Below are 72,089 nucleotides of genomic sequence, written 5' to 3' on the forward strand. Positions count from 1 at the left end.
CCTCTACCTCCAACTACGCCAACGGTACAGCTGGTCAACACATCAGCAATTGTGCAACTAGCAGCCAGTATGTCACAACCACAAGGGATACTGGTACCTGGTAGCAGTCTATTGCCATCGACAACAAAAACATCAGTGGGCCTAACACAAAACCTTCTCCTCCCCACAGGAACACTCCTCCTCAGTCTCGGAGCTTCCGGACGGCCAACATGGAAAAAGAAGAAGAAAAAGCAGCGCCAAGGAGACCAAAACCATCTTTGTTCACCCCACAAGAAATGATCGAGAGTAACAGCAGCCATGCATCAACGTGACAGCCAAACCAACCAGACATGATTCAACATAAAACAATGGTAGGAAAGAATGAAGGCATATCCAAGCCAACAACAAGGACCAGAACCAGCAGAGCCTGCCGCTCTCCCCACAGAACACCAAATGAGGCTTGGAAGGGCTATAAGGCCTTCAGACCCCCTGAATTTCTAACTTCAAGGACTTGAAGGGGGGCGATGGGGTACTGTGAATGTTGCAATAATGCTAATACAGTAACAGCAATAATGTTGGAGTAGCAATAAAAGAGCAACAACAAGGTAAATGCATAAGACTGACAACAATGTAAGACATGAAGTAAACTTATGCATCTCATATCCATGGGATAAAAATTTGGAGGGAGGTGTAGTATAATGGTCTGTACATACAGGGTTAATGTGGGACTGATTACAAACCACCCACACAGTGATGTAACCTAGGACCCAGACCTAGGATCAGTGTGATGTTGAGCAAAGACATGTTAAGACTGAGGATGGAGATAGCTCCTTTTCTTTACCCTTTACTGTATAGATGTTTATAGTTACAAGTAGTTAATAAAGACTTGCTGGTAACATACAGAAGACCACAAAGACCTTTTTAACCAACATGTTCTGTAACCAGCATCATCCCAACAACAGACAGACACAGATATAGATATCAACAGCTACAAATGCACACAGCTACAGACGCCCACTGATACACCCACTGGCCCACAAGATACTGGCACAGACCCAAAAAGATGGAACACAGATCCATACAGAACAAACACACAGATACACCCCGAAGAAATATGCAAACACAGAGTTAATACACACATGCAGGCCAAGAACAGAGACGCATAAATGGCACACAGTCACAGAAAGCAAACACACAGATTCATACAGATACACTGGCTCTACAGCTCCTCTACATCCAAAATGCACAGAGAAAACAACATTGGATATATTTCTCTCAGAGTCAAGAACAATGGGTGAAATGAGCTCCTTCTGTGCAATAGGATTGTATAGTTCTAATAAAAAACATGGCCACATGGAGAACAAAGACACAGATACAAAGAACAAGTGCACAGACATATTCAGAAAAAGACACAGACAGAATTAGGTATGAACACATTTGGAACAAACATAAAACACACCACAAAACATAAACGTATAGGTAACATACACAGATACATACAAAGCAAACACAGACAGCATAAACAGACACACAGAGACACACAAATACAGGCCTGCACAAAACCAACACATAGGGCTGGATTTGTCCGCAGGCTCTATGGGTATATAGGCTCTTTATCACTCCCCGAGGCGCTGAGACCCTTTATCTTTCCCCTAGACACTGTGACCCTCCATCGCCCCCTGAGACACTGTGATCCTCCATCACTCCCCGATACCAGACACTGTGACCCTCCATCACTCCCCAAGGCCAGACACTGTGACCCTCCATCACTCCCCGAGGCCAGACACTGTGACCCTCCATCACTCCCCGAGGCCAGACACTGTGAGCCTCCAGGACTCCCCAAGGCATTGAGACCCTTCATTTTTGTCTGAGACACTGTGACCCTCCATCACTCCCAAGACCAGCCACTGTGACCCTCCATCACTCCCCGAGACCAGACGCTAAGACCCTCCATCATTCCCCGAGACACTGTGACCCTCCATCACTCCCCAAGACACTGTGACCCTCCATCACTCCCTGAGACACTGAGACCCTCCATCACTCCCCCAGACACTGTGACCCTCCATCACTCCCTGAGACACTGAAACCCTCCATCACTCCCCAAGGCCAGACACTGTGACCCTCCATCACTCCCCGAGACCAGACACAGAGACCCTCCATCGCTCCCCGAGACCAGACACTGAGACCCTCCATCACTTCCCAAGATCAGACACTGAGACCCTCCATCGCTCCCTGAGACCAGACACTGAAACCCTCCACCACTCCCTGAGACACTGTGACCCTCCATCACTCCCTGAGATTCTGAGACCCTTCATCACTCCCCAACACTGTGACCCTCCATCACTCCCCGAGACCAGACACTGAGACCTTCCACCACACCGTGAGGCACTGTGACCCTCCATTATTCACCGAGACACTGTGATACTCCATCAATCCCTGAGACACTGTGAACCTCCATCACTCCCCGAGACCAGACACTGTGATCCTCGCTCCCCGAGACCAGACACTGTGATCCTCCATCACTCCCCGAGACCAGACACAGAGACCTTCCATCACTCCCCGAGACCAGACACAGAGACCCTCCATCGCTCCCCGAGACCAGACACTGAGACCCTCCATCACTTCCCAAGATCAGACACTGAGACCCTCCATCACTCCCTGAGACCAGACACTGAAACCCTCCACCACTCCCTGAGACACTGTGACCCTCCATCACTCCCTGAGATTCTGAGACCCTTCATCACTCCCCAACACTGTGACCCTCCATCACTCCCCGAGACCAGACACTGAGACCCTCCACCACTCCGTGAGGCACTGTGACCCTCCATTACTCAATGAGACACTGTGATACTCCATCAATCCCTGAGACACTGTGAACCTCCATCACTCCCCGAGACCAGATACTGAGACCCTCCATCAGTCCTCGAGATCAGATACTATGACCCTCCATCATTCCCCAAGGCACTGTGACCATTCATTACTCCCCAAGAGACTGTGACCTTCCATCACTCCCCCACTGTGACCCTCCATCACTCCCTGAGACCAGACACTAAGACCCTCCATCGCTCTCTGAGACACCGTGACTATCCATCACTCCTCGAGATACTGAGACCCTTCATCACTCCCCAACACTGTAACCCTCCATCACTCCCTGAGACACTATGACACTCCATCACTCCCCGAGACCAGACACTGTGACACTCCATCATTCCCTGAGATACTGAGACCCTTCATCACTCCCCGACACTGTGACCCTCCATCACTCTCTGAAACAGTGTGACCCTCCATCACTCCCCGAAATCAGACACTAAGACCCTCCATTGCTCCCTGAGACACTGTGACCCTCCATCACTCCCCGAGATACTGAGCCCTTTCATCACTCCTCGACATTGTGACCCTCCATTACTCCCCGAGACCAGACACTGTGACCCTCCATCACTCCCCAAGATACTGAGATCCTTCATCACTCCCCAACACACTGAGACCCTCCATCACCCCCCGAGACAAGACACTGAGACCCTTCATCACTCCTGAAGACACTGAGCCCCTCCATCTGTCCACGAGATCAGATTCTATAACTCTCCATCATTCCCCAAGGCACTGTGACCCTCCATCACTCCCCAAGAGACTGTGACCTTCCATCACTCCCCCACTGTGACCCTCCATCGCTCCCTTAGACCAGGCACTGAGACCCTCGGCCACTCTCTGAGGCACTGTGACCCTCCATCACTCCCCGAGACACTGTGACCCTCCATCACTTCCCGAGATCATATACTGTGACTTTCACTCACTCCCTGAGGCACTGTGATCATCCATCAATCCCTGCCATACTACCCTCACTGTGCAGTGGTTATGTAGGGCAAAGACAGAAATAACTTTCATTTCTATTGCATTTTTCACAATCACAGGATGTCAAGGAGCACTTTGTAGCTAATTTTGTTTTGAAAATACCCTGACTATTGTGATGAGCGAATACCTTGCATTGAGATCATTCATCTGCTGGAGATACAGGAGGTGCTGGGATTGTTTCCCTTATAGCAGAGAGAATTAAGTGGAGATTTAATGTCAACATTCAAAATTATGCTCTGCATTGATGGAGAGAAAATGGTTACATTGACAAGAGTGTCAGTACCTGAGGGCACAGGTTTAAAATAATTGGCAAAGGAATTGGAGGGCAGGTGAGAAGACATGTTTTACACAATGAGTTGTTGTGACCTGGAATGTGCTGCCTAAAGTTGGGGGATGGGGGTGGGAGTAGAGCAGGTTTATCTTCACAATATTAGCTTGAGTATTAATTAGCACAAAGGAAGATGGATACGCTTGTTGGAGTCAAGCACCTCAGCCCCTGGTTGTCCTCTGGTGAAAGACAGAGTAAATTGCACCTACATTCTTTGGAGTTTAGAAGAATGAGATGCATCTCTCTGGGTGGACGCTGAGAGATTGTTTCCACTGGTCGGGAAATCTAGAACACGGGGACAGAGTCTCAGGATGTGGGGCCGCTCATTTAGGATAGAGGTGAGGAGAAACTACTTCACTCAAACTGTTGTGTGAATCTTTGGAATTCCAGACCCCAGAGGATTGTGGATGCTCCATCGTTGGATATATTTAAGGCTGGGATAGACAGGTTTTTTAGTCTCTCAGGGAATCAAGGGATATAGAGAGTAGGTGGGAAAGTGTAGTTGAAGCAGAAGGTAAGCCATGATTGTACTGAATGGCAGAGCAGGCTTGATGGGCCATATAATTTATTCCTGTTCAGGCAATGACCATCTCCAACATAGGAGAATCCAACCATCGCCCCTTGACAGTCAATGGCATTACGATCACAGAATCCTCCACTGCCAATCCACTGGGGGCTACCGTTGACCAGAAACTGAACTGGACTAGCCAAATAAATACTGTGACTACAAAAACAGATCCGAGGTTAGGAATTCTGCCCACCTCCTGACTCCCCAAAGCCTGTCCGCCATCTGCAAGGCACAAGTCAGGAGTGTGATGGAATGCTCCCCACTTGCCTGGATGAGTGCAGCTCCCACAACACTCAAGAAGCTCAACACCATCCAGGACAATGCAGCCCGCTTGACTGACACCCCATCCACCACCTTAAACATTTATTCCCTCCACCACCAGTACACAGTGGCAGCAGTGCGTCGCTAGTTCAGTGATTCTCAAAGTGTGACCCGCAGACCACTGGTGGTTTGTAAGGGCCTCCAGGTGGTCCCTGGGTGGGTTCCTAATGCAAACCACTGACGCTCAATGGCATGGCTGATGCCATACAGGAGAACACGCCAGGACCCTTACCCCTACTACTCATGTAACATCATACAACCAGAGAGGCTCCTGCATGCCTGGCACAAGTTGCCATGACTCGAGCAACAGCAATGATGACAATAAGATTGTCATAAAAACCCATCTGATTCATTAATGTCCTTTAGGAAAGGAAATCTGCCACCCTTACCCAGTCTGGCCTATACGTGACTAGACCCACAGCAAATGTGATTGAGTCTTAACTGCCCTCTGAAATGTCTTAACAAGCCATGCAGTTCAAGAGCAATTAGGGATAGGCAACAAATGCTGGTCTTGCCAGCGACACCCACATCCCATGAAGGAATAAATTAAAAAGATGTAATTTTATAAGCAAATTGAACACTTTGACAACTACTCCCAAAATATCCTTTTTTCAAAAAATCTCTGCATTAAAAGAGTTAATATTAGATTGTTGACTTAAATTGCAAAGCCCGACATTAGATTGAAGCTCTCCAAATTAGAGACAGACATCATCCCATTGGTGATTCACCAAAAGCAGCGCCCAGTCTTCCTATTCCTTCTGCTGTGTCTTTTTGTGTGGTGGCAAGAGAAAGGGGGGGTGTGGTAGGAGTGGTCAGTGGTCCGTGGGGTCTTTTGCCCTGCCTAACTGGACTATAGACAAAAAATTTTGAGAGCCACTGATCTCCATGATGCATGGCAGGAACACACGAAGGCTCCTTCGCCAGCAGCTTCCAAACCAGTGACCTCTACCATCTAGAAGGACAAGGGCAGCAGATAGATGGGAACACTGCCACTTGGAAGTTCCCCTCCAAGTTACTCACCATCCTGACTTGGAACTATATCACCGTTCCTTCTATGTCACTGGGTCAAAATCCTGGAACTCCCTCCTTAACAGCACTGTGGAATCCTGGAACCCCCTCCCTAACTACACCACATGGACTGCAGCGGTTCAAGAAGGTGGCTCACCACCACCTTCTCAAGGGCAATTAGGGATGGGCAATAAATGCTGGCCTAGCCAGTGATGCCCGCCATTGAGCGTCAGTGGTTTGCATTAGGAACCCACCCAGGGACCACCTGGAGGCCCTTACAAACCACCAGTTGTCTGCGGGTCACACTTTGAGAATCACTGAACTAGCGACACACTGCTGCCACTGTGTACTGGTGGTGGAGGGAATAAATGTTTAAGGTGGTGGATGGGGTGTCAATCAAGCGGGCTGCATTGTCCTGGATGGTGTTGAGCTTCTTGAGTGTTGTGGGAGCTGCACTCATCCAGGCAAGTGGGGAGCATCCCATGTACGAATATAAAAAAATAGGGTGTTGGGAGGAAGGTGATTTTTGAAAGGAAAGCAGACAAATTTTTCAGGGCTACAGAAAAGAGCAGGGTGTGTGGAACTAATTGGATAGATCTTTCTGAGAGCTAGCATGAGCACAATGGGCTGAATGGCCTCATTCTGCACTGTAAGGCTGTACGTTTAAGTTCCAGTTGTGACAATAAATGTCTATCACAGGATGAGGAAGTGGAAAGAAACACCTACCGAGGAGATAAGTGAATGAAGGAAAAGATTAGGTTAAGTTCGCTTCTGAATGAGTCGATTTTTGGATGTCCTATTCTCGTTTTCAATTTTATTTTTAACTCACCCGATGAGGAGAAAGCCCTGCCCCGAAGAAGGTTGGGGGGGGGGTGCGGGGGGGGGGGGGGGGGGGGGTCACCACGATGGGTCTCTCGTGCCAGGAAGCCGGGAACAACCTTTTGCCGGCTGTTGTCTGGCCGTTTATCAGCATCAGGAAGTCAGGCAGCTGTTGCCAGAGTCACACGCAGGCACAGGCAGAGACACACACACAGACACACAGACACACACAAGGACACACATAGAACAAGACAACAGGAAAATAAGTCCAGTCACCAACCACAGGCAGTCCTTTTAGCATACAGATATATATAGATCTCCTCTAGAGGAAGAGAATGCACAGAGCCCGACACCACAAAGTTGAAGCTAGAAGCATACCTTCTTCCCTCTGCATCTTAATCCCAGCCACTGGCTCAAAAACAAGGGCAACATCCAGAGACTTCTGAGAGGCTCAACACCGGGAGTCGACGCGGATTACTTTTCGAAGGACAAGTCTGAAAATCTGGGCTGGCAGCGGTTGGGGTGGGGAGGGGGTGAAGTGGGGTGGGGGGTGTGGGGAGCGTGCTCGGATGCCTACGGGGAATCGTCCCCAGCTTTGCCGTCTCGCCTGAAGGACAGCCACTCCCGTCAGCGCCGTGGGCGACAACCTGCTTGGTTCTGGACAGGGAACGTGTCTCGTCTTGCTGTGGGCCGTGGCGGGGCAGTCGCTGTTATCTCCTCTTTGCTTCCCCACCACCCCCCCCCCCCCAACCCCCTGCCGTCCCGGAACACATGGAGCTCAAGAGAGTGGAGGAGTCCGAATCGCCAGGGTGCATGGCCGCCTGTCTGAGCAAAGGCTGGATGCAAGTCTGCGGTGAGTGGCGGGTGGACAGAGCGGAGCCTTCCCTTTGTCACAGCCCCGTGTTTTGTCTATCTCCCTTTCTTACGGCGAAGAGGCTCAGAGCCCGCTCGCACAGCAGAGTTAAGGGACTGCCTGGTATTGTCACTTGAGGCTTTAAATAACTTTGGCTGTTGTTTTCGCACAGGTGCTAAAGGGTTTGTGAGAATGATGGTTAAATTAGCAGAGCCGCAAGGTGCCAGAGTGTCTCAGCGGCTTTGCAATCTTACCATTGAGTCAGAGGTTGTGAGTTCGTGTCCCACTCCAGAGGCTGGAACACACAATTCAGGCTAATGCTTCCAGGGCAGTGCTGAGGGAGCGTTGCACTGTCGGCGGGTCACTACTGAGGGAGTGTTGCACTGTCAGCGGGTCACTACTGAGGGAGTGTTGCACTGTTGGATGGTTTGTACTGAGGGAGCGCTGCACTGTCGGATGGTCACTACTGAGGGAATGTTGCAATGTTGGATGGTTTGTACTGAGGGAGCGCTGCACTGTCGGATGGTCAGTATTGAAGGAGTGCTGCACTGTCAGAGGATCAGTACTGAGGGAGTGCTGCACTGTCAGAGGTTCAGTACTGAGGGAATGCTGCAATGTCAGAGGTTCAGTACTGAGGGAGTGCTGCACTGTCAGAGTGCCAGTGCTGAGGGACTGCTGCACTGTCAGAGGATCAGTACTGGGGGAGTGCTGCACTATCAGAGTGCCAGTGCTGAGGGACTGCTGCACTGTCAGAGGATCAGTACTGAGAGAGAGCTGCATTGTCAGAGAGTCAGTACTGATGGTGTGCTGCACTGTCGGAGAGTCAGTACTGAGAGAGTCCTGCACCATCAGAGAGTCAGTACTGAGGGAGTACTGCACTGTCAGCGGGTCACTACTGAGGGAGTGTTGCACTGTTGGATGGTCTGTACTGAGGGAGCGCTGCACTGTTGGATGGTCAGTATTGAAGGAGTGCTGCACTGTCAGAGGGTCAGTACTGAGGGAGTGCTGCACTGTCAAAGGATCAGTACTGAGGGAGTGCTGCACTGTCAGAGGGCCAGTACTGAGGGAATGCTGCACTATCAGAGTGCCAGTGCTGAGGGACTGCTGCATTGTCAGAGGGTCAGTACTGAGAGAGAGCTGCACTGTCAGAGAGTCAGTACTGATGGTGTGCTGCACTGTCGGAGAGTCAGTACTGAAAGAGTCCTGCAGCATAAGAGAGTCAGTACTGAGGGAGTGCGGCACTGCCAGAGGGTCAATAATGAGGGGGTTCAGTACTGTCAGAGGGCAGTATTGATGATGCACTGTACTGTCAGACAGTCAATACTGAGGGAGTGCTGCATGTCAGAGGCACAGTACTGTGGGAGTGCTGCACTGTTGGGGGTGATGTCTTTTGGATGAAACATTAAACCAAGGTCCTAGCTGGTCTCTCAGGTGCATGTAAAATATACCGCAGCACAATTTCGAAGAAGGGCAGGATAGTTACCCCCAGTGTCCTGGCCAAAATTTATTCCTCAATCCTGGTCATTGTCACATTGCCTGTTGTGGGAGCTTGCTGTGTGCGAATTGGCTGCCACCTTTCCTACATTAAAACAGTGACTGCACTTCAAAAGAATTTAATCAGCTGTGAACCACTGTGGGAGGCCCTGAGGCCATGAAAGGTGCTATATAAATGCAAGTTCTTTCCTCTGACACAGCGTAGAGGCACAGTGACAAATACTGTAGGAATGAAGCTCGGAAGCTATTTCTTTCCTTTAATCAGGGAGTATGAATGGCATATATATGCAGGGGGGAGGCAGTATTGTCACTGGAACAGTAATCCAGAGACTCAGAGTAATGCTCTGGGTACCTGGGTTCAAATCCCACTATGCTTTGAATTCCATTGAAAAGAAATCTGGAATTAAAAGTCTATGATGTTGTTAACCAATCCCACTTTCATGGGTACTGGTCTGGTGTACATGTGACTCCAGACCCACAGCAATGTGGTTGGCTCTTGACCGCTACTCTGTAAATGGCCAAGAAAGCCACACAGTTGTGTCAAACTTCTGAAAGTCTTAAAAGAATGAAACCAGATGGACCATCCAGCATTGAACTAGGCACTGGACAGCACTGTGGGTGTACCTACACCATGTGGACTGCAGTGGTTCAAGAAGGCAGCTTACTGCCACCTTCTCAAGGGCAATCAGGGATGGGCAATAAATGCTGGCCCAGCCAGCAACACCCAAATCCCATGAAAGAATCAAGGAAAATAATCTAAACCAATTTGCCTCCAGAATCTTACAAAATTCAGCCATGAAACACCCTCATGTGAAAAACCTGCAGGGATTATTAGAAATCTCTGCTCCCTTTACAAAGCCACAGAAACAAATGGCTTTAATGATCGCTGGAGGGATCTTTTTAACTAACTCACAGGGTGAGATACCCCTGGGATCTTGGGCATCAGGGGAGCCACAGGATCACCAGTTTAATGCCCCTCCTGACATTGGCTTGAAAGCAGAGTAGAATCAAGGTGGACTGTAAAGCTAGTGTCTCGCCCCCTAGACTGTCAGTTCCCTGTTGGGTGGGTTAGGCTACATGGCCCTCTGTGGATGGGAATTTTGCGTGAGTGTGTTGGCCCTCATGGACTAACTTTCACTCAGTGTAATTTACAAGTTGCAGTTCAGACAGCTTCTGTTGGACTGAGGAAGACTCGCATGCGAATAACTCACACAACTAAAAGGCTGTCAAGTAACAATAGTGATAAATATAGAGCCAGTTTTAAGTCTCCATTGTTCATTGCAAAGCAATAATCCCAATCACCCCTGCCCCTCACCCACACCCTAAGGTTGTGCCCAGCTTCTGCCAACAGCCCTGTTCTCCCACGTGAGCTATTGTTCATATTGTAGAGGCAAATCAATGAGAAAGGGGTGACGTGAGGTGGCCATGCTTAGATTCTCCTCTACCTAGACCTGAATGCTTTCGACCAGTTGTGGCAATCAGAGCGACATTTTCCTCACCTCTGAATTGGAGGGTCAGTCAGCTATATGGTCTGAATGAGAGATTAAAGCTGCCTTTACACTGTCCCCATCAAACACTCCCAGGACAGGTACAGCACAGGTTAGATACAGAGTAAAGCTCCCTCTACACTGTCCCCATCAAACACTCCCAGGACAGGTACAGCATGGGGTTAGATACAGAGTAAAGCCCCCTCTACACTGTCCCATCAAACACTCCCAGGACAGGTACAGCGCGGGGTTAGATACAGAGTAAAGCTCCTTCTACAATGTCCCCATCAAACAGTCCCAGGGCAGGTACAGCACAGGGTTAGATACAGAGTAAAGCTCTCTCTACACTGTCCCCATCAAACGCTCCCAGGACAGGTACAGCACAGGGTTAGATACAGAGTAAAGCTCTCTCTACACTGTCCCCATCAAACGCTCCCAGGACAGGTACAGCACGGTGTTAGATACAGAGTAAAGCTCCCTCTACACTGTCCCATCAAACACTCCCAGGACAGGTACAGCATGGGTTAGATACAGAGTAAAGCTCCCTCTACACTGTCCCCATCAAACACTCCCAGGACAGGTACAGCACGGGGTTAGATACAGAGTAAAGCTCCCTCTACACTGTCCCATCAAATACTCCCAGGGCAGGTACAGCATGGGTTAGATACAGAGTAAAGCTCTGTGTACACTGTCCCCATCAAACACTCCCAGGACAGGTACAGCATTGGTTAGATACAGAGTAAAGCTCCCTCTACACTGTCCCATCAAACATTCCCAGGGCAGGTAAGCACGGGGTTAGATATAGAGTAAAGCTCCCTCTACACTGTCCCATCAAACACTCCCAGGGCAGGTACAGCACAGGTTAGATACAGAGTAAAGCTCCCTCTATGCTGTCCCCATCAAACACTCCCAGGACAGGTACAGCATGGGGTTAGATACAGAGTAAAGCTCCCTCTACACTGTCCCATCAAACACTCCCAGGGCAGGTACAGCACAGGTTAGATACAGAGTAACGCTCCCTCTACATTGTCCCATCAAACACTCCCAGGGCAGATACAGCATGGGTTAGATACAGAGTAAAGCTCCCTCTATGCTGTCCCAATAAAACACTCCCAGGGCAGGTATAAACACAGGGTTAGTTACAGAATAAAGCTCTCTCTACACCATCCCATCAAACACTGCCGAGACAGTTACAGCACAGAGTTAAATACAGAGAAAAGCTGCCTGTACACTAGCTCATTGATTGAGGGCTGGCAGGATTATGAGTTGAACAGTGACTCCTAACTTGATAGGGTTGGGAGGGAAATTTGAATCCAACTAGTCAAATACAAGCTTATTTGTAAGCAAAATCGCCAGATAGAGAGGATTGAGAAAGGCTAAAGTGTCCAAGTTAGCTCATCCATACACTAAAACCTGCAGTCTCCCATCTTGGCAGCTCATTACCTTGGTCAATAGTCCAGAAGGATGTTTTGAGACAGAATGACTGTGAAACATCCTGCATGTATCTGCTGCAGTGCGAGTGATCGGGTGCAAGAGGAACAGGCTGCTCAACTCCACAGGGCTTCCTTTTATAACCTTGGGCCTATCCTGCAGATAAACTCTGGGGGTGCCAAAGTCATTGCCTGAGATGCGGTGCCACAATCTCCATGCCCTGTCCAGCGATCTGAGCTATCCTGGTCCCAGCCACTGTCTCAGGTTGAATCTGACTGTTCACAACCTCAATAAAAACAAAAAACTGAGGATGCTGGAAATCTGAAATAAAAACAGAAAATGCTGAAAAGGCTCAGCAGGTCTGGCAGCATCTGTGGGGAGAGAAATAGAGTTAATGGGCTCCATATTACGAAGCGGGAGGTGGATGGCTCAACCACACCCAGCTTCACCCACCACAACCCCGGAAGAAAAGTCAGCGTGGAGCCAACTCGCTCCACGCCAGCCCAACCCGCAGCCATAACCCGCTGCGGGTAGGCTAACTTGCCTGCGAGTGGGTCTTCCGCCCTTCCCTGGGGAAGAAGTCCCGCCTTTGGACCTGCCGGCCAATCCAATCGGTCGGCAGCCCCAGCAGACCCGGCAGCGCCAAGAACGCATTAGTGGGCACTGCCGGAACTGCAAGCAGTCCCAAAAAGAAGGCCTGGTGGATCTCGAAACAAGGTAAACCCAGGTATTGGGCGGCGAGGATTTGGGCAGCTTTGGGACGGGGTGCTGGTGTTGGGGGGGTGGGGGGGTGGGGTGGGGGGGGAGCGGTGGTGGGCGATGGTTTTTGGCGAGCAGGTTGGTCGGGGGATTACTACTTTAGAGGGGCTCCACCCCACCCCGACCCTGATTCGCAAAGGGCACCTCCCTAACATAGTACTCCCCACTTCCTTCCCGCCCTTTTAAAAAGTTTTTTTCCAAAAAATGGTCTGCCCACTCCCAAACAGCTGCACAGGCCAACCCATGATATGGCTTGGGCAGCGTATTATTAGGGTCGGTTGGCTTGTTAACAAGTTCTGTTGACCCTTGATTATTTATCTAAAGATGGCAGACAGGCTGCTGGATTTGGTGCACGCCCACCTGCCATGTTATGGAGGTGAGTTTGGGGGTGGGTGGCAAGATGCTGGGATGGGCACCCGCCCAGCCCCCACCCTGTTTTACATTGCCCCCCCCCCCCCCCCACCCCCCATGCCGAAAGCACACCGGGGGGCACATATAATTCAGCCCAATGTTTTCAGTCTATTTCAGTAGAGGAGCCACTTTCAACTCAAAACAGATGTTGCCAGACCTGCTGAGTTTTTCCAGCACTTTCTGTGTGTATTTTGTTCACAACCTCAGCGTGCCATCAGACCCTCACCTTGCCATCATCAAGTCCGTCTACTTCCACCTCTGTCAAATCTCCCATTTACATCCCTGCCTATGGCAGCTGAAAACCTGACCCTTGCCTTTCCCTTCTCCCAACTAGAATGTTTCAGCTCTCTCCTGGCTGGCCTTTCATCTTCCACCTTCCATGAATTCAGCTCATCCTAAGATCCTATCCTGCATCAAATCCTATCCACCCATCACCCTGGTTCATGCTGAGCTGCATTAGCCCCCAGCCCCCATTTTCCAATCAGAAGGCCGCGCCTGGAGTACTGTGTGCACTTTTGGTCCCCGTATTTAAGAAAGGATGTGCTGGCATTGGAGGCAGTTCAAAAGAGATTCACTAGGCTGATTCCTGAGATGAAGGGGTTGCCTTATCAAGCACAGCTAAGCAGGTTAGGCCTTTATTCATTAGAGTTTAGAAGAATGAAGAGCGATTTTATTGAAACGTACAGGATTCTGAGGGGACTTGACAGGGCAGATGTTGAGAAGATGTTTCCACCAGTGGGGGAATCTCAAACTAGTGGACATAGTTACAGAATAAGGGGACACTCATTTAAAACTGAGATGCGAAGGAATTTTTTCTCTCAGAGAGTAGTGAGTGCCTGGAATTCTCCACCCCAGAGAGTTGTGGAGGACAGATCACTGAAAGCATTTAAAGTGAAGGTAGATAGATTTTTGAAATATCGGGGAGTTGAGGGCTACGAGGAGCTGGGACGAAAGAAGAATTGAGACCTGAGGCAGATCAACCATGATATTATTGAATAGCAGGGCAGGCTTGAGGGGCCAAATGGCCTACTCCTGCTCCTATTTCTTATGTCTTCATGTTCTTATCTTGTCTCTCCCATCTCTGTAACCTCTACCAGCCCTGCAATCTCACATCTCCCGAGCTTTCTGCCCCTCCTGCTCTGGCCTTTGACACATCCAGTCCCCTTTGCCCCACCTTTGACAGCCGTGCCTTCAGCAGCCTGGGGCCCTCACTCTATAATCCCTGCCAAATCCCTTCTCTCTTTCCCACTTTTCTTTTAAGAACCTCCCAAGAAAACCACCCCTTTGACGAAATAGTTGGCCACACCTCCTGTTACCATTTCCTGTGTCTCAGTTCCCAGTTGTTTTGACGATGCCTTTGTGTAGCGTCTCAGTATGTTTTCCTTTGTTAAGGGCAAGTGGACAAGCAGAGACCAGGAAACTGAGAGGGTACAGCCATCATCTTGTAGGCATAATGGCCAAGTTAACCCATGACTTTCCAGTAAACTGTCTGCTGTGGGGAAGCCAGCCAGCCACACTTGGATCATGAAAATTCTGCTGCTTGGCTCTCATTAAGATGTGGCAATTTCCTGAGGTACTGAAAGAGTTAATCCAGAGCCAGGTCTCCCTGTGTGTGTGAAAATGAGGGCCTTTCCCTCTCTAATCCTGGGTTGATAGAGTTAATCCAGAGCCAGGTCTGTGTGTGTGTGAAAATGAGGACCTTTCCCTCTCTAATCCTGGGCTGATAGAGTTAACCCAGAGCCAGGTCTCTCTATGTGTCTCTGACAACGAAGGCTTTTCCCCTGTAAACTTGGACTCAAGAGAGTTAATCCGGAGCCTGGTGTCTGTGTGCCTGACTGTGACAGCCTTCCCCTCTCTACTGCTGTGTGCAGAGAGTTAGTTCCTGGTCTCTGTGTGCCTGACAGTGAGCCTTTGCTTCTCTGATCCAGAACTGAGAGGGTTAACCTACCACCCCACTGTTGCGTAGTTATTATATTGCAACGCACAGTGACTCAATGAATACGGCAGGATCAGAAATAGCTGTGCCAATCTAAATATAGATGCATACTGTCCTATAGGCACTGAGCTCGGCTCTAAGTATAGGACAGTGCCAATTACTCGATGTCATGCCCGTGATTTTCAAGCAATTAGACAGAGGCACCTCGCTCCAAACATAGACAAAAGGTGGGTGAAGCAACCCGTAATACCCCGCACAAAATCTTTCTTTTAAATTTAGCACTCTTTTTTTAAAAAGATGTGTTTTTGCCAATTGCCCCTCCTTTGCCATTTCTGATGAAATTTCAGTCCTGCATTGACGTACGGCTCCATGTCTACTTCCCATTAGGTACTCCACACATGATGCTGGGCAGCGAGTTTTGTCAAGCTGTATGCCTGTGGAAGGCTTTGCAGCTTGCTCCTTCCCTGTCCACAATCTCACATTCCAACTGGATAATGGCCAGGGGCAGGGACAGCAGCTGATTTCCTCCTCCCTCCATATCCCAGGGACACTGAGTCCTGTGGTAGCCGCCCTCACAGCTCAATTGCCGCAGCCCAGGCCCCTGGCGTAGACTTGGTCTCAGCCGCAGGAAATGCTGGATAACAGTCAGCAGGTCAAGGCAGTGTATATTGTTATGGACAGGAGAGAGAGAGGCAAACCTGAATTCCTTTACTTTCTTGCCATCTGTCCGTCAGCGGAGGAGTTTTAATTTCTGAAATAGGCTGTGCCATGTTTCCCCAAACCCTCAGTTTGTGAGGACAACTTTTAAAGTGACTCGCAGCGAACCTCCCTTAGAGTTAAATCAGAAGTACTGTTTCTTCATGCACTCAAACCCGGGGAGTGGTTCAACTTCATACACACACACACACACACATACACACACACAAGCACACAGTATGTCAATAGGAAAGAGGAGTTTTTACAATTATGAATAACTTAAAAGAAAAAAAGACCACAGATTTGAAGAGCAGTTCACAGGATTGCTAAAGTCCAGAAAGTCGAGTCCGGTGACAGTTTCCTTCATGGAGGAGTTTACAGTTCAGGTGGCTTCAGCCAGCTGAAGCAGGAGTTGCAGGATTCCTTTAGAGTTAATGATGACGCAGTGAGATGATGTTGGCATATAGACATTTGGCCTGTTCAGCATGTGATGACAGGGATCTTCCAGAGAAACAGGTTTCAAGGAGGCTTAGACTTGATACAGGCTGTTGGTCAGCCTGGAGCCCTGCTGTGGTGTTTGCAGGCTCGAGGTTAAACACCAGATTGAGTTGTGAGTCTAGAAATGTACTCTTAAAACTCTCCAAAGGCCAGAAGCTTAGGTCAGGGGATGTTGCCCATTAATGAGTCATTTGCAGGCTAACAAGCATTTTCTATGTCTCTGGTCAAAATCCATTGTTGACCTTAGGAGATAGATGGTGGCTATGAGCACCTCTGCAGGTATAACAAGTTTTGATGGCCCTCCCTTTGTTATAGGACCAGAATGAAGAGACAGATCAACTGCTGGTCCCTAGTTATGTTGATTATAATGTAACCTCACGATGGGAGGTGTGCAATTCCACCAGGATGAGGGTTGAGCTTTTGTCCTGGAACTGCTGTTGGAAATTTCCAGAAACTCTAGCCAAGTTGTGAATCATGGCACCTGTAGCAGCCATCTCTTGGTTCAGCAAAGTCCATTTTTTAAATAAGCAAAAAAGGTAAGATTGATTTAGGACATTTATGCTCCCTTAGGTATATGGTACTATGGAGAATAAGAATCAGAGTTAACCGCCTCAATATTTACTCGGGTGGAATTTGCAAGCAAGAGTATTGGAGGAGGTTTTCTGGTCAAAAGACCGGGTTTCCAAGTTTTAACTCCATGGATGGTATGTCTTTTTTTTTTAACAATTTTACCTGCCTGGAATCCAGCCTGATTGACAGGCTTGGTTTCCTATCGGGCAGGGAACATTGCAGAAGAGGCACCCTGCTGCAGGGATTGTCGGGGGAGCCCACGGGGTGGGGTGGGTGCAGCACGGTTTGGAGGGTCAGGGGATGATCACGGGGCTGGGCTCGGAGAGAGATTGAGTGCAGAGATGGAAGGCTTGGAGGGAGATCCAAATTGAGTCGGGGAGACTACATCAGCAATGTGGGTTTCATTGGAAACTCCATTCGCTGATGATTGCACAATGTTCAGCAGCATTTGAGACTCCTCAGATACTGAGGCTGTCCATGTCCAAATGCAGCAAGACCTGGACAATATCCAGGTTTCAGCTGACAGGTGGCAAGTAACATTCGCACCACACAAGTGTCAGGCTATGACCATTGCCAACAAGAGAGAATCCAACTATCACCCCTTGACATTCAATGGCATTACCATCGCTGAATCTCCTACTATCAACATCCTGGTGGTTACCATTGACCAGAAACTGAACTGGACTAGCCATTTAAATCCTGTGGCTACAAGAGCAGGTCAGAGGCTGGGAATCCTGCGACAAGTAACTCACCTTCTGACTCCCCAAAGCCTGTCTGCAATCTACAAAGCGCAAGTCAGGAGTGTGATGGAATACTCCCCACTTGCCTGGATGAGTGCAGTTCCAACAACACTCAAGAAGCTTGACACCATACTGTACAAAGCAGCCCCGCTCGATTGTCAACCCATCCACAAACATTCACTCCCTCTACCACTGACGCACAGTGGCAGCAGTGTGTACTGGTTACAAGATGCACTGCACAATAGGAAGCCATTCAGCCCATCGTGCCTGTGCTGGCTCTTTGAAGGAGCTAACCATGGTTACACCCACTCCTAAGGTAGAATCGTCCCAGATTTGCACTAAGTGTGGTAGCTGACGAGAAAAAGAACATTTTACCTGTCGGCTGCAATGTTGGTTTTTCCCGCCGTATCATCCCAATCCTGCCTCATCAATCATGTGTCGTGTGCCGCTCGCACACCTCTCAGTGCTTCCAGCCCAGGACTGCTGCACAGAAGTCATGGCCCCAAAAGGCAAGAAGACTGCAGCCCCCAGATTCAGTGATGCATCCCTGGAACTATTGGACACTGTGGAGGCCCGCCGTGATGTCATCTAGGCCCACTCTGGCCAGCAACCTCACCACTCCAGCTTGGTCGGCGATGGCAGTCGTCATCAGGGTCAATGCTGCACAAAGAGGTTGACCATCCAATGCAGAAAGAGGATGAATGATCTCATCTGTGCCGCCAGGGTAAGGCAACCATCTCATCACTCTGAACTCACTCACTCACAAACCCCTCACACATTCGCTCTCATCTCACTCACTGCCAGCTCAAGGGACGTGACCACCCATTCTCACACATACCCTCACATCTCCTCATCTGCTCTGGAGACTGCCTCTTAGCCCTCACCCTCTTGAGGCCACTTGTACAGATCAACTTGTGCCCCCATACAGACCCTGGGATACCCCCTCCTTCCCCAGTGTGGATCTCACCCTGCAGCCTCCTCCCTTGCCTGAGGCCACTTCTCCCACTTCCCCAAACAAGCCCGAGCCCTGCAGCCTTTGAAAAGCCACCCCTGCCTTACGGCTGGTCTGGTAGGTAGAGAGTGAGCCTGTGAGCCCTCCTAAAAGTGATGTGGTGCTGTCTGCGAAACCTGGCACTGATGACAGCGAGTGCTGACCCGAAGCAAGGTGGGCGAACAAACCTCAGAGTCCCAAGCGAAGTGCAGCTCACCAACCACGTGTCGCTAATGTACAGTTGTGAAACACGTTGGCGTGCAGTTACACCGACCGTGCCTGGATGATCCAGCGCGGGGGAATGATTCCTGTGAGCTGGGCTTGTAATGAGATGCAGATGTATTACGACAAAGTTCCCAACGTCTGACAGTGGGAAATGCCACCCACCGTTGATGGGAAAGGGCAGACGACTGCAAACTGGTTTCACGGTATTCATCATATTGTCCGCTCACGCCACCAAACACGCCTGTCGCCAATGGGCACGGAAAATTCTGCCCCTCGCCTTTCCCAATAGTTTTGAGAATTGGCTGCCTTCAAGTGTTTACATAATTCCCTTTTTGATAGTCACTTTGAATCTGCTCCCAGTGCTTTTCGGATCCTATCAGCTCACTGAGAAGAAAAACCATCTCCTCTTCTCCTCTCTGGTTCTAATTGCCTTAACTCTGGGTCCTCTGGCTATAGTCCACCCTGCCACTCAAAACAGCCTCTTCCTAAGAGCTCTATCAAAACTCTTCATTTATTATCAGTGTGTGTTACATTGGAAAGAGGGAAATGTCAGGTGTGTGATATCAGAAGAAGGTTAAATCGGAGGGACTTATATAAAACTCTCCACCTCTCTGCCTCTCTCTCCTCCTTTTAGATACTCCTTAAAGCCTATCTCTTTGGTGAGGTTTTTGGACCCCTGTCCAAAAATTCCCCTGCGTGGTCAGTGTCTAGTTTGTTGGGCGATGCTCCTGAAATGCCAAGGGACATTTTACTGCAAGAAACACACTGTACAGAGGCAAGTTGTGGTTCATGTTATTCATTGAGCCTAGCAGGTGGGCTTAGCTGAACGGAAAATTTAGTTGCCATGGCTCCCATACCCAGGAGGGAGGGCCCTCCTGCAACATGGCCGATTTGATTGGCAGCTCAGCAGGATGATCAGCAATTCTGAGAGGGAAGGGAGAGTTGTGAGGTCAAAGTTTATCTCTCCTCCCTCTGATGTTTTGAGCCTGGAGGTATCAGAGTGAGGGAGCAAATTGGTGCTTTCGAAAGATGTGCGCCAGAAGTTGCTGATTTGAAATGTCAGTTGGAACCACCTCAAAGAGCAAATTGCCTAGTTAAATCTTTCCATAAGGGCATGGGAAATCTCACTGTGGAAAAACTACATTCTGTTCACCACATGCAAAATAAACAAGTTATTGGGTCATAATTGGCTTGATTCCACCAGAGTGCTCTTCAGTGAGCTTCCAAAGGACATGAGAAACACATGGGCCAGGGCTTTTTGGATAGCGGGATTTCCCATCCTGCCATCCGAAGAGTTGGCTGGGAACACATCCCCGCCGATGCTGTCTGCCCCGCAGCCATTTCACGCTCCAACGAACGTTAAATGGCTTCAGGCGGGACTTCCGCCTGTCAATCAAGAGGAGGTCCCATCCCAGGGAGCGGCCGGCCAATCTGATTGGCCAGTAGTACTCTAGTTCCTGCAGTGCCAGGAGCTGCAGAGGACAGGACTGGGACTGCAAGCAGTTACTCAGAGCCTACATTCTGGGGAGTCCTGGAAAAGGTAAGTTTGGGTGGTCTCCGGGCGGGGAGGGGAGGTGAAGCTTGGGACAGAAGGGATTTTGTTTATACTATTCATTTTACGGGATGTTGGCTTCGCTGGGTAGGCCAGCATTTATTGCCCATCCCTAGTTGCCCTTGAGAAGGTGGTGGTGAGCTGCCTTCTTGAACCGCTGCAGTCCCTCTGGTGTAGGTACACCCACAGTGCGGTTAGGGAGGGAGTTCCAGGATTTTGACCCAGTGACAGTGAAGGAACAGCGATATATTTCCAAGTCAGGATGGCGAGTGACTTGGAGGGGGAACTTCCAGGTGGTGGTGTTCCCATCTATCTGCTGCCCTTGTCCTTCTGGATGGTAGTGGTTGTGGGTTTGGAAGGTGTGTCAAAGGAGTCTTGGTTGAGGTGTCAGTCAAGAGGTGGCGGGGAAGGAGCCCCCGCCGGGGTCAGACCTTTTGGAAGGGTGGGTGGGGTGGGGCGAGGTGTGCCTGACGTCAGAGACTGCTGACCGAGGCAACTGGACCCCCTCATAACTTCTGCACAACTCCCCCACTTACCCACGAGGTCCAAACAGGGTTATTTTTTGGGCTGATGAAAGCAAAATACTGCAGATGCTGGAAATCTGAAATAAAGACAGAAAATTCTGCAAAACCTCAGCGGGTCTGGAGCTCTGAGCTCCGAAGAAGAGACATACGGACTCATTCTCCACAGACCAGCTGAGGTTTTCCAACATTTTCTGATACTATTGTTAATTTTCGGGCTCCTGCTTGCAGCTGGACTCCAACCCACCCCCACCACCCCTCACCCTGCCGGCAGCCTGAAAATTGAGGCTGGACAGAAAACAGCCCTTAAACGGTCAATACTTGGCCACGTAAGGGCCTCAAATGGGGCAAGGTTGGGCTGGCCTCGCTCTTCCCAGCGTAAAAACCCAGCGGTGAGGTCGGGGCCAGTGGGAACCCAGCCGCAAGGCCAACGGACAAATTTTACGCTCACCCACCCGTCGCCTCGCTTACAAGCCCGCCGGTGGTGGAAGGTAAAATTCTGCCCGTGTAATCGATCTTGGAGGATCACAGGGATCCAGTGTGCGGAGCCATTATCCAATCGAAGTATCCTAAATTATGAGGAGCTTTGAAAGGGGAAGGAAAAAAGGAACTAATTCCTCTGGCAAGTGGTTATCAGGTGGATAGGTTTAAAATGAGTGGCAAGGGGAAATGGTGTGAAATATTTTCACCCAAGAGGGCAGATAAAATCTGGAACACTTCACCTGAAAGGGGAATGGAAATAAATTCCATAGGAAGCTTCAAAGGGCAATTAGACATGAGGAGGACTGACTTGCAGGGTTATAGAGAAAACCCGCAGCATGGGGATAAATTGGACAGCTCTTTCAAAGAACCGCCACAGTCACGATGGGTTGAATGGCCTCCCCTTGTGCCGTACAATTCTATGATTCTAATGAGGCGTCTTACGGTTATGGTCACACTATCCCTTAACTAGGGATTGGATAGTGAAATAGTTCAGGAGATCATAAGAAAAATAAGGCATTGGTGGCGTTAATCGAAAAGACGCAATGGGATATTTTACATTCATCTGAACAGAAAATGGAGCCTAATGTTTCATCAGAAAGGCAGCCCCACTGACTCCTTTAGTGTGGCACTCAAATGTCATCTTAGGTTAAGTGTCAGTATTTGAACCCACAACCTTCGAAATCAGAGGCAGGAGCGTTCCCCACTGAGTTAAGATGCATAGAACTACACTGGATGCAAAAAACATGGGAAGGGGTAATTCGGCCAAACAGATCTGTGTTGGCATTGACTCACCACGCGAGCAAGTATTCAAATTTTCCCCACTGTCCCCATGTCCCTTCTCCTCTTTTCCATTGTCCAGCTATCAGGCCTAATCATTGCAGGGCCAATTTGAACCTAATCAGCTGGGTGGAAATCCCACAGGATTGAGTGGGATGACAGTTTTACCAACCACCACCACCCCCCTCCATCGGCCCATTGACTCCAGTGGAGAATAAAATCGGTCAGGTGAGTTTAATATTCACCCCGTAGTTTCTACCTGCAGAACTAACTCTGGGAGTGAATTCCACCACCTCACAATCCTCTGCTTGAAGAATTCTCTCCTGCTCTCTGTTCTGAATCTCTGAGCCAAAATGCTGCTGTAGTTACCAGAACTGAACTCCACCAAAGGTTTCCCATTAAAGTGACATGGTTTCTTTGAACAAGGGAGCCTCCTGTGACAGAACTAATGACCCTTGATGGGAAAAGGGGGAAAAAAAAAGGACCTAAAAATAATTATCTTCTTTCTTAAGAGGCCTGACCTTGTGGCTTGTGGTGTTAAGGAAGCAATAGTGAGTGTTCTGTAAATAAATCCCGATCTGGACTCTGTCATAATAAACAGGATGTGGTCTTTTAGGATTACTAGTTGAGGGCCTGGTGTCTGGCAGCACGCTAGAGTGGAAGCACAGGACCTTAATTGAGATAAATGCAATCTTTTAGCTCTACAAGCAAAACCATTAGAGAGGATAAGGGATAATTTTAAGTGCATTACGTACAGGACATTGGGTATCTGCGAGTGATTATAAAAGGTTTTAATCTATTTGAGAGCTTGACATGAAACCACATCGTGAGGTTCAAGTGGTTGATAGCCACTCATCCCAATGTTAGCAGTAGATTGCAGCTTTAAAATTACTGCTGTGTTCTCTCTGAATTTGCAGGACAGACCATAAATCTCATATGGGTGGTACGGTTCCATTTTGGGCTGTTGTTTTCCCTTTCCTGTGGTTGCCATGGCAGACGTAAACATCCAGCACACCGTCTCCTCCATTTGGTGGGAGACCTGCAAGGTAAATACAGATGAAGGAACGCCCCACTTCATTGGCTGTTAGACTCTGGTGCACCCTGAGGTCAGGAAATATTGCTGCATAAATGTGAGTTCTTTATTTCAAAGTGTTCCGGGAAGCTGCGATAACATCACAACATCTAACTGGATCCTGAATGACTCAAAAGATCGTCCCTCCACTTGCCAGCCATTCCAGACTTATAGCCACTCCTGATGTAAAGAAGTTTTTCCTGGCTTCAGCCCTGATGACCTTTCACCAAACCTGTCCGTCGTCCTTTCAATGAAATGCGAAGGCAAAGCCTCTGCCAAATTGTCGGGTGGATATCAAAGGTCGCATGGTATTCCGTGGTATTATTTGGGTTGTAGGGAGTTTAAAGTTGAGGAGAATGGGGGTGGTGGGGGGGGTGGCTAACCTGATCGAGGTGCTTCAAATGTTTTAAGTATTCAATCGGGTCGATAGAGAGTGGGCAAGTCAAAAAAAGGGACAAAATCTTACAATTAGAACTAGGCCACTTAAAAGTCAGGAAGCACTCCTCACAGGCAAAGGACAGGATCTGGCAGATGCGGCGAACCATTTAAATCGCCATTCAGTTCGGCAGGACCGTGATATCCCATCGAGCGGGATGGAGGGGCTGAAAAATCCTGGCCAAAGGGTAGTGGAAATCTAGAATATTCTTTCACGGGATGACCACCAGCATTTGTTGCTGATCCCCTAATTACCCTTGAACTGAGTGGCTTGCTAGACCATCTCAGAGGGCAGTTGAGAGTCAGCCACATTGCTGTGGGTCTGGAGTCACATGTAGGCCAGGCCAGGTAAGGACGGCAGATTTCCTTCTCTAAAGGAATTAGTGAACCAGATGGGTTTTTATGACAATCAATGATAGTTTCACAGTTGGTATTACTGAGATTGGTGTTCAATTCCAGATTTTGTTAACAGAATTTAAAGTCCACCAGCTGCCTTGGTGGGATTTGAACCCATGGGGGTTAGCCTGGACTCTAGGTTATTAGCCCAGTGACATTACCACTTCACCACCATCTCCCCCATCTCCCCAAAGAAATTTCAAGACTAAGATTGATAGATTTTAGTTGGTTTAGGGTGTCAAGGCATGTGAAGCGAAGGCAGGTGAATGGAGTTCAGGCAATGCTCATTCATGAGGTTAATGAATGGTGGAGCCAGCAAAGGGCTGAATGGTCTCCTCCTGTGTTCCTGCTGCCTTAGCCAACATTTCTCCATCAGTTTGCTCCATGTTTATGCAATCTATCTGTCTGCCTGTGGTTTCCCTCATTCTACCCTCTGTAAACTTGACATCGTCCAACACTCTGCTTACCTGTGTCTTTACACGCAGCAAGTCCTGTTCCCCTATCACCCCTGACCTACATTGGCTTCTGGTCAAGCAACATCGCCAATTTAAAATTCTCATCTATGTTTTCAAGTCCTGCCATGGCCTTGGCTCTCTACTATCTCTGTAACCTCCTCCAGCCTCACCGTCCTCCGAGTTATCTGCACTCCTCTAATTCTGGCCTCATGCCTAATCCCAATTTTAATTGCGCCATCGTTGGTGGCCGTGCCTTCAGTTGCCTCGGTCCCAAGCTATGGAATTTCCTCCTTACACCCGTCCGCCTCCCTACCTCTTTCTCCTCCTTTAAGACACTTCTTAAAATGCACCTCTTTGACCAAACCTTTGGTCATCTGACCCAATATCACCTTAGATAAAAGCAAAATACTGCGGATGCTGGAAATCTGAAATAAAAACAGAAAAGGTTGGAAAAACTCAGCAGGTCTGGCAGCACCTGTGGAGAGAGAAACAGAGTTAACGTTTCGAGTCCCTATGACTCTTCTTCAGATATGAAATGTTAGCTCTGTTTCTGTCTCGACAGATGCTGTCAGACCTGCTGAGCTTTTCCAGCATTTTCTGTTTTTATTTCTAACATCTCCTTATGTAGCTCAGTGTCACACTTGATTTTATAATGCTCCTGTGAAGTGCCTTGGGATATTACATTACATTAAAGGTGCTATATAAATGTACATTGCTGCTGTTGTTGTTGCATAATGGCTGACGCGTTCCTTACAGTAGTCCAGGCAGCACAGTCTGATACATTATACATGAGACACTGAAGTGCCTCTGAAAAAGAATGTCCAGGGTCACTCAAAAAATATTTTTATTAATTTACGGTATGTGGGCATCGTTGGCTAGGCCAGCATTTGTTGCCCATCCCTAGTTGCCCTTGAGAAGGTGGTGCTGAGCTGCCTTCTTGAACCGCTGCAGTCTCTGTGGTGTAGGTACACCCACAGTGCTGTTAGGGAGGGAGTTCCAGGATTTTGACCCAGCGACAGTGAAGGAACGGCGATATATTTCCAAGTCAGGATGGTGAGTAGCTTGGAGGGGAACCTCCAGGTGGTGGTGTTCTCATGTGTCTACTACCCTTGTCCTTCTAGATGGCAGAGGTCATGGGTTTTGGAAGGTGCTACCTAAGGAGCCTTGGTGAATTCCTGCAGTGCATCTTGTAGAGGGTACACACTGCTGCTACTATGCGTCGGTGGTGGTGGGAGTGAATGTTTGTGGATGGGGTGCCAATCAAGTGGGCTGCTTTGTCCTGGATGGTGCCAAGCTTCTTGAGTGTTGTGGGAGCTGCACTCATCCAGGTAATTGTGGAGTATTCCATCGCTCTCCTGGCTTATGCCTTGTAGATGCTGGACAGGCTTTGTTCCTTATTGAGGATTTGAGATGCTGGGCTGAGCTCATGCAACATGATGTAAAGTGTAGAAAAAAGTAAAGATTGAACCAATCAAGCTGTAATGTTTAGCCAACAATGAACGTGGACTTACATTGGTACCGTGGCCTTCACAAGCTCAGGCCACCCCAAAGCACTTCACAGACAATGAAGTATTTTTGAGATATAGTCACTGTTGTAAAGTAGTAAATATTTGAGCCAACTTGCACAAAGCAAGCTCCCAGGAGAATCCCTTATTAGTGCTGTTGAATAAAGGATAAATATTTACAAGGAAACCAGGGAGAGCAAGCCTGCTTTTCTCTGAATAATAGAGTTATAGAGTAATAGAGGTCTATAACACAGAAACAGGACCTTCGGCCTTTGACCCATGCACCAGTCAAACAAGTACCTAACTATTCTAACCCCATTTTCCAGCATTAGGCCCATAGCTGTGTATGCGATGGCATCGCAAGTGCACATCCAAATACTTCTCAAATGTGATGAGGGTTTTTGCCTCTACCCTTTCAGGCAGAAACCCTAATGCCATGGGTTCTCTTGATGCAGAGGGCTTAACGTTTCATCTGAAAGGCAATGCTTCTGACCGTGCAGCACTCCGTCAGCACCGCACTGGACTTTCAGCCTGGATTGTGTGTCCTAATCTTGGACCCAAAACCTTCTCACTCATGCAGTGAGAGTGCTATCCACTGAGCCACAGCTGACGTAGCTTGGGTTCCCGATCCTGAAAAATGCAACACAAAGGAAAGACCAAAGAAGTGGGCTAGGATTCACACCATGCCAATTTGTTGAGAAAGCAAGATGTGGCACTTAGTCTTCGAGTCCTGCCTTTCACCCAACCTGTCCATTTTACCTCTCACCCAATCTGAAATCAGCAAGGGAGTAAAAGTGGCATCGGACCTGAATGCAACCTCTTCTTAACAAGTGGATCAGGTTAAAGCCAGGTCTTTGGACTCCAACACATTGGGGATAGGGGGGGACGATGAGGAGGAAAGACAAAATAATGGACATGTGGGAGCAGCAATGGACAATCCTTATTGGTACCTGATAAAGGCCTATTAGGTCACAGAAATGTTGATTGTCATGATATTGCGGACTAAAGAACAGGAAATGAACTCACTGTGGCATCGTGTTGACTCCCAGTGGCTGCCAGAACACTTCAATTGTCTTGCATGAGGGACTCTTCTTGATGTATGTGGCTCAATAGTTAGCAAGCCATTCTACCATAGACTCATCCCAGCTGAGCCTAGCCAAATGCCTCAATGCTCACTTTCCAATAAGGTGAACAATCGGTAGGCCTGACTGCTGCCTTGACTTCAATGGGCTAAGTGAGCATAGCCCGACAATTGGCTCTCTGAGCTTCTTGCCTGCATGGCACATGGCAGTGCCTTTACCCTGGTGTGGGGCATTCGAATAGGCTGGGGCCAACAACGGGCACCAAGCTGGGCACCTAGCCAATGAGTGTCATCATTGTTGCATAGCTGGTTCATGAAGAAGCGACTCGGAGTCATCACTAGGAGATGGTCATTGATAAATCCATAAAGAAGTCAAGAAAACTTTTTTTCCCCAGAGACCGGTGAGAATATAGAGCTAGCTACTATAAGGACTAGTTGAGGTGAATAAAGGAATGCTAGATAGTGCAAATGGAATCGACGGATATATTAATGAGGTTAGATGAAGTGAGGGTGGAGGAAGCTTGTGTGGAGTATAAACATCAGTATAGTCCAGTTGGGCCAAATGGCCTGCTTCTGCATTGTAAATTCTATGCAACAAAGACTCTGATATTTTTTCAGAGGAGCTACTTAGTGGTCAGATTTAATGATTAGCATGCTTGGAATCCATTTCTCTTTGGAATGAGAGCAGCTCCAGCAGTGCAGTACTCTCTTGGTGCAGCATTTTCTCAATGCAGCACTGAGTTGTCAGCTTGGATCATGTGCTCATGTCTCTGGAGGGGGACTTAAACCCACAATCTACTGACTCAGAAGCGAGAGTGCTCCCAACTGAGCCACAGCTGGCACTTTTGGCCACCATTGTGTTTATTCAGCAGCTTCAGATGATTTCGAGTTCAGTCAAGAGAATTCCACACCTGTGTCACCCTGTGAGTAATGGTGATGCAGGACAGAGTTATGTTGTAAAACGATGAAATAAGTAGCAGCAATTTTCAAAAGAATGGATTAAACACTATTTCATATAGTTCCATGTTCCCCGGTGCACAGGCAGCAAACAGGGAAACTGGATGGACAGGGTGAAAGGGGAACTCCATTTCCCATTTCTCTGGGATTGCCTGCTTGTATCCTTAACTCGCACCAAGTCTTGTACACCCATCACCACTGTGCTGACTTACCTACACTGTCTCCCTGTTCAGCAATGTCTCAATGTAATCCCCTCAGGTCCACAACCCTCTGAATTCCTGGCCCTTTGCACATCCCCTGACTTCTTTCACTGTACCTTCTACCATCGAAGGCCCAAAGCTCTGAAATTCCCTTAGTAAACCTCTCTGCTTCCCCCCTGTCCTCTTTGAAAATGCTCCTAAGTAAACCCCCCACCTTTGATCAAATGTTTGGTCACCTATCCTAATATCTTCTTATGTGACTCAATGTCCAGCTTTTTGTCTCATTATGCTCCTGTGAAGCAGCTTGAAATATTCTACTACATTAACGGTGCTGTATAAATGCATGTTTTCGTGCTGGCATAGGCACAACTTCTCCACACGTTTGGCTATTCTGCCGCACCTCACTCACCTCCTGGCTGCCCAAAACCTGTCCACCATATAAGCGTGATGGAATACTCCCCACTTACTGCTCCAACAACACTCAAGAAGCTCTACACTACCCAGGGCAAAGCAGCTTGCTTGATTGCACCTCATCCACTGCAATCGCTCCCTCTACTACCGATGCACAGTGGGCAGCTGCGTGTACCATCTACAAGATGCTCTGCAGCAACTCGCCAAGCCCTCCTTCGACACCACCTTCCAAACCCGCGACCTCTACCATCTAAAAGGAGAAGGGGAGCAGACTGGCAAGTTCCTCTTCAAGCCACACACCAGTCTGACTTGAAACTATATCACTAGATCAAAATTCCTGAACTCCCTCTCTAACACCCTCTGGCTGTGCATATCCCCATAGCGGCTCAAGAAGGCGGCTCACCACCACCACCTTCTCAAGGGGATTTGGCGAGGGAAGGCAAATACTGGTCTTACCAGTGACGCTTTCACCCCACGAATGAATAAATTAAAAAGGCAGGGATGAGGGTTTTAGGTTAAATACGTTAAGCAGAGAGGTGCCAGCCTAGGTCAGTGAAGACAAGCAGGTGGTAGTAAGTGACAAGTCGAAGGTCCTGGAGTGTGGGCGAAGGAGGACGAGGGGGAAAAGTGTTGCTGTGATCAAACCTCAAGGTCACCAAAACAAGAACAAGGATTTCAGCAGCAGGAGGCCCAAGGAGGCAAGCAGTGTTGTGCGGGTGAAAATAAGTGACGGTGACGAAGAGGGTGCGGGGTTGGAAGTGAGCTCTGGATCAAGCAGGACACAAGCTTGGAGAATCCATGTTAGAAGTCGGAAGCCAGGGAGATGAAAAGAGAGTCAAAGGGTTTGTGGTCAGCGCTGAGAACTGTAGGGTGGAATTTTATGGCCCCTCCCCCACCGCCAGGATTTTCCGGTCCCGCCGAAGTCAATGGGCTCTTGAACGGCTCGCCGTGTTTTACGGCTCTGCCCCCACCGTGATGGGAAAATAAAATTCCACCCGTTGTTTCGGCTCACCTGGTGTTCAGATGTCAAAAGAAAGTGTGGCTTCTCCCACTGCTTTGTAAGTGTTAGTTATTCCTCAGTCAGTAGCAATCTGGACCCCTGTATGCTCTAGTCTTGATTCAGAGGTTAGCAGACAATGCAAAGCCTGGCTGTGTGGTTGATAATGTAGGAGGAAGCTGCAGACCTGCCAGAAGATATCAATGGACCAGTCAGGTGGGCGGAGTAGTGGCAAGTGGAGTTCAAACTGGATAAGTGGGCGTTAATTCATTTTGGGGAAGGCTAACAAAACCAAGGCCAGGGTAGGATTGTGAGAAGTGTAAAGGAACAGAGGGATGTTGGGGATGCGTGTCCACGGATCCCTGAAGGTGGCTGGACTGGTAGAGGAGGTGATCAAAAAGGCATGGAATTTAAGAACTGGGAGGTTATGCTGGAACTGTGTAAAACACTGGTTAGGCCACAGCTGGAGTTCTGGTCACCGCACTATCGGAAAGATGTGATCACACCAGAGAGGGTCCAGAGGAGACTTACGAGGATGTACCCCTTGGTTGAGGGGTCCATGGGAGGGGTCCATGAGCAGGATAGGAGGGGGGGGGGGCGGCACAGAATTTAGGGTGAGGTAGGAGGTTTAGAGTAGATTCAAGTTGGCGGGGGGAATTTTTTTCACGCAGAGGGTGGTGGAGATCTGGAACTCACTGCCTGAAAATGTGGTAGAGGCAGAAATCCCCATATCATTTATAATATATATGCATGTGCACTTGAAGTGCCATGACCTACAAGGCAGCAGACCAATAATTGAAAAGTGGGATTAGGTTAAATGGCTACTTGTCGACTGATGCAGACACAATGGTCCAGATAACCTCCTTGCAAGCTGTAAATCTCTGTGACTCTATGGTCAGAGTTTACCAGTGCCCCCCCCACCGCCCCAACACAGTGGGTTGCACCACAGCGGGGCTAGCAAGACATTAAAATCTCCTTTCCCATCGGCGGGCCCGAATGATCCTGCCGGCATGAGGGGCTGCAAATTTCCGGCCTATGATTTCCTACGAAGTCCCGCTGCAAGACAGGGTACATAATTCAGGCCGACTCCTCCACAGTACCACTGAGGGAATGCTGCTCTGTCAGAGGTGGCACCTTTCAGATGAGATGTTAAATTGAGGTCCCATCTGCTCTCTTAAGTAGACATAGAAGACTCTATGGAATTAATCAAAGAGAAGGGAAAGCTCTCTCTGGAGTCCTGGCCAATATTTAGCGCTTCAACCAACATCAATTAAAAACCAATGATCTGATCATTATCACATCACTGTTCAAAGTGCCAATGTTATGAATAAATTGGCTGCCATGTTTCCTATATTAAAAGAGCAGCCTATACCAGAGGATGGTGGCATGGTTGGTTATGCTATTGGGACTTGTAATCCAGAGACCTGCACTAATGACCTGCAGATATGAATTCGTAATCCCATTGTGGCAGCATGGGAATTTAAGTTCAGTTAATTAAATGAATCTGGATTAAGAAGCTGGCCCCAGTCAGGGTGATGATGAAGCTATGGGATTGCCATAAGAATCCATCTGGTTCACTAATGTCCATTTAATCTATTCATTCATGTGTGCTCTGCCTGAAGGCAGGCCTCTGGCTCATTGTCGGCTGATGCTTCATCCTGAGCTGTTTTTGGCAGTGGTTGGGGAAGGGAATTCATGGCCCTTGTCTGGCCTGGCCTATATGTGACTCCAAGCCCAAGGCCGTGTGGTTGACTATTGATTGGCCACTAAAGTGGCCTAAGAAGCCTCTCAACAGGAAAGCTCGGCACCTTTTCAAAAGTAATCAGGGATGATTAATGAAAGCTGGCCTCATTGGTAACACTCACATCCCATGGATGAATGAAAAAAACATTTGCATAGTGCCTCATTGGCTGTAAAGCGTTATGTGGTGCCGTGTCGAGTAAATTCAAATCTTTCTTTTGTTTTCAATGGCTAACAGTGCAGCCTGACAGTGCAGTCGTGATCACGGGGGTGAAGGGAAATGGTAGGGAGCGACTTTCAGCTGAAGGAGGCCTTTCAGCTCACTTGACCTTCTTCTTCCAGAATACCAGACCCATTGTCTTTCCATTGCAGTCATCTGGCTGCATCAGTGAGTTCAGTGTTCAGGCCTCCATCTCCCTTTCTGGAAATCTGTTGCATCGGCTGCTGACACTCGGTGTGAAGAAATCCTTCCTGGCTTCTATCCTGGACCTTCCTTTCAGAATCCCTTTTATTATAAATTCTTGGTCTCCGCCAGCAGTTGTTGCCAGTCCCTAGGCCGGAATTTTACGCAGAGGTGGTGGCCCATTCCCCTGGCGTAAAAAGGCTTGGTTGCGGAGGGTGGGGATGGATGCGGGGAGGGGAGGTGAGTCCGCCTCTGCCTTGCTGGGAAGCATTAGTTCAGGACGAAACTTCCGCCCCCATCTAGGAGGGAGACCCTCCACCGAGGCCTGCCAGCAAATCAAATGTCCAGCAGCACTCCAGTCCCAGCCACACCACCGCCATCTCCTCTGGACTATCTCGAGCAGCAACAGGAGGAAAAAGGGAAGTTTTTGCATCGATATAGCACCTTTCGTTACTTGAGGATGTCCTAGAGAGTTTTACAGCCAGTAAAGTACTTTTTGGAGGTGTGTCCGCTGTGATGCAAGGTAGGAATTGCAGCAGCCAATGTGCATACAGTAAAATACATAGGCAACAATAAGGTAAATGACAAGATAATCTGATTTTCGTTGAAGGATAAATGTTGGCCAGGAAATTAGGGAAGAACTCTCCTGAGCTCCTTCAAAATGGTGCCATGGAATCCATCTGATCAGTATTAATGTCTCAGCTGAAAGACAACACCCCTGACAGTGTAGCACCCAGTCAGTACTGCTCTGGAGAGTCAGTGTTGATAATGCACTCCTATTTTTGGTTTGGGATTATTTCAAAGAAGAGCAGAAGACTTCTCCCCTGTGTCCTGGCCAATGATTATCTCCCAAACAAAGTCAGCAAAGTTATGTTATCTCGTTGATGCTTGCAGGAGTTTGGCATGCACAAAACTAACTGCTGCATTTCCGACATTGCAACACTCAAAATTATTGGTTGTAAAGCATTTGGAATGTCCTGGGGTGATAAAAGGGACCATGTACGTGTGCATTTTTTCTTAGTATGTTGCTCAAGAATGTCAGTCTAGATCAAATGCGAGAGTGGGACTCTTGGGCCATGTAGACACTTCAAGCAGTCAGTCGAGTATCAGTAGTAAATAGGTCCAGGATAAATCAAGGCCCTACAAACAAAAAGAGGTTTGAGACAATTATTCTCAAATTAGCAACTGCGTTTCCTTTCTAAGTGAATGGAGGGTCAAAGGTCAATGTCACTCCCACTGAAAAACAATGGGAGCTTTATGAGGCATTGGGTAGTTTCTGGCTGACTGCAGTGCCCAATTTTTCACTATATATATTTTATATATATATATTTATATATATATATATATAAAATACTTAGCGCTTTTTGTACAGCTGACGACAGTAGGTTTTTTAATGTTAATTTTTAGTTTTTTAATGGTACTTCATTCACTGGCGATTATATTGGGATACGTGTATGAGACTGAATTCATATCAAAGCAGGATGAGAACCAAATAAACTGACCAGTGCTGTAGAGGGGAGAATCAGTCCCCTTTTACCCATTGCATGCTTTACATGTACATGGAATGAGAGACACATACAGGCTGTGCAGTTCCAGTCAGGAGTAAATCTTTCCTTTTTACCTGTGCTGTACATGTACAGGACTTGTCATTGAGGTACACACAGGCTGTACAGTACCGGAGAGGAGTGAATCTTTTCTTTTTACCTGCTGGGTACTGTACATGGACAGGAGCTGACACTGACATGCTCAGGCCATACATTAGCTGAAAGGAGTGAATTGTTCCTTTTTACCTGCTGTTTAATGGCCTACTCCTGCTCCTAATTCGTATGTTCATATGTTCGTACGTGTGCTGTACATACCCAGTGGCTGACACTGAGACACACACAGGGAAGTGAATCACTCCATTCTACACCCTGTATATTGTTCATGTGCAGGAGCTGACACAGAGATCACACTGGCTGTACTGTACCAAAAGGGAATTGAATTGTTCTGTACAGGACGTGGATGGACCTAACACTGATTCACTTCCCTCTGTGTGTCTCAGTGTCAGCTCCTGGGCATGTACAGCACACGTATGAACATATGAACGTACAAATTAGGTGCAGGAGTAGGCCATTCAGCCCCTCGAGTTGCTCCGCCATTCAATAAGATCATGGCTGATCTGACTGTAACCTCAACCCCACATTCCCACCTACCCCCGATAACCTTTCAGCCCCAAAAAGCTGGGATACAGGTCCCAGGAGAGTCAATTGTTTTAGCCAACAATGCAGCACTCTGTCAGCCTGGATAAAGCGGACTGAATTCCGAAACGTTTTGGGGCTGAAAGGTTGTTGGAGGTAGACGGAAATGTGGAGTTGAGGTTACAATCATATCAGCCGTGATTTTATTGAATGGTAAAGCAACTTGAGGGGCTGAGTGGCCTACTCTTGCTTCTAATTCGTATGTTCATATGTGTGCTGTACATACCCAGGAGCTGACACTGAGACACATGCAGGGAAGTGAATCACTCCATTCTACACCCTGTATATTGTTCATTTGCAGGAGCTGACACAGAGATCACGCTGGCTTTAGTGTACCAAAGGGGGATTGAATTATTCTGTACAGGACGTGGATGGACCTGACACTGGGATACGCCAGTTATTCAGGTCCCAAGGAGAGTCAATTGTTGCCCCCAACAATGCAGCACTCCGTCAGCCTGGATTAAGTGGACTGAATAACCACAACCTTTTAATCCAGAAATGGGAGTGATGCCATTGAAACAGACAATATCTGCAGAGAACTATCGGGGCACCCCAGATTTTGAGACTGGGAATGTTTGCAAACACACAGAAACGTGGGACTCCTTCAGGAAGAAGATGATCATTTGTGGTCTGTTCTATCGAGTGCCTATTATCACTTAAATGGAAAGGTTCCAATTCCCCTGGCAATCAGCTTGGGTTTCTTCGGCCGGGTGATGAGTTAAGGCCCTGTCAGCCTGCACCCACAATTCGTGTCACATTACTTGAAGCGAAGGTGGGACTATTTTGCCTTTGGCTGGGTCCCTGGCCAAGATCCTGCTCTCAGCCAACGCGGCCAAAAGGGGGAGAAAAAAAACAGACTAACCGAGCATCTGTGGGATGTTCCCAGCACAGAATGGTTGTCATACTTTCCGACAGAACAATAATCACCGGGCTGCCAAGCAATTCATTGCACAAAGCACTTTGAGACATTTCAGTGTGAGAAAGCTCGATATAAATACATGTGTTGTATTAACAGTTCACACAAACAAAAGCCTGCCTGGTGGAACATAGTAAGCAAGATATAGGTGGGCTTTCTCTCACCACAGTGTTCCGTCACTCCTGAGCATCCACCCTTAAGAACATGTCACAGCCATTTTGAAGGCATCTTGATTGAAACCTTTAAGATCCTGAGGGGCCTTGACAGGGCAGATGTGGAGAAGATATTTCCTCTTGTGGGAGAATCTAGAACTAGGGGTCGCTGTTTAAGAATAAAGGGGTCACCCATTTAAGACAGAGATGAGGAGAAATGTTTTCTCTCAGTGAGTCTTTGGAACTCTCTTCCACAAAAGGCAGTGGAAGAAGAGCCTTTGAATATTCTCAAGGCAGAGCTAGATATGTTCTTGGAAAAACTCAGCAGGTCTGGCAGCATCGGCGGAGAAGAAAAGAGTTGACGTTTCGAGTCCTCATGACCCTTCGACAGAACTAGAATTGTAGTTCTGTCGAAGGGTCATGAGGACTCGAAACGTCAACTCTTTTCTTCTCCGCCGATGCTGCCAGACCTGCTGAGTTTCTCCAGGTAATTCTATTTTTGTTTTGGATTTCCAGCATCCGCAGTTTTTTGTTTTTATCTAGATATGTTCTTGATAAACAAGGGGATGGAGGGTTATCTGGGGTAGGCAGGAGGTTACAACCAGATCAGCCATGATCTTATTCAATGGTGGAGCAGGCTTGAAGGGCCAAGTGGCCTACTCCTACTCCTAACTCGTATGTTCATATGCATGTTCGTATTTTCTGGCTTATGGAGGCAGCTCAAGTACTCTCAGCCACTGTCAGCCTAATGCCATTGACTAATGTCCAAGAAACTGATGTGTCAGCATTGGTCAGATGGTGATGTCCACCTCACCCGATAAAGTGATTAGCCCGCATTAGTCATTTGAGAAGGTACCAAAATATTGCTTGACGAGTGAGGTATCATAACTGAGAGGTTAAACCTATCAGGAAAGACAGAACAGACTTAGGCTCTTTTGTCTAGAAAAGAGAAGAGGGGAGACCTGAGGGAGGTCCATTAAAATTATGAATTATTGGTGTCCATGAAATTATGACCCATACAGTGGACATGGAGAAAATGTTTCCATTTGTCAAGGACACCAATCACAAATATACGATAGTCATTGATGGAGAATTCAGGAGAAAGAGAGTGGTGAGAATGTAGAGCTTGCTACAATTTGGGCTGCTGAGGTGAATAGTACAGGTGTCTTTTAGGAGAAGCTAGATAAACACATGAGGAAAAAAGGAATAAAGGGTCATTAGCAAGGCCAGCACTTGTTGCCTGTCCCTAACTGTCCTTGCACTGAGTGGCTTTCTAGGTCATTTCAGAGGGCAGTTAAGAGTCAATCACATTACTGTGGACCCAGCGTCACATGTAGGCCAGACCAGGTAAGGATGGCAGATTTCCTTCCCTAAAGGGCATTGGTAAAATGCTGATATGCTGATTGGGCTAGATGTAGAGGAAGCTTACATGGAATATGGACACCCCAATGGAACAGTTGAGCCAAATGACCCATTTCCATGTTGCAGACTTGATGTAACTTGACGAGATGTAATTAGATGGTGAACATATCCTAAAGAAGCCGCTTGGTCAAGATGGGGTCAGGTGATATTCAGCTTTACAACAAACTGATTGGCAGCATAGGTCCCGGTGGTGACACTCAGTCACACAAGGAAATGATTGGCCAGTTTTAGTGAAATGATGACATGCACCTTCCCAAGAAACCAACTGTTCAGATAGAGACTGCTAATATACTGATCACCATTGGTCAAGTGGTGACCTCTGACCTCCTCAAGAAACCAATTGGTCAAGTGGTGACACCTCTCCCAGAAACTGAGTCGATAAGATGCCAGATGCTGATGCCCGACCTTCCAAGAAACTGATTGGTCCGTTTACACCTGCAATGAAACCCCTGATTCACAAGAAAGTGACTGGCTAGTGTTGGTCAGGTGGTGATATCCAAAGCTGCAAGAAATGGACCCCAATTTCTACCTCAGTCCTTGTAGTGTTAGTAAAGAAAGAGAAGAGTGTTAGTCTCCTAATCTGGCTTAGATTCAAACTCACACCTTAAAAGCTGAAGGTCAGTGTTTGAACCCATGTAGTTGCGAATCTGGTTTAGATCTTACTCCTGTCTGTTTGGCCATCACCCCAATTTGCTGCGTCAGGATGTTAGGAGGCATTTCATCACACAAAGGGGGCCACTGTGCCCCACTCCCAAAATGGTTGTGGATGCTGTGGATCAAATGAAATTTGCAAAAACGGGATCTATAGATTTTTGTTGGGTATTACAGGTTACGGAACAAGGTGAGCAGATGGAGTTAAAATGGAGGTCAACCAATCTAATTGAATATCGGAACAGGCTAAAGGGGCTGAATATACTGCTCCTATTCCCATTACTATTCTGACTCCATACATTGTCCCTGAAACAGTCCATGTCCAAATGCAGCAAGCCCTGGACAACATTCAGGTTTGGGCCAATAAGGGGCATGTAACATTCACACCACACAAGTGCCAGCCAATAACATCTCCAACAAGAGAGAATCTAACCATCTCCCCTTGACACTTAATGGCATTACAATCAGTGAATCCCCCACTATCAATATCCTGGGGGTTACCATTGACCAGGAACTGAACTGGATTACTAATATACATAATGCAGCTACACGTGCAGGTTAGAGGCTGGGAATTCTGTGGCAAGTAATTCACCTCCTGACTCCCCAAAGCCTGTCCCACATCTACAAGGCACAGGTCAGAAGTGTGATGGAATTCTCTCCACTTGCCTGGCTGAGTGCAGCTCCCATAACACTCAAGAAGCTCAACACCATCCAGGACAAAGCAGCCCGCTTGATTGGCATCCCATCCACAAACATTCACTCCCTCCACCACTGACGCAAAGTGGCAGCAGTCTGTACCATCTACAAGCTGTACTGCAGCAACTCATCTCACCTCCTTCGACAGTACTTTCCAAATCAGCGACCTCAACCATCTCAAAGAACAAGGGTAGCAAGAAGCTTGGGAATACCACCACTTGTAAGTTCTCCTCCAAGCCACACATCATCCTGACTTCGAACCATATCATCATCCATTCACTGTTGCTGGGTCAAAATCCTGGAACTTCCTTCCTAACAACCTTGTGGATGTACCTACACTAAATCAAGTGCAGTGATTCAATAATGCAGCTCACTGTAACCTTCTCAAAGGCAATTAAGGATTGGCAACAAATGCTGGCCTTGCCAACGAGGCTTACGTCACATGAAAGAAAGGCAGAAAATAAATAACACCATGGTGCCCCTTATCTCTCATGATAAAATGCTTCCTGGACTTTCCCTTTACCCACTTGCAATTATATGCCCCTGGCTTGCAATGATACCTTACATTGAAATTGTGCTCAGGATTAACGGATCCCACTTACTTATCATACATTACACATATAAGGTCTCTTCTTATCAAAGCCCTTTCAGGATTGAAGAATCTAAGGTTGTTCTAACCTAGGGAAAGCTTTGTGGTCCCTTTACATATAATTGGTTTTATATCTATCACTTATGCTACTGGAATTCTCTCCCTAAACCACTCCACCTCTCCAACCTCTCTGCTCCTTCAAGTTGCTCTTTAAAACCTATCTCTTTCACCAAGCTTTTGGCCAACTGCACTTCATATCTCTTTATATGGTTTCATGCCAAACCTTTCCTACAAAGTGGTTGTTTTACAATGCTAAAGGTGCTATATAAATGCGAGTTGTAATTGTGGTTATTCAGTCGTTCATTGCTAAACACTGACTCGAGAAGTAAAGGATTGACAAGGTGGAACACATTCTCCCAAAGTAGTCATCTCAACAGAACAAAGGCAGATGCAATAACACAGGAAAAGGAGCAGTTACTGTTCAAATGTAGTATAAACCCAGTTATATATTCAACGTAGTGAGCATTGGGGCTATGATAATTGGCCTACTCTGCATTATAATTACAATAGGCAAATGGGAGTTTACCATGGCTACATCAAAATAACATGTTGGGTTGTAGCTACAATGTGTTGTCATGGTTATCCTACGTGTAGTCCTCATTATTCTTCAGTTGTAGTGTTTTTGCACTTTGTTAGCTAGATTGCATTTTACCTCATGTTGCATTCATATTAAAGGCCCAGGTTTTGCTGGCAAAACAACAGTGAATTTAATCGTGCTTGACACTGCTCATGTGTTAAATTGTCCTTCAGCTGGTGGCGAGGAGGAGATAGCCCGTGAATTTCAAGTTGCTGCAAGTCAGGTCAATGTGCGTCGCTCCTACTGTTAGCCTTGTGGAAATGGCAGCTCGCCCTTAACGACCACCATCCCATCCCGCCCCCTTCCCTGTGAAATTGCTGCATATGTGTATTCATTACTGTTCAAGCTCACCCCAGGTAGTTGGGGCTGCTACTGAACTTGTTAATGATGAGATTTAGGTCCCTGTGTTATTGCCATTTAACCTCTGTGTCCCAGAAGGAACATCACAGAATCTGTGGAGTCACGTTCCTATAAGCAATAAATTATTAATAGAGATATTAAAAAATAAATTTTACAATTTGGCACGGTTACTTTTCCTTTCTATCTCTTTACCACCCCACCCCCTTAATCCAGTCTTTTTTCCCCTCTCTTTATTTCGCTTTCTGTACCTGACCTAATTCTGTCATTCTCTGTCATTCCTCTATTTCTTTCTCAATCCTTAAATCTTATTGTTATGGAGATGGAAAGAAAAATCTCATCCTTCTGGTGGAAGAAGGAAGGCAGGAGGGTCCAAGAATTTCTAGGCTGCTGTAGCTAGTTTCTGCATCCCTCTGTGGTACCTGAGATTAGCAAAACTGCTGGTGCGATGTGTTTAAGACGCCGCTCTCTCTCTGTCTCTATCCATTTGCCAGACGTGTGTAGTGTTCAATTGTACTGTGTTTGATTATGTGAGCCTTTTTACTATTGATGCTCATTGTCCTTGATTGGTTAAACTTTGGGTTTGGACTCAGAGAAAAAGTAAACAAAGCTGCAGAAAGAGCTGGAAGCCAGAGATGAAGCATGGAGTAGACATTCTAAAGCACTGTGAATAAAATATGTTACACACATGTTATCTCTGCATAGCTCTGGGATATCAAATATACAACAACATGTGGCGGTGCTCCATTGATAATCAGCCACAGACTGGCCTTGGTAGCCAGGCTACTGTTGCTTCAGTTATACTTTGGTTTGCTGTGGGGAGCTGCCATCACATCCCACACATCGAATCCCGGAAGAAATGGTTCCTTACATAACAAGGAACATCAAGGTATGCCACCAAAAGCACATAAAAGGCTATGACTGGAATCTTCCGTTCTGGAGTCTAAGCTCAGTGGCAGGTACAGAAGTGAGAGTCAGATCCGATGGGGAGCAGGATGGTTGACCACTGGCGATCTTGCACTGTTTGACTCATTACACATGCATCTACGAGGAGCTCACCGATTCTTGCGGAGGGCGCAGGCAAGGAAGTCGCTGTCCCCGCTGTTACCTCATGGGGCCAGAGGTCCGGGCACCACATTTAAAGGGCACCCCGGGCAGCCTGCACTATCCTTTCCACCATTGCCCAGCCACTCCTCCACCCTTCCTCGCTAACCCTTCCTCCTTTCCTTGGTCACCCTGCATGCAACTTGCACTGCCACCACCTGGCCTCAAGCAGAGGCTGGATTTACAGACAGTCCCCAAAGAGGACAATGCTGCAGCAACTCACTGTTAATCGTGGAAGAAGTCAACCTCGCCAGACGCATGCCACTAATGTGCAGTTGTAAAAGTGAACATTCTAATTTCTCACTGAGGGAGAACCTAATTTGGCCAGGGGTGGGATTTAATTCTGGTGAGGTGGTCTTCTAATGAGCATGCATGACATGCTAATGCAAGCAAATGGATTCCTGACATTGTTCGTTGGGAAACAACTTGCCTGAAATCCTCAGTTAAAGTCCTGGGAACAAAATTCCAACAGATTATGCCGACATCAAGAAACAGAATTTTTGCCTCCCATTGCTCATGGGACTGGAAGACTCCACCCTATAAATTATTTGTTTTTCACCTTTATCTAAGCCATTGACCTCTTACTGAGCTCACAGCTCCAAGGATTGTGATCCAGCGCCTCCCCAAATCCCATCTTTCCATGAGTGAGGTAAGATGGTGCATGTAAAACAGTATATTGTAATGGAGCTGAGAACTTACACTATATTTTTATGAAATATATATATTTATATATATCATCATGGCTACTTCCTAAAATTTTAAAACTGCACAATCACTTTTTAAAATGACTGACGTCATGGCTGGTCCTGACCTTGGAAAGGTAGGATCTAATCTCTCGGTGCTGAAGAAATTTGCACCTCATTATCTCTGAAGAGACACTAGTGACCCTGTGGACTGCAGAGACTATATTCTGAGGTAATTATACAAAGGCTATCTACCTTTCATAAGCCAGGCCTGGCCACCGGAGCCTACTACTCTGCTAGGACAAGGATCCCTGCAACCTTCTTTTGTATTGCTTAATGGTTGGAACATTAACAATCTCAGGAACCCAGACAAAGAGGTATAGACCAAAGTGGAGAGGTGGGAGTCATGTGACATGAGCCTCCCTAACTGGAGGAACCTGCAACATTGCCTTGTGGAGCTGCAAAGCTCAGTCTGCCATCTTCCATCTAGTAAGCAGCAGCTCAGAAAAAGGGCTCTCTCCAGGTTTGAATGCCTGTCCCCCGTCTACATTGTTTCGACTGGGACTTCTGAACTTCTATACTATCGCCTACAAAACAAATTCATCTCTGCGTGCTTATTTCATCATGGATGTCATTGGGAAAGTGAAATATCCAGCATTGGTTCAGCCTGCTGACCTCTGTGAAGGAATTCACTACTGGGCTTTTGACTCTGGACTCTGGACTCATGTGAAATAATAATTCTTTGATCTGTGTTCTTTTCCCTGTCAATCTTTCATTCTCTATCCCTCTTCTATTGTGTGAATGCACAGGGGGATATGTAGCGACACCCACTTCCCACATTTTGAGTGTGCGTGAATAAACTAACGCTCTGAGATTACCCTATCTTGGGTTTGCCGTGGGGTTATTAATAAAAATGGGATCACACCAAAACTGAGGGATTGGGAAATACAATAAAGGGGAAAATCAAAATCAAAACACCTTTCTGTTTACAGATGGGTGGTGGGAGGAGAAATCAGGGCTGTTTAAACTCTATCCCCTCCCCCGTCCATAACAATATTCTCCACTAAGGTGACATCACAGGCAAGCCTGACACTAAGTCAATATTTTTTTTTAAAGTGAGGTGTTAATATCAGGAAAGAAATGGTCTTTGTTGTCTAACTGCACGAACTTATGTGGTACGGAGCCACACAGGCTAGTAGGGTCTGAGTTCCATTCCCCTCAGTGTTCGCCTACACTGATTTTCCAGCAAGAGCCTCTAGATACCAATCAAGGGAATGGAAACTTGACTCTACCTTTCTTTCCCTAACTGAAGTATAAGTGTAGCAACATCAGCTGAGACCCACATACTGAGCTTCAGAACTGGGACCCTACTAGCCTGTATGGCCCCTTATCATATTAATTCAGGCAGTCAGTCAACAAATACCATTTATTTTCATGAAAAAATATATTCACTTGGTAATTCTCATATTGCTGTTTGTGAGACCTTGCCATTGCAAGCATTGAGCCTTTAACCCACAACCACCTGACTTTGAGCTAAGAGTGCTACCCACTGAGCCACATTTGGCGCTTTCAATTAAAGGCACCATTGCAGGCCGAATATTGGGCATTCTAATATTTGCCTGCAGGACTCTCACATAACACCCAAGAGGGTTTTCAGGGGTAAAAACAGAAAATGCTGGAAAGCTCAGCAGGTCTGGCAGCATCCGTGGAGAGAGAAACAGAGGGCGGGATTTTCAGTTGATTGGTCCATTGACTTGTATGAGAGTGTAAAATCCCACCAGCATAAGATTTCGCACAGAGTTAACGTCTCGAGTCCGTATGACTCTTCTTCAGACTCGAAACAGACTGGAAACATTAACTCTGTCTCTCTCTCTCCACAGACGCTGCCAGATCTGCTCGGATTTTCCAGCGTTTCCTGTTGTTATTTCAGGTTTCCAGCATCTGCAGTATTTTGCTTTTACCTTAGGGTTTTCAGGGGGTCTGGGTGGGTGGTGGGGAGGAAGAGCCTCCAACCTGGCTGATTTGTTTTCAAAGGTTGGAGCACCGGGGCCTGTTCTGTCCCTTGCATTACAACAGTGACTGCATTTTCTTTTTGAAAGTGTTTTCTTCTGGTGAAGCACTTGGAGACCTGAAGCCATAAAATGTACGATACAATGACAATCTCGTTCTTCTTCATATCTGTGCTCCAGGTCCCAGATTAGCAGTGCGCAATGGCATAGGAGATCAGCTAATTACGGGTTGGAGAGAGTGTAACAAAAAAAAAAAGGCCCTCCTCCATCATCCTCTGAGAAAGAAATTATCAGTAAAATGTAAAATTAAAATTAATAGTCATAAGATGGCTCTTCCCTGCCTTCTTTCCCTTCCCGCTGCCCTTACCCTGCTGCTGGGTGTAAGAGTTCTCTTTTCACAGCCCCAGTAATCAGTTGCCTGTGCAGAGATTTCCTGACAGCTTCCCAGTGTTTCCTGGCTCTATTCCTGGCCTGGCTCTAGGCCCAGTGCCCTGGCCTCAATGCTTGTGAGGGGGAGGGAGCAAGTTGAAATCAAATCTTTAACCACCACTGTGCTCTGTTCAGAGGGAGAACATAATTCTTCCTTTCATTTGAAGAGGTTTTGATGAGAGTAAATAAAGAGAAGCTGTTTCCACTGGAAGCAGGTCAGTAATCGGGGGATGTAAGGTTTAGGATAACTGGCAATAGAACCGGAAGCAGAATGAATCATAAGAACCATTATGGCACAGAAGGAGGCCATTCGGTCCATTGAGTCCACGCCAGCTTTCTGCAGAGAAATCCAATCAGTCCTATTCCCTCGCTCTATCCCACCAGCCTTGCAAGCTTATTCTCCTCAAGTGTCTACCCAAATTCCTTTTGAAATCATTCATTTTCACTACCCTCATGGGCAGCGAGTTCCAGGTCATTTCCGCTTGCTGTATTAAAAAGTTCTCTCTCGCATCCACCGGCATCTCTTTCCAAAAATCTTCAATCTATGTCCCTCAACTAATAGGAACAGCTTGTCTTTTTCCCCTTTACCTAAACCTGTCATCATCTTGTACACCTCTATCAAAGTACACCTCAGTCTCCTGTGCCCCAAGGAGTACAATCCCAGCTTCTCCAGCTTAACCTTGTCACTAGAATCTTTGATGCCAGGAACCATTCTGGCAAACCTGCTCCCGCACCCACTTCGCATCTTTCCTGAACTGTGGTGACCATAACTGGAAGCAATATTCTAACTGTGGCCCAACTTTATCAAGGTTCAGCACATATCCTCAGCTTTTGCACCCATTAATTGTGAAGCTTCAGGGTCCCTCATGCTTTGCTAACTGCTCTCTCAATATGTCCTGCCGCCTTAAAAGGTCCATGCACGTGAAGCCCTGGGCCCCTTAACCCACGCACACTCTTCAGAACTGTTCCACCGGGCCAGATTTTACCGCCGGAATGGAGAAAGGCAGCAGCAAGAAAAACCCGACACTGCCTGTCCTGCATTCCAGTCTGTCACCCTTGTTCCTGACTCTGATGACTTTCCCCGAGGGTGAAGAGAGAGCAAGGGGCAGCTGGAAGGTGAATTCACCCAGTATTGTTCGTCGGGCAGCTTGAGGGCAAGAGCCCGCCTTCTGACTGAACTGAGATTTCCCACGGTGGTGGGGGGGGTGCCATTGGGAGCTCTTTGAAATTGGCCAGCTGTAACCTGACGGGAAAAGGGGCAGCAGCACTGGAAGGCGTTTAGTTTTGTGCAGACAAGTGAAAGTTTGGACAAAAGAACAACTGAGCGGTAATAAAATTTTACTAACCAATCTTCCCCCAACCTATCCCAGGTCCCAGTTCTCCATTTCCCCCAGCCAAGCACAGATGGCAGCCATAGCAATGGCTGCCGATTCAGGCCAGAACATGACCCACTTCCCTGGCGTCCTGCCTCTATTTCCAAACCCTCCCTCCTCCCTAGCCCGGCCCAGGCAATATTTGTGCAGAAGACCCACCTCTCGGGTCATTAAGATCCCAACCCAGTGAAAATTGCACTTCATGGCACACTAGAAATGGAGGGGGTGGGAGGTTCTTGACCCAGAATTGAACCCACCTCCTGGTCCGCAACTCCAACATGAATTTCCAGCCTATCAAGTCCCAATTTCCTCTCCCTATCACTTCTGCCAAGTGCATCACCTCCCACTTCCCTGTATTAAATTCTATCTACATTTATTTGTCCATTCTGCTAGCCTATCTATGTCCTGTATGTGAAAAACGATGGTCCTAGCACTGAGATTTGGGGAACACCACTGTCTACCATCTTCCAGATTAAACAATAACCATTTTCCACAATTCAATGTTTTCTGTCCTTAAACCAATACTTTTTCTATCCAAGCTGACACTGTCCCTCCTAATCTATGAGCCTCAATTTGGTTAATCCGTCTTTTATGTGGCACTTTGTCAAACTCTTTTTTAATATTCATACAGACAACATCCACTGCATTCCCTTCATCAACCCCCCTCTGTTACTTCATCAAAAAGTTCAATTAGATTAATCAAACATGATCTGCTTTTCACTAATCTATGCTGGTTCTCCTTAATTAACTAAAACCTCTCTATGTTCCTGTTAATTCGTGATAATTATTGTTTCTAAAACCTTATCCATCACTGATGTTAAACTAACTGGCCTGGGAATGTTTTTATATCCTTTACACTCTTCATTGACTAAGGGTGTCACACTTGCCACTTTCTAATCATCTGGCATGTCCCCTGTATCTAGGGAAGATTGGAAGATATGGTATGTGAGCTCTATCCCCACCTCCCTTAGCAACACAGGATGCAAGCCATCCAGGCTCTTACATTGATCATCTGTAATTATCTTGTGACAAGTCATCATTCATTCTCTATCCCTAGTTCCCTTTAGGAAGGTGGTGGTGACCCATTGCAGTCCATGTGGTGTGGGTGCACCCACAGTGCTGTTAGGGAGGGAGTTCCAGGATTTTGACCCAGCAACAGTGAAGGAATGACGATAATGTTCCAAGTCAGGATGATGAGTGGCTTGGAGGTGAACTTGCAGGCAGAGGTGTTCCCGAGCACCTGCTGCCCTTGTCCTTCTAGGTGGCAGAGGCTCAGGGATGCACTGTCGAAGAAGTCTTAGCAGATTCAGATTTGCGATCACACATTGAAAGAGATGCTGACAATAATTGTTTCATGGTTAGCGCCAAACAGCCATAACCAGAAGCACTGAACCTGCATTCAAAAAAAATCTCATTTAGAATACAAACAGAATCACGACAACACTTTGAGTGATGGTTTTATGAAAATTGCAATTACAATCTGCAGCGATGCAATTAGTAACTTGTCAGCCCAGCGCGTTTTGAAATCAGCTCTGAGACTGGCAGTCATTCAATGACATGTACCAAGTAAACGTGTAGCACGGGGAACCATTGAGGTGAGGAACTTGTCAGATTTCCTTGACCTAGTCTCTGACAGTAATACACAATCACACTGGCATCTTCCTTCCCAAACTTCTTCCTCCTCCTCCACAGCCCCCTCATTCCTCTACCCCTTCTCCCCCTCTCTCTCACCTCCCCCTCCTCCTGTCTTCTTCCTGATTCCCCTCTCTTCCCCCTCCTCTGTCTCCTCTCTTACTCAGGTAATGATAACCAGAGTGTGACAGGAATGGACAGATTATACAAATGAGTGTGCCAGCAAATAATGGCAGAATAGGGGAAAATGATAAAAAGACAGAACTAAAGGCTCTTTATCTGAATGCACACAGTGTTTGTAACAAGGTGGATGAATTGATAGCATAAATAGAAATAAATGAGCATGATAGCCATTATGGAGACATGTTTGCTTAGTGACCATGGCTGGGGCCTGAATATTCAAGCTGGGTATTTGACACTTTGGGAGGAGAGGAAGAAAGGAAAAGGAGGTGAGGTAGCTCTGTTAATAAAGGATGAGATCAGTGTAGTAGTGAGAAATGATCTTGGTTCAGAGCATTAAGATATAGATTCAGTTTGGGTAGAGATAAGAAATAGCAAAGGTAAGAAGCAGTTGGTGGGAGTATTTTATAGGCCCCCTGACAGTACCTACACTGAAGGACAGATATAAATCAAGAAATCATGAGGTCTTGAAAGAAAGGGGATTTTTAACTTCACATCAATTGGATGAATCAAATTGGCAAAAGTAGCCTGGAGGTTGAGTTCATGGACTGTATTTGTGACAGGTTCTGAAAATAATAATTCTGGCACCAGCCAGGAAACAGCCTATTTATGTATATGAATCACAAAAGGTTAGCATGTAGGTAGGGTAAGTAATTAGGAAGGCAAATAGAGTTTTGGCCTTTATTGCAAAGGGGATGAGGCATAAAAGTAGGGGAATCTTGCTACAACCGGACAGAGCATCAGTGAGACCATATATGGAGTACTGTGTACAGATTTTTTCTCCCCACTTAAGAAGGGATATACTTGCATTGGAAACAGTTCAGAGCAGGTTCACCAGGTTGATTCCTGGGGTGAAGCGGGTTGTCTTATGAGGAAACGTTGAACAGTTTGGGCCTATACTCATTGGAGTTGAGAAGAATGAGAGATGATCTCCTTGGAATATATAAGATTGTGAGACGGCTTGACAGGGCAGATGCTGAGAAGATGTTTCTCCTCATGGGGGGGATCTAGAAGCAGGGGGAACAGTTTAAAAATAAAGGGCACCCTATTTAAGACAAAGATGAGGAGGAATTTCTTCTGTCAGAGGGTTGTTAGTCTTTGAAATTCTCTTTCCCAGTGAGCTGGGTCATTGAATATATTTAGGCTGAGTTAGACAGATCTTTGATCTACAAGGGAATCAAGGATTATGGGGGGCAGGTAAGAATTTGGAGTTTAGAACACAATCTGACCAGCCATGTTCTTATTGAATGGTTGAGCATGCCCAAGGGGCTGAATGACCTACTCCCGTTCCTACTCCTTATGATCTCTCTTTCCTGCTCCTCTCTCTTTCTCTCTCTCTCTCTCTCTCCATCACCCCTCTCTCCTGTCATCCTGCACAAGAAATTTCCTTTGAGCTGTTCTCACTCTAGCACCATAACCTCCCAAGAGTTGCAGTGTCATTCCTATTGACTCCCAGGAGGTGTGGGGTCATTCCCATTCACTCTTGGAGGGACCATGTCATTCCCATTGACTCCACAAGGCACAGTATCCTTCCCATTGACACCCAGGGGATGCTGAATCATTCCTGTTGCTGCACAGGTGTGGCATCACTCCCGTTGATTCCCAGGAAGTGCAAGATCATTCCTTTTGATGCATAGGAGGTGTGGCGTCATTCCCAGTGACTCCAGGAGGCGGGGTGTCATTCCTATTGACGCCAGGAGGTTTGGCGTCATTCCCATTGACTCTGGAAGGGATGGTGTTATTCCCATTGACTCCAGAAAGCGTGGCAATCATTCCCATTGACTCCCAGGGGGTGCAGGATCATTCCTTTTGAAACGCAGGAGGTACGGGGTCATTCCCATTGACTCCAGAATGTGCAGGATCATTCCTGTTGATGCACAGAGGGTGTGGCATCACTACCATTGTCTCCCAGGGATGCAGGGTCAATCTTGTTGATGGAATTTCCGCAGAAGCAGATCACAGGAAACTCCTGGACAAAGAACAGGAGCCGCAAAGCCTCTCAGATGGCCCCAGCAAAGCATAATTACAGCTATGAAAAACAAGCATGGAATAAATTGCAGATTTCATTTCCCCTCTCCTTGCCACCAAACTCCCACCCAATATCCTGGATGTAACACTCTAGTTGCAACCTAACCAGAGCTTTGAAAAGCTAACCACTCTGTCAATATGCCCTGCCACCATCAAAGATCGATATGCACATGCAACGCCAGGTCCCTCTCTCCATACTTTTTGACAGAATGCATCACCTCACACTTCTCTTTCTTGAATTCCATCTGCCTCTTGCCTGCCCATTCTGACAGACGGTGTATGTTATGTTTCATATCATCCTCACTGTATGCCAAATTGGAATATAGAGCTCATCTCAGTCACGGTGAGTGCCAAACCTCTGAATTTGGCATCACGGAAAATTTTGAAAATGAGTGCAAGTTTTTCTCCAAACTGGTGAATGGATAATAGGCAAGGACAAGTGGATCTGTTTTTTTTAAAGGAAGCTGATAAGAGGCATTGAACTGGGAATTACAGTGAATGGATCCAGATGAAGAACTAGCATTGGCATGGGCTGATGGGCTGAATGGCCTCCCTGTGTAATTTAATGTTATGATGCAGAGGGTGAAAAGACAATTGGGGGTGACCTTAATCTAAGTCAACAGGCGAGAATCCCACCGAATCGGTGGAACATCAATTTTTACACCCCACCCATTATTATCACTTCTGAAAGAAAGAAAAACTGGCATTTATATAGCACCTTTCACAACCTCATTATATCCAAAGCACTTGCAGTCAATTAAGTACTTTCTGAAGTGCAGTCACTGTTGTAATGTGGGAAACGTGGAAGCACAGCAAACTCTCACAAACAGCAATGTGATAATGACTGAATAATCTGTTTTACTGATGTTAATTGAATGATAAATATTGTCCAGGACACCAGGGAGAACCCTTTTACTTTTTTCTGACAAAATGTCCTGGGATCTTCATATCTACCTGGCGAGGCCAGAAGAGGACCTTGGGTTAAACTGTTTTGTCCAATAGACGGCACACCTGACAGTGCAGCACTCCCTCAGTACCGCACTGGAGGTGTCAGCCTCGCTTGTTGTGCCGCAGCCTCTGAAGTGGAACTTGAACCCCCTGCCCTCTGAATCAGAGGACAGAATTTAATGAAGAGTAAAAACAGGCAGGATAAAATCAGAAGTGTGCCAGACACCACTGGCCTCCCAACAGGCAGGTTAGGTTAAAATTGTCCTCTTAGTAATTCATAGTTTGCACCAACAGCAATTTTCAGGGCATTAAATAAGCAATCTGGATCAAAATTCTTTCACATAAGCCCAAGATGGCATGCCTCAAACAGATCATCTGGCCATTATCACACTGCTCTTTATGGGATCTTGCAGTGCGCAAATTGACTGTCACCTTTCCTACATGGCAGTATCAACTACACTTTAAAAAGTATCCATTTGGCTGTCAAGGGCTTTGGGACTTCCTGAGGCCATGAAAGGCAGTGCATAAAGTTCAGTCGGACTTTCTCTCTTTTCCTACCTTTTTAGTGCTCCCTTTTTCTTTCCTTTCTTTCATCCATTCGTTCACTGGCCCTTTCTCTCCCTTTTGCAAGAGGGGGGTGGACTTGGGCGAGAGCGATGGAAACAACAAACCTGGGATTAGTTAAGAAGCGGAATGTTGCTGGGAGAACTGCAGATTCTTTCCGGATGGAAGGGTTGCGGTGAGCTGCATCGCTTTTATTTCACATCTGAGCCTATCTTGTAATTAAAATGACTAAAAGTGCAAAAATGAGGCCTGGTAGTTCCCCACTGAGCATCAACAATACAAAATTCCACCCTCCATAGCTAAGCCTTGTGGAAAGGGTCTGTCATTATTCCTTTCCCTCACATTAATTCTTTTGAATGTATCTGTTTCACTGACCTTTCGTTGCCTGTGGTTGCCAAGGTGGCCATTTGGCATTGAGGTCAATTGATGTGTTGGTTTTCTCCTCCATCGCTCCTTGAGAGAAGGCTGCGCATTGAACACTCTTCTGCTCAGTTTAAATCACCTCCATTCCTTTCTGCTAGTGCTGGGCACTTCAAAATGCAAGTCAACAGCTGCTGTGGGTTCTCTGAGACGTGACTAGAGAGAATTATCACATGAGATTGAGGGGGGCGATTTAATAGGGGCGTTCCATCACCTGAAGGGGTGCTTACAGAGTAAAGAAGGAGAAACTGCTGGGTGCTGGGTGGGTCAGCACCAAGAGATGGGGGTGAGGGGAGTTTTTTTTAAAATGCAGCGAGTTGCTAAGATCTGGCGAGCACAGTTTGAAAGGGCGGCGGAAGCAGATTCACTGGTGGCTTTTGAAATGGGCTTGGATTTAAGGGAGGTGGTGGTGTAGTGGTATTGTTACTGGACTAGTAATCCATAGACCTAGGGTAATTCTCTGGCGCAATGGATGGTGAAATTAGAATTCAATTTTAAAAATCTGGAATTTGATTTCAATGGAATTAAAAGCCTGACGATGACCATGAAACCATTGTCGATTATTGTAAAAAAACCCATCTAGCTCACTAATGTCCTTTAGAGAAGGAAATCTGCTGTCATTACCTAGTCTGGCCTACATGTGACTCCAGACCCACACCAATGTGATTGACTCTTAAATGCCCTCTGAGCCGCTCAGCTCCCAACGGGCAAATAGGGATGGTCAATAAATGCTGGCCTAGCCAGCGACACCCAATCCCATAAACAAATAAAAGAAAAATACTTGAAAAGGAAACATTTTCAGAGCAGTTGGGAGCAATGGCTGGTTTGCTAGCCTCACTGCAGCCTCCGCTCCACTTCCCGTAATGTGAGGGTCTCCTATAGAGTGGCTGCTACAGTCAAAGCCTGGAGGCTCATCACTACAGTAACTCACAATTATATTGCACCTTTAAATTAGCAAACCATCCCAAGGTGCTTCACAGGAAACACGTGACACAGCGCTGCATGAAGAACATGCATACATACAAATTGGGAGCAGGCGTAGGTCATTTGCACCCTCCCCCCAAGCCTGCTCTGCCATTCAATAAGATCATGACTAACCTGATTGTGGCCTCAAATTCACATTCTGTCTATCCCCAATGACCTTTGAATCCCTTTTAGTCAAGAATCTATCTACCTCTGCCTTAAAAATATTCATTGACTCTGTTTACTGCTCTCTGGGGAAAAGAATTCCAAAGACTCATGACTCTCTGAGAGAAAAAGTTCTTCTCATCTCTGTCTTAAATGGGAGACCCCTTATTTTTAAACTGTGTCCCCTAAATCTAGTCTCTCCCAAAAGGGGAAACATCCTTTCAGCATCCACCCTTTCAAGTCCCCTCGGGGTCCTACATGTTTCAATAAGATCATCCCTCATTCTTCTAAACTCCAATGGATACAGGCCCAACCTGTCCACCCCTTCCACATAAGACAGTCCAGGTATTAGTCAAGTGAACCTTCTCTGAACTGCTTTCAATGCATTCATTTCCTTTCTTAAATAAGCAGACCAAAACAGTACCCGGTACTCCAGACGTGGTCTTGCCAACACCCAGTACAACTGTATAACATTCCTACTTCTATAGTCCATTCCCCTTGCAGTGAAAGGAAACTAAAAGCTTGGTCTTAAAGCCTCTTGAAGAAGAGAGAGGTGGAGAGGTTTAGGAAGTAAATTCCAGAGCTTATAGCCTGGGCAGCTGAAAGTAAGACTACCAATTGTTGGGAAAAGGAAATGGGGTGGACATGAAGCTGGAATTAGAGGCATGCTGAAATCTTGGAGGGCTGGAGGAGGATACAGAGAAAGGGAGTTGGGGGGGTGGAGAAATGGACTACTAGTAGATCGGAACATCTGGATAAGAATTTTACACCTGAGACATTGCTGGACCAGGATAACATGTCCCTTCGCTCCACGCACACAATTCCCAGACACGCACGCATATTCACTCCTTTCCTCTCTCCCAACATTCTCAGGCCTTTGCTTGGAGGCTGATTATTGGCAGAGCCTTGTTCCAAAAATCGGTGAAGGTGGAGTTTAAAAACTGAGCTGGTTTCTGATTTGACACCAAAATGGTAACCATGCTGGGCAGAATTTAATCCTCTTCCCCATGGTGAGTTATGTGGCGGGGTTGTTTGGGGTAGAGGGGTGCCGGTGGGTGGAGGGTGGCATTTAATCAGGCGGGAGGGTGACAGTCGGAGACTCGACCACCTTCCCACCCCAATTATGTCCTGGTCAGGAAGATGCATGGACGACCTTCTTGCCCCACCGCCAAATCAGACCCATAAGTGGGGAATGAATGCCCACTCAAGGGCCTCATCCCACCACTGCTGTTAGTCAACCAGCGCTGGGCGGGCGTCTAGCCGCACAGGCAGGCTGGAAAGTAAACCCCGCCTGGCTTTGTTCAAAGTCACTTAGTGCCGGATCAAGGGACCAGGCACTGCTGAGAGCCGTCCTGCTGCGTTTGCTGCTGCCCCACCTCACCCCCAGCCACCCCGCAAAACCCCCTCCCGTCATCCGTCACCCGTGCCTGGGCAACCCTGGGCCTTGGGCGGGTGTGGTACCGGCGGTAGCCACCGTCTCCATAGCGACCAAGCAGCGAAGAGCACTCGGCACTGATTGGCCAGCAGCTCTCAGCAGGCGGGTCTTCCCGCCCAGAGGCCCTTGGTATCGGGGGAAGCCCCACCACCGCCCAGTTAAGTGCCCAATTGACAATAAGTGTGGCGGATCTGTCCAAAAGGAGCCAACCTGGGGCCCTCAACAGCTCTCCAGCCAGCGGGCAAGACTCCCGTCGCCTCCATTAAATACCCGCCCGGTGGTATTGACTACCAGTCAATTCTACAAGCGTAGCCTCACCTGTGCAAAGCTATTTCACTGAGCGCCAACACCTTTCCTTCACTGTTTATTCTCCTTCGCGAAACACACATTCAAGCACCGAATCCACACCTCACGGTCCAGCCATAGATCTCTTGCAACAGACAATTCCCCCCACCATCAAATTTCATTCCGAGTGGAGGCATGAAGAATTCATATGTTCCAGCCATTGACTCCTCAATGTTTGAGGTGACAAGTGATCAATATATATGATTGGCTTCCTGCTGCATTGACAGCTATTATGCCTACAGCTCTTTGCTTCCAGTATGTGAGAAAACTTATCACACTTAAAGATATATTTAGTTCTATATCTGTAATTAAATATCAATCTTCCAGATATGCTTAAATCTATTTTTCTGCAGGCAATTCAATACAATCTACTGCAATTTATAGCAGACTTCGACATACTCCACTTTAGATTTTTATTGCGTTTTTATCCTTGTCATGATGACTAATCTTATTGCCAGGAAACTGAACACTTTTCCTTCACATTGGCACAGCATGGGTTAGATACAGAGCAAAGCTGTCTCTACACTGACCCCAACAAACAATCCCAGGGTACAGCATGGATTTAGATACAGACTGGGGGTGGAATTGTCCCAGAATTGCACTAAGTATGGTAGCGGGCGTGAAAAAGAATGTTTTACCCGCCGGCCGCAATGGTGGGTTTTCATGCCGTATCATCCCCTTCCCACCTCATAACTTATGCAGTCACATGAAACAGACCAGATCCCCATATAGTCCTCTCATGCTGCCAAACATGCCCACAACCAATGGGAGTGGAAAACTCCGCCCTAAAGCTCCCTCTACACTGTCCCCATCAAACACTCCCAGGACAGATACAGCACGGGGTTAGATACAGAGTAAAGCTCCCTCTACACTGTCCCATCAAACACTCCCAGGACAGGTACAGCACGGGGTTAGATACAGAGTAAAGCTCCCTCTACACTGTCCCATCAAACACTCCCAGGACAGGTACAGCATGGGGTTAGATATAGAGTAAAGCTCTCTCTACACTGTCCCATCAAACACTCCCAGGGCAGGTACAGCACGGGTTAGATACAGAGTAAAGCTCCCTCTACACTGTCCCCATCAAACACTCCCAGGGCAAGCACAGCATAAGGTTAGATACAGAGTAAAGCTCCCTCTGTCCCAAATCATTCACTTCCAGGCCAGAAATAGCAATGGAAGTGGAGTCTGCCATGCTTCTTATCAGAGAAAGACGATAAATATTTGATAAAAAACCTTACAAGGAGTGTCAGGGAAAGGACGATAAAATGACACTGAATGGACAAGCCTGGAAAATTACCTTGAAAGAATGATGGGGGAGGGGGGAAAAAACTCTACTTGTAGAGGGCAGCTTCTGTTTTTCCAGTCCGCAGTGGGCTTGGCGAGATCAGTGGGAACAGTCACTTAGGGGGAAAATATCTAACAAAAAAATCTATCGTTTTTCTGTCTCTGCTCTTCTTATCCCCTAGAATTTGGCCTTGTTCAACAGTAATATTCTGAGAGGTTTAATAAAAGCAACATGACATTGATGGAAAGTCAAAGCCTTCCTGTTATCAGTCCCTGTTAAATTGCCTCCATCCATCTTCCTGTTTGACTTGCTTAGAATATCCCTGCAGAGTAGTTTTGAATATTGGGCAGGGTTCTCCTGCATTTGCTGTCTATCCTGAAAGATGTTGAGTGCTTGCCACTGCCATACTATTGTGTCCACCAGCCCTCCAATTTAACTCCACATAACTTCTGCAAATCTGGTGTATACCCACTCCCACTTCATCACCACAACTGCACCCATGCTAAGCACTGCTCCACTCTACTGTCCTTATCTGAAGGACATGACTCCGAATGCAATCAGGGCACCTTACAGAACATGGGGACTGCATTTGGTCTGACATATACACATTAGCTCTGTGGGAAGAACTGAGCGCCATACAGCCTTTGCCTGCCCTGGCCTGTCCCCTTAACCTTCAGCTTTATTTCTTCTTCAAATGTTTTACCACATTCCTGTTCAAGAGCTATTATGGATTCTGCTTACACCATCATTTCTGATATGGCATTCTATGTCCCCACAACCCATTCTGTAGTTAACTTGGGCTGTACCTGCCCTGGGAGTGTTTGAAATGACAGTGTAGAAAGATCTTTATTCTGTATCTGACCTGTACCGTAGTTGCCCTGAGAATGTTTGATGGGACAGTGTAAGCTTTACTATGTATCTAACCTGTGTTGTACCTGTCCTGGCAGTGTTTGATGGGACGGAGTAGAAGGAGCTTTAATCTGTATCCAACCTGTGCTGTACCTATTCAAGGCTGAGGCAGGCAGATGTTTAATCAGTAAGATAATCAAGGGTTATGGGGTCAAGGCAGGAAAGTGGAGTTGAGGATTACCAGATCAGCCATGATCTCATTGAATAGTGAAGCAGACTTGATGGGTCAAATGGCCTACTTCTGCTCCTACAGCTTATGGTCTTATGGTTTGATAGGACAGTGTAGAGGGAGCTCTACTCTGTATCTAACCTGTGCTGTACCTGTCCTGGGAGTGTTTGGTGTGGTAGTGTAAGGGAACTTAATTTTGTATCTAACCTGTGCTGTACCTGTCCTGGCTTTACTTGAGATGTGGTCTTGATACAGAGTAAAACACCCTCTTCACTGTCCCATCAAGAACTTCCAGGGCACATAGAAGCTTTGGTCTCAGTACTGAACCATGCTAATGGGAGTGCAGGTAAGAGCTAGGACAGAACTGTGGCACAAAGTCCTCCAACTCTCTTCTCACCAAGGCAGGGTCTGCACTGGGAGCACAGCATCACTGAATTTACCTGGACATGTCACATTCCCCAAGCAATGCAACAGCCCTTCATCAGATTATCGCTGTTCAGCTGATCAAATCCTTGCAGCTTTTCAAAACCACTCAGGCTTGCCGGGGGAGAGGCTGCAATGGTCATTTTCACCCAACTCACTGAGCAGGAAGCCCATGGAATTGGGCAGAAGATCAGATTTACACAACACTGAGGCATTGAACTCAATCAAGTGTGATATTGGGTGGGACGTTAAAACCACACTTGACACCTAAAGTGTAGTGCTCAGTCACTGGCACTCAGATTTCTGATCTTGCACTTGTTGTATAAGCAAGTATAGCAGTCATTCTGCATCGTCTAACCAGGTGGGGAATGTTGGTTAAACACTTATTTAAACAGTGTTAGGGGATCTTGCATCCCCTGACATCTTGGGCTATTTGTTTCATCCAGGGGACAGCATCTCTATGGGTGCAACAAACAAAACTTGCATTCATATGGCAGCTTGAATGTAGTGAAACATTCTGAGCTGCTGCACAGAACAATGAGCTAACATCCCTTGGCACTGATCCATTTAAGGAAATATAACAACAGGAGAGAAAAAGCTACTTGACCTTATCCTCACCAACCTGCCTGCCACTGATGCATCTGTCCATGACAGTATTGGTAGGAGTGACCACAGCACAGTACTTGTGGAGAGGAAGTCCTGGCTTCACATTGAGGATACCCTCCATCGTGTTGTGTAGCACCACCACTGTGCTAAATGGGATAGATTTCGTACATATTTCGCAACTCAAGACTAGGCATCCATTAGGCGCTGTGGGCCATCAGCAGCAGCAGAATTGTATCCGACCACAATCTGTAACCTCATAGCCTGGCATATCCCCCTATCGACCATTACCACCAACCCAGGGATCAACCCTGGTTCAACGAAGAGTGCAGGAGGTCATGCCAGGAGCAGCACTAGGCATACCTAAAAATGAGGTGTCAACCTGGTGAAGCTACAACACAGGACTACTTGCATGCCAGACAACATAAGCAGCAAGCGATAGATAGAGCTAAGCAATTCCACTGCCAACTTGGATCAGATCTAAGCTCTGCAGTCCTGCCACATCCAGCAAATGGTGGTGGACAATTAAAAACTCACTGGTGGTGGAAAGTCCACAAATATCCCCATCCTTAATGATGGGGGAGCCCAACACATCAGCGCAAAAGATAAGGCTGAAGCATTTGCAACAATATTCAGCCAGAAGTGTCGAGTGGATGATCCATCTCGGCCTCCTCCGAAGGTCCCCAGTATCACAGATGTCAGTCGTCAGCCAATTCGATTCACTCCACGTGATATCATGAAATGGCTGAAGGCACTGGATACTGCAAAGGCTATGGGCTCTGACAATAGTCTGGCACTAGTACTGAAGACTTATGTTCCAGAACTTGCTGTGCCCCTAGCCAAGCTGTTCCGGTACTACAACAACACTGGCATCTACCCAGCAATATGGAAAATTGCCCAGGTATGTCCTGTACACAAAAAACATGACAAATTCAACCCGGCCAATTACTGCCCCAACAGTCTACTGTCGATCATCAGTAAAATAATGGAAGGGGTCACCAACAGTGCTATCAGGCGGCATTTGCTTAGCAATAACCTGTTCATTGACGCTCAGCTTGGGTTTTGGCAGGGTTACACAGCTCCTGACCTCATTACAGCTTTGGTTCAAACATGGACAAAAGAGCTGAACTCCCGAAGTGAGGTGAGAGTGACTGCCCTTGACATCAAGGCAACTTCTAACTGAGTGTGGCAACAAGGAACCCTAGCAAAACTGGAGTCAGTGGGAATCGGGGGAAAATTCTCCATGGTTGGAGTCATACCTAGCACAAAAAAACTTGGTTGTGGTTGTAAAAGGCCAATCAGCTCAGTTCCAGGACATCACTGCAGGAGTTCCTCAGGGTAGTGTCCTCAGCCCAACCATCTTCAGCTGCTTCATCAATGACCTTCCTTCCATCATAAGGTCAGAAGTGTGGATTTCACTGATGATTGCACAATGTACAGCATCATTTGTGAGTCCTCAAACACTGAAGCAGTCCAAATAAAGCAAGACCTGGTCAATATCCAGGCTTGGGCTGACAAGTTGCAAGTAACATTCGCAACACACAAGTGCTGGGCAATGACCATATCTAATAAGAGAGAATTTAACCATCGCTCCTTGACATTAATTTTTTTTTATTATTCATTCATGGGATGTAGGCTTTTATTGCCCATCCCTAGTTGCCTTTGAGAAGATGGTGATGAGCTGCCTCCTTGAACTGCTGCAGTCCATGTGGTGCAGGTACACTTACAGTGCTGTTAGGGAGGGAATTCCAGGATTTTGACCCAGCGACCATTAAGGAATGCTGATATATTTCCAAGCCAGCTGGTGGGTGGCTTGGAGGGGAACTTCCAGATGCTGATGTTCCCATCTATATGCTGCCGTTGTCCTTCTAGATGGTAGTGGTCATGGGTTTGAAAGGTGCTGTCTAAGGAGCCTTGGTAAATTCCTGCAGTGCATCTTGTAGATGGTACATACCGCTGCTACTGTGCATTGGTTGTGGAGGGAGTGAATGTTTGTGGATGTGGTGCCAATCAAGGGGGCTGCTTTGTCCTGGTCAGTTCTTGAGTGTTGTGGGAGCTGCACTCATCCAGGCTAGTGGGGAGTATTCCATCACATTCCTGGCTTGTGCCTTGTAGATGGTGGGCAGGCTTTGGGGAGTCAGGAGGTGAGTTACCTCATCAAAGCTTCCTAGCTCCTGACCTGTTCTTGTAGCCACAGTATTTATATGGCTAGTCCAGTTCAGTTTCTAGTCAATGGTAATCCCCAGGATGTTGATAATCAGGGGCTCAGTGATGGTAACGCCATTGAACTTCAGGGGGCGATGTTTAGATTCTCTTGTTGGAAATGGTCATTGGCAGTACCAGTGCTGAATCCCCCAAAGCCTGTCCACCATCTACAAGGCAAAGGTTAGGAGTGTATTGCAATACTCTCCACTTGTCTGGATGAGTGCAGCTCCAACAACACTCAAGAAGCTTGACACCTGGGGAGGTGGTGGCAAAGCAGTATTGACTCTGGACTGGTATTTCTGGGATCCAGGGTTTGAATCCCAACATAGCAGATTTGAATTCAATGGAAATCTAGTTTATAACCATGAAACCATTGTCAGTTATCCAAAAAAATCATCTAGTTCACTAATGTCCTTTAGGTAAGAAAATCTGCTGTCCTTACCTGGTCTGGCCTACATGTGACTCCAGGTCCACAGCAGTGTGGTTGACTCTTAAATTCTCTCTGAATGAGGAAATTTTGGGATGGAAAATAAATGCTGGCCTAGCCAGAGATGCCCACATCGCATGAATGAATTTTTAAAAAGCCATCAGGACAAAGCAGCCCGCTTCATTGGCACCCCATCCACAAACATGCACTTCCTCCATCACCGATGCACAGTGGCCACAGTGTGTACCATCTACAAGATGCACTGCAGAAACTCACCAAGGCTCCTTAGGCAGCACATTCCAAACCCAAGACCATTCCCATCTAGAAGGACAAGGGCAGCAGACACATGGGAACACCACCACCTGGAAGTTCCCCTCCAAGCCACCCACCATCCGGACTTGGAAATATATTGCCATTCCTTCACTGTCGCTGGGTCAAAATCCCTAACAGTAATGTGGGCATAGAAAAAGCTTCAGCTAAAATAGCTCAGTTGAGTTGGCATTAGACTGAAGATCTAAAGGTCCCTGGTTCAATCCCGAGTTTCGGCAGAGATCTGCAAGTCCACTCGCTTGAGCATCTCCAGATTCTCACTGTGTTTGCCTTGTGAGTCTGTGGACCATGTATATAGAGGGTGTTGTAGGCTGTGCTCCCTTTTCAGTTATTTGAAAACCTTTTACAGTTGTTTTGTTTGCACTTCAGTCCCATGCTCCTGATCTATGGGCACCCGTACGGAGAGGGAGGAGGACCTCCTTGTGAACCTGCCCCTGGGCATGGCCAAGTTGGCCATTAACAGGTCCAGGCAGCAGGCGATCAAGGGGGTCATCCAACCCATGGCTATGTTCGTGGTCGGCTGTCCCTGGAGAGGGAACGTGCGGTGTCTGCCGGCACTGTCAAGGCCTTCCATGCTCGGTGGGCACTGCGGGGACTGGATTGTTTTATTGACCCTGTTAATCACATTTTGGTTTAATGTTGGCAAGTTTCCTTTAAAGTTTGTCTTTGTTTTTGCAGTTTCCCTTTAAGGGGCTCCCTTTTACTTTGTCCCTAATTTAGTTTACTTGGTTGACTCAAAAGAGTTACACCTCATGGACTGTAGCCATTCAAGATGCTGGCTCACCACCACCTTCTCAAGGGCAATTGGGGATGGGCAGCGACACCCACATCCCATGAGAGAATTAAAAAAAAATAATTGGATAGATGACCAAAAGTTTGGGTAAGAAGGTAGGTTTTGCATTGCATCTTGAAGGAGGAGAAAGAGTTAATGAGAAGGAAAGGTTTTGGGAGGGAATTCCAGAGCATAGGGGCGAGGCTGCTGAAAGCAATGGCAGAGCAAGGGAAAATCAGGGAGGTACATGGGGGACAAAATTGGGAACAGTGCAGTGATCTTGTAGGGCTGGAGGAGGTTATTTCATTGCGTTGTCACTTTGGATGCTGAAACTCCTGTGGTTAAGCTCAAAACAGGCCTCTTTCTGACACAGAGGTGGGAACACTACTGAGTGAGCTGGGGGAAGGAAGGAAGGTTCGTGTCTTAAAGATCTCCAGGAAGGGGAGCCCCAGCCAAAGGCAAGATACCATAGCTGCTGGAAATCAGAAATAAAAACCGAAAATTCTAGAAACACTCTGGCAGCACCTAAGGAGAGGGGAGCAGAGCTAACTTTTCAGATCGGGGGCCTTTCATCAAAACTGGAAAAAGTTAGAAACATAATAGGTGTGAAGCAAGTGGAAGGGGGAGGGGGAAGATGTGAAAAGGGAAGGTCTGTGATAGGGTAGAGGGCTGGAGAGATAAAAATGACCAAAGGTTTTCATGGCACAAAAGCCAAAGGGAAGCGATAGTAGGTAAAGAAAAGAAATTTTAAAACGGGCGGAATTATCCAGTCCCGCCTGCCGCAGGGATCATCACAGGCAGGACAGGAAAGCTGATGGATCTTTGACTGCGGGCAGGAATTTCCAGTCCTGTTGAGTAAAGGGGATAAAAAAAGAAATGAAAAAATATACAAACCAGCTAAAAATATAACACACACAAACTAAAATGGCGGTAGAGATTACGATCAAGAATCCTGGAATTCAAGGTTGGCTCCAGAAAGTTGTGGACTGTTGAGTTGAAAGATGAGGTGCTGTTCCTCAAGTTTGCCTTGAATTACATTGGAAAACTGCTGCAGGACGAGGACTAAAATGGGTGAAGAAAATGAAAGCAAGGTGGGGAATTGGATTGACAAGCAGCAGAAGGCTCAGGGTCATGCTTACCGATTGGCCAGGCACCTACAACAAAGCGCTCACCCAGCCTGTGTTTGGTCTCCTCAGTATCAAGGACACCACATCGGGAGCAGCAAATACAGTATACAAAATTGAAAGAAGCGCAAATAAATCGCTGCTTCGCCTTGGAAGGAGTGCGTGGGGCCTTGGACATTGAGGAGGGAGGAGGTAAAAGGGCAGGTGTTGCATCTTGAGTGGTGCCAGGAGAAGTGGAGGGTGTGTTGAGGGGCGATTGAAGAGTGGACTGTGGAATGGTCCCCTCGGAACCATGAAAGGGGCGATGTGCATGGCAGTGGTATCATGCCAGAGATGGCAGAAAGAGCAGGGGCTGATCCATTGAATATAAAGGCTGGTGGAGTGGAAGGTGAGGACAAGGGGAACCTCATCATGGTTCTGTGAGGGAGGGAAAGGGCTGGGAGCAGATGAGTATGAAATAGATTGGACATGGTTGAAAGCCCTGTCAGCCACTGTAAGGGGGAGTCCTTTGTTGAAAAAGAAGGAAGACATCATGGAGGCGCTAGTATGGAAGGTTACATTGTCTGAACTGATGCGATGGAGCCAGAGAAACTGGGAGAAACAGAAAGCGGAATGGGAGGAAATGTAGTCAAGGGAGCTGTGGAAGTCCATGGGATTGTAGTGAATACTGGTTGATAGCCTATCCCCAGAAATGGAGACAGAGAAGACAAGGAAGGGGTCAGAAATGGACGAGATGAAGAAGAAGGAAGAGCCAAAACTGGAAACAACATCAATAAAGTTTTCTAGCTCAGGGCGAGACCAGGAAAAGGCACCGATACAGTTATCTATGTACCAGGAAAAAGAGGTGAGAGAGGGAGCTGAGAAAGACTAGATAAAGGAATGCTCCATGTATCCCACAAAAAGGTATGCATAGCCAGAACCCATGTAGAAAGCCAGAGCAACATATTTTATCTGTAGGAAGTGAATGGAGTTGAAGGAGAAATTGTTCAATGTGAGAACAGGCTCAGCCGGGTGGAGAGGAATGTGGAGGATGGAAGCTGGCTGGGCCTCAGTTCAAGGGAAAAACCGAGAGTCCTCAGACTATCCTGGTGAGGTATGGAGGTGTAAAGGGATTGATGTCCATGGTGAAAAGACGAACGTTAGAGCCAGGAAGCAAGAGGTTGTTGAAGTGGCGGAGGGTATTAGAAGAATCACAGATACAGACAGGAAGAAATTGAACGTAAGGAAGGAAATCCGTTCAGGAGGGCAGAAAAACAGGCTGAAAGGATGGGTCTCCCAGGACAGTCCTGTTTATAGATTTTGGGAAAGAGGTAGAAGCAGGCTGTTTGGTGTTGGGGGTCTATGAGGTTGGAGGCTGTAGACGGAGGATCTCCAGAGGACATGTGTTCAGTGACAGCCCTGGGTACAGTGACTTGATGTTCGGTAGTGGGGTCATGGCCTGGAGAGGTAGCAGGAAGTGCTGGAGAATTGGCGTTTGGCCTCTGCTAGGTAGAGGTGGGTAAGCCAGACAACAATAGCACCACACTTTTCAGAAGGTTTGAGGACGATGTTAGGGTGGTGTCCGAGAGAACTGAATGCTGCAAGATCAGGCGAAGGTGGGTTAGAGTGAGCAAGGAGAGCCGAGAAATTGAAATGGCCGACGTCAGGCCGGCAGTTCTCACTGAAAAGACATAGAGAGGATAAGAGGCCAGAGGGAGGAGTCCAGTTGGAAGGAATATTGGACTTGAGTAAAAGGTTCCGCTGAGAGGCGGGGAAGACCCCTGGTCAAAGAAGTGGGCACAAAGGCAGAGGCAATGAAAAAAGAGCTCAGCATTGTGCCAGGCTCAAAATTCATTGAGGTTGGGGGCGAAAGGGAATTAACCTGAGGCCTTTGCTGGGGAAATATCATTCAGAGTCAGAGAGGGAAGGCCAGAGGGCACCATGAATATGATGCCCAAGCTAGTCTGTCACATCCCAAGGAGTGGGTGGAGACCATACATCATAGATTTCAACTGACCTTTGGTACATTTCAGGCACTGTCCCAGCATTCTCACATTAATTGCAAAACCCGGCTTCCAAAGCTGGAGACGTTAACTGAAATTTGGGCCTAATTTTAACTTTGTGCAAGTGGGCGGACTTTGAATGAGTTAAAATCTCGTCCGTTGTCTTGCAAGTGGCATACGTCAAGCTAACAAGTTTGCTGCTAGGTTACACTGGAAATAGTGTGGAATGCAGACATATACTTATCTCTCCAATGGACAGAAATACATTCTGTTGATTGGCCGCATAATACAGGCTAAAATCATTAAATTTAATTTATTGTAAAATGTATGCTACTCAGAAGCATACATGAGTCAGGTGGATAAAATAGCAAGACGGCATTTAATTTTCAATTTCGTAAACCAAAATTAACAGAATATCAAAGATCTGCCTTGGTGTGGTGCCTTGGATATGCACTCAAAGGAGTGACCTAATTATGAGAAGCTATCTCATGGAATCATGATACACCACTGAAAGAGACCATTCGGTGTTTTGAGCCTATGCCAATTCTTTGAAAGAGATATCCAATTAGTGTCACTACCCAACTCTACAAATGTTTCCTTTCCTTTCGAAAGTTACTATTGAACCTGCTTCCACCATTCTTTCAGTCAGTGTGTTCCAGGTGACAAAAGCTTGCTGCATAGTAAAAATGTTCCTCTTCACCACCACCAGCCCCCAACCTTTAGTTCTTTTCTCAATTATCCAAAATCTGTTCTCTCTGGTTATCGACCATTCCTTCCAGTGGAAATATTTTCCTTCTATTTACTCCATTAAAACTCTTCATAATTATGAGCACTTCAATTCAATTTCCTCTTAACTCTCTTGGATCTCAGGAGAACAATCCTTGCTTCTCTAAGTCTCTCCAAATGATTGACAATCCTTACCCTTGGATGTCGATTTGGAAACATTGCCTTTGCTCTTAGAGCGCCCTCTGATCAGATGGCTATTAATGCTTGTTTCTTTCTGATAGTGGCCAACATACAGACATTGGCCAGGATTTCATGGCACCCCCCCAACCCCCACCCACCCAACCTCCACCCCCCCCCTCACCCCCATGCCCGGTGGGATATTACAATCCTGCCGAACTGAATGGAGAATGGAGACTCGCTGTGTCCGCCGTGAAGAGACACGCCGCAGCGGGGCCATGAAATCCTGGTCATTATCTGAGGAATTAATAAAACTAATCTTCCATTCAGCAGGAGTCTGTCTGCAAGTTACAAGTCTAAACCAGAGGCGGCCTACCTTTCCTAGTTAGCACCTTACACCTTGAGCTCTGATGGGGCCTCGTACACATACAATGGCAGAAGGAAGTTACGCCGATTGGGTTAAACATAGAGGAGTGAAAAGAGGGTCATGTAGAACATAGAAAATAGGAGCAGGAGTAGGTCATTCAGCCCTTCGAGCCTGCTCCGCCATTTAATATGATTATGGCTGACCCTTATCTTAACGCCATACTCCCGTGCCCTCTCCATCCACACCTTTAGGGTCTAGAAATCTATTTCCTTCTTAAATATATTCAGTGACTTGGCTTCCACAGCCTTCTGTGATAGAGAATTCCACAGGCTCACCACCCTTTGAGTGAAGAAGTTTCTCCTCATCTCAGTCCTGAATGCTGACCCCATATCCTGAGACTGTGACCCCTTATCCTAGATCTCCCCTCCCCAGCCAGAGGAAACATCATACATGCATCCAGTCTGTCCAGCCCTGTCAGAATTTTATACATTTCAATGAGATCCCCTCTCATTCTCCTAAACTCCCGTAAATACGGACCTAGTCTCTCCTCTTATGACAATTCTGCCATCCCAGGGGTCAGTTTGGTGAACCATTAAACCCACTGAGAGCAGTTGGGCTGAATGGCCTCTTGCTGTGCTGCTGTAATTTCTTTATAAATGCATCCCAGGGAGAAACCCGTTTAATATTCTCATGATTACTTAACATTTGCAGAGATACCTAAAGCCTCTAAAACTAACAGAGCACAAAAACAACTCAACTAAAATGCCGAGCATTGGCCCTGTTTAAAAAGGCTTGGTCTGAATAGTTTGGGATCTTGCCACAGAGATTCCCTGATATACAGCCATGTCTGCTGTTACTGTAAGTGTGCAGAGTATCTTATGTTTAGGGGTGTGCCCAATATCCAATTATACATTAGGGTGCATACGAACCCCCTGTGATCGGAGATGGATACGGTGCACATATCCACTCTTTACGAAGATGGGCAAACAATCTGCTTTATTTCACAGACAGCGAGTGAACAGCCAGGGTAGAAGTCAAAGCGAAACTTGATTGTGAACTTAATCCCTCTCTTGCCTCAAAAATGAGAAAAAAGGACCAACCACACGTGTGGTCATTATCGTGGGCTAACTGACTTTTTCTTGGTGCACCTCACTTTCTTGAAAACTTCGAAGTTAGGGGAGAAAACCTGACCTTTGAAAAGGAAGCTTTAAATTCTGGGCCCCAGGCACACTCCCTCAGGCCTTGTTTTTAAAGCCTGACTCCCAGGTCTCTCTCTCTCTCTGTCTCTCTCTCTGGTTCTTTTTACTCTGCATTCCCAGCCAGGGGGAGAACTTTTTTTTATTGATTCGTGGGATGTGGGTGTCGCTGGCTGGGCCAGCATTTATTGCCCATCCCCTATTGCCCTTGAGAAGGTGGTGGTGAGCTGTCCTCTTGAACCGCTGCAGTCCATGTGGTGTAGATACACCCACAGTGCTGTTAGGGAGGGAGTTCCAGGATTTTGACCCAGTGACAGTGAAGGAATGGCGGTATATTTCCAAGTCAGGATGGTGAGAGGCTTGGAGATGAACTTCTACGTGGTGATGTTCCCATCTATCTGCTGCCCTTGTCCCTCTAGATGGTAGTAGTTGTGGGTTTGGAAGGTGCTGCCTAAGGAGCCTTGGTGAATTCCTGCAGTGCTTCTTGTAGATGGTACACATTGCTGCTACTGATCGTGAATGTCTGTGGAACCCAATGACTCCATCAATAACAGCTTCCTTTCTCCCTCCTCCTCCCCACCCACCTTCCACACCGTTCACTCACATTAGATCCTGGTTTGAGGAAAACATCTACTGTTCTTGAACCATAAGAAGCCTACGTAAGGTGTGAGAGGCCGGAAGAGTATGGTGTTTTTTCCTTCACTGTGGATAATTTGGGCATTGCTACTGAATTTTTAATCTATTTATTGCACTTATGGGCTCAAATTTTGAGCTCAAACTCATGGAAGCAGGAATTGCTGGCTGAAAAAAGATCAAAATCCATTAAGATTCCTCAGCTATCAGTCTGGTGGTCGCAGGATACGATGATGATGGAGTTATTGACTAATCACGGTGATCAATCTCTATCAATTAGTGCACAACAGACCCAAACATGAGCTGACAGAAAACCCCAGTAGTAGAGAGCTTTGGGAGCCATGGGTTCAAAGTCATCTGTGCCTCACCAGATGCTGCACTTACCATGTGTTCATGGCTCAAATTAATCATTATTAGCGTACTTTCCGAAGGAAATCTATCTTATTTGTGTTTGAATGAATCAATACCAACAGTTTCCACCATCTCCCCACAAAGCCTGTTCCACAGAATCACCATTCACTCACTAAAATATTGTTTTCCCTGCTTAGTTTTGAACTTGCTCCCAACTCAAGCGCATGCTGTGTCCTGGGAACACAGTGACCTGGACAATGTGAAACAGCTCACGAAGCTCAACATTATCTAGTCAATCAGAGGCTCTATATACAGCAATCATTTCACCTCTTAACCTTCTCTTTTCCAATGCAAACATGCCCAGTTTATGTATTCACTCCTCAGAATCCAATCCCTCCAAACTTATTTTAGTCGGCTTCTCTGTAATGCAAAAAGATCTTGAAGATTTATTTGCCTTAATCGTGAGCTGACTTGAGGTGATATTCGGTGATTCAGCTGTTGTGAGGCAGTTAAGCGATGGGGACAATTTTAATCTAACCCGCCCATGGGAAAACTGCTGGGGATTGGGAGCCACACTGGCTTTACATCCCAACACCAACATCTGCACTGAAGCCAGTAGGAGTCCCTGAATTCCCAATTATTTGCGCTATACTTTTTTTAAAAAGGTAGGGATTGTAAGCCTGAACTGTCACTGGCAGCAAGCTCTCAATCAACCTCCAGTTGGAACGCATTCATTGTGGAGGAAGGAAAATCATGTCAATGCCCTTCAAAGTGGAATCTGACTAAAGCTGAACTCCCATCAAAGTCGTAGAATCACAAAATGGTTCCAGCCCAGAAGGAAGCCATTTGGCCTTTCGACACCCTGCCTTATCTCCGCAAGAGTGACTTAGCTGGTTTCGCACTCCTGCCCTTATCCCAATAACCCTGCAAATGTTTTCCATTCAGGTACTTATCCAATTCCCTTTTGAAAGCCCCAAATTGAGTGTGAGGATCTATTGCTCAGACGACGCACTATAAAGCAAAAAGTATCATGTTATCCTAGTGTAAGACATCATTTAGGCCTCATCTGGAATACAGCATCTGGCATCCTCTCACGTAGTGAGTGATATAGTGATCCTTTCGAAAGGTTCTGAGGAGATTGATATCTAACTTAAAGGAGCCTTAAAGGAGAAGGTGGCAGGGCAGGTTGAATCTGGCTCCTCCACACACTCAGGCAATGCATTCTAGATCCTAACCACTCATTGCTGAAAACATTTTTTTTCCTCATGTTGCCTTTGGTTCTTTTGCCAATCACCTTAAATCGGTACCCTCTGCAAAAGGGAAAAATAGTTTCTCCCTATCTCTGCCATTCAGGCCCTTCATGATTTGAACACTTCTACCAAATCTTCTCTGAACCTTCTCTCAGGAGAACAGCTTCTCCAATCTATCTATCTAACTGAAGTTCTTTATCCCCAGAAGCATTTCCATAAACCTTTTCTGCACACTCTCTGATGCCTTCACAGCTTTCACAAAGTCATACGAGCATACATATTAGGAGCAAAAGTAGGTCATTCAGCCCCTTGAGCCTGCTCCACCATTAATAAGATAATGGCTGATCTGTTTGTGTTTCAAATTCTACATTCCTATCTACTCCCAATAACCTTTGGTTCCCTTGCCTAACAAAATCTATCTACTTCCGCCTCAAAAATATTCACTGACCCCGTCTCCACCACCTTCTGAAGCGCAGAGAGTTCCAAAATCGTGCAACCCTCTGAGAGAACAAAAAACTCCTCAACTCTGCCCTAAAAGGGTGACCCCTAATTTTAAAATTGTGCCCTCTAGTTCTGCACTCACCCACAAGGGGAAACATCCTTTTCACATCATTTATTGCTCATTCCTAAATCTCCATGAGGAGGCAGTGGTGAGCCAATTAGATTTGGGTGTGATGGGTGAGCGGAATTGCAGATTTAATTAAATATCGTATTATCCATGTGGGTAAAGCTAATGCCAACCACTTGCGTACCAAACATGATTGTGTAGTAAGGTCCATTGAGTGGGAAAGGAACCCAGGTGTTCTCATTCATGAGTATCTAAAGCTAAGTGATTGGTGTTGTGAGGCAAAAACAAATTGAGTGTGACGATCTGTTGCTCAGACGATGCACAATAAAGCAAAATGTATCATATTATCCCAGTGTAAGACATCACTTAGGCCTCAAGTGGAATACAGCATCTGGCATCCTCTCACGTAGTGAGTGATATAGTGGTCCTTTCGAAAGGTTCTGAGATTGATATCTAACTTAAAGGAGCCTTAAAGGAGAAGGTGGCAGGGCAAGTTGAGAAAGTGGTCAAAAGGGCACATGGGATACTGGTCTTCATGAATAGAGGCATCTAGGTTTAGAGAACTGAGGGGTAGAGCATCATCTCAGGTAGCAGTGTAAAATGGGTGGGATTGAATCCAGCCTCAGTATTATACGCCCCACCCGATATCCAGTTCCTCTGTACTCGGCGAAGTTGAAAGTAGGCAAACAGATGGTTTGGTTCTACCTAAGCCAAATTTCTATCCCGGGTCTTTTAAATGTGGATAAGTACATAATTTGAGAAGATTTCATTAAAGTTGTTCAGATAGTGAGAATTTCAAAAGGATGAAATCTGGTGGAATTAGACAGGTAGAGGGAAACCAGACTAATTAAAAATTTGCATCCTAATGTTCCCATCTCTTAACAGCCCCATTCATTCATAGCTCTGTCACCTCCTTCAGCCCTCTGGGGTCTGTGTGTTCCCCTGATTCTTACTTTTTGTGCATCCTCTTTTTCCTTCACCCAACCACTGATCAGCCATATCTTCAACTTCTCTGGCCTTAAGCTATAGAATTCCCTCCTTAAACCTCTCTGCCTTCCTACCTCCCTTTTCCTTTAAGATTCTTCTTAAAATCCACTTCTTTGATTGCCTTTGACCAAACCTTTGGTCACCTGTCCTAATATTTCCTTATCAGACTTTCTGGCAAATTTTGTTCGAAAATGCTCCTGTGAAGTGCCTTAGGAAGTTTTACTGCTTGAAGGGTACTTATTATAGTTGCTTTAGCAATCTAATGTGAGGCATGTGAACTAGACTCCTGAAGCAACCGCTCTACTCAGAACTCAGTCGTGGCAGGAGATCAGCAGAATCACTTTAGAAATGTCACCAAAAGCATCCCTGAAGAGATCAGACATCCCTGCCTTGACTTGTGAACAACCAAAATGGAGGAGGTTCATTCAGAAAGGCACCAAACACATGAGAGGTTATAAATAGAACAGGAACTGCTGGTATATTTAATAAAACACAGAAAAAAAGAAAATTAATAATTGACGGCAGGACAGGTGATGTGTCATGGCTACAACATGTGGGAGCTCCTGTGGTAAGTGTTTGTGGCACGAGGATCTTCGGCTCAGAGTCATTGAGCTGGAGGCCGAGCTGCAGACACTGCGACACATCAAGGGATGGGAAAGTTACCTGAATGCTTTCTACCAGGAAGTGGTCACACCCCTTAGGATAGGTAGGTTCTTTTGATTTGGTCAGTGGTCAGGAGGGTGTGACTGCAAATGAGACAGGTAGGAGGACCCAGAGGGCAGGAGTGCAGATACCTCAGTCTTTGCAATTGTCCAATAGTTTTGAGGTTCTCTCAGCTTGTTTGCGTGACGGTGGGGGCTGCAGGGTGCATGAGCAAACTGACCACGGCTCCATGCTACAGGAAGCCATTCAAATGGGGGAACAAAAAGGAATGTAGTGGTAGTAGGGGACTGTATATTGAAGAGGATTGAAAATGTTCTCTGCAGCAAAGAGCAAGAATCCAGGTGGCTGTATTGCCTGCCAGGTGACAGGGTTCGGGGCATCTGTTCAGGGCCGGAGAGGAACTTGCAGTAGGATGGGGAGGATCCAATCATCTTGGTCCATGTAGGTGCCAACAACATAGGTGGAACAGAGGTTCTGCATAGCCAGTATAATGAGCTAGGCACTGAATTGAAAAGCATAACATCAAAGTAATAATGTCTGGATTATTACCTGAGCCACATGCAAATTGGCATAAGGTGCATAAAGTCATAAAATTAGAGATGAACACATGGCTCAAAGACTGGTGTGGGAGAAGTGGCTTGCGATTCATAGGACGCTGGCACCAGTACTAGGGAAACTGGGGGCTGTACTTTTGGGACGGCCTACACCTTAACCATGCTGGGATCGGTGTTCTAGTAAGCTGCATAATGAGGGAAGTAGAGAGGGCTTTAAACTAAATAAGGCAGGCAAGTGATCAAATTTAGGAAGATGTGGTAAAGAAACAAGGCAAGAGAGAAAGGTATTAATGTGGGAAATGATAAACAGATCATGATAGGAAGGGACATAGAGTAGAAATCTAAGAGTAAATCATCAGATAATGCTAGAGATTACAACAATAATAAAAATACAAAACTAAACATTATGTATCTGAATGCACGTAGCATTCAAAACAAAACAAATGAACTGATAGCGCTAATAAAAATAAATAAGTACAATCTGAAAGTCATTCCAGAG

This window comes from Carcharodon carcharias, chromosome 19 (assembly GCF_017639515.1).
Source record: "Carcharodon carcharias isolate sCarCar2 chromosome 19, sCarCar2.pri, whole genome shotgun sequence".
Classification (NCBI taxonomy): Eukaryota; Metazoa; Chordata; class Chondrichthyes; order Lamniformes; family Lamnidae; genus Carcharodon; species Carcharodon carcharias.